The 72,089-nt window shown below is 40.4% G+C and overlaps 2 protein-coding genes across 3 annotated transcripts; both read right to left on the reverse strand.

The window, feature by feature from the left end:
- Positions 1-12,516: 12,516 nt before the first annotated feature.
- On the reverse strand, positions 12,517-17,327 carry LOC129088960 (acyl-coenzyme A thioesterase 5-like). Of its 2 annotated transcripts, XM_054596247.1 has the most exons (5): positions 17,193-17,327; positions 15,327-15,794; positions 14,954-15,156; positions 14,141-14,707; positions 12,517-13,740 (listed from the first exon to the last, which is right to left on the reverse strand). In XM_054596247.1, the coding sequence occupies exons 1-5, from the start codon at positions 17,272-17,274 to the stop codon at positions 13,687-13,689; spliced, it is 1,374 nt and encodes a 457-aa protein (XP_054452222.1). In that variant the 5' UTR covers positions 17,275-17,327; the 3' UTR covers positions 12,517-13,686. The 2 variants fall into 2 exon arrangements, with proteins under 2 accessions (XP_054452222.1, XP_054452223.1); XM_054596248.1 differs by having other exon boundaries at positions 12,517-14,707.
- A 2,501-nt stretch (positions 17,328-19,828) lies between these two features.
- On the reverse strand, positions 19,829-59,221 carry LOC129088884 (supervillin-like). The gene is made up of 41 exons (XM_054596141.1): positions 59,161-59,221; positions 57,210-57,273; positions 56,075-56,166; positions 55,921-55,978; positions 55,678-55,826; positions 53,897-54,731; positions 49,376-50,215; positions 48,560-49,069; positions 47,906-48,082; positions 47,671-47,708; positions 47,487-47,548; positions 47,130-47,260; positions 46,794-46,889; positions 45,204-45,495; positions 44,397-44,462; positions 42,324-43,023; positions 40,001-40,493; positions 37,612-37,744; positions 36,630-36,686; positions 35,288-35,365; positions 34,585-34,732; positions 34,095-34,190; positions 33,689-33,769; positions 33,314-33,497; positions 33,043-33,221; positions 32,631-32,786; positions 31,278-31,414; positions 30,574-30,721; positions 30,252-30,397; positions 28,715-28,890; positions 27,879-28,026; positions 27,258-27,537; positions 26,817-26,968; positions 26,491-26,596; positions 25,707-25,914; positions 25,446-25,579; positions 24,508-24,666; positions 24,193-24,336; positions 23,557-23,678; positions 23,090-23,245; positions 19,829-19,923 (listed from the first exon to the last, which is right to left on the reverse strand). Exons 1-41 carry the CDS (start codon positions 59,219-59,221, stop codon positions 19,837-19,839), a joined length of 8,079 nt encoding a protein of 2,692 aa, XP_054452116.1. The 3' UTR covers positions 19,829-19,836.
- Between the last annotated feature and the right edge of the window lie 12,868 nt (positions 59,222-72,089).

Below are 72,089 nucleotides of genomic sequence, written 5' to 3' on the forward strand. Positions count from 1 at the left end.
AAACTCACTTTAAAAGCTTATGTCAGAGTTTTATCAGTTTGTAATAATGAAGATTTTTCCCTTTAAGAACTCCTGAAGACGTATAAAACGTTTTAACTGCATTTAAGCAAGACGCATTTACTATGGAATTGGAAACTTTAAAAGCTCTTTTCTCACAGCAGAGTTTTTTCGACGGTATGTATATTATTTTTAAGTTGTTTTTTTCATGAGTACTTTCACACAAAATGCAATTATTAAGCAGCTAATGAGCAAAGTAATTTCTTTCCGGGGCAAAGTTGAAATTTCTGAGCTTTCGCACCACAAATAATGGCATCAACCAATTACTTTATGTGTACACTGTATTTTACAACAACATGCAGGCTCCTTAGTCAGCCAAAAAGACCACTAACAAAGCAAAAAACAGATCCAATCCTTCTGTTTTTACCTTTCACAATAAAAGCCCTATACATATACACTGCTTAACTGTGTACAGGAGGGAACTCAAATTCACTACGAGCGTTTTTTCTTCAAAGGAAACTCAATAAATATCCTACAGCATCATAGGCTATACAACAATTTACCTCGAACAGACTCTCAGACACTGGTCCTCTGCCTGCGAGAATTTATACAAACATTTCATTTTAAAAGTTTGGCATTTCTCTCTAATTGCATCGCTGTCGGTATTAAAAGTTTTGATGTAAAATATTCGGAGGTAAGTATTTAGCATTTCTTGACATTTATACATAAAGTCCTAAAAGCTGCTACAACTGATTTTGTTTTGGGCACTTGAGGGCAGCAGAAAGACATACAACAACGTTTATAATGACATATAGTTCATACTGTCATTTTATCTATTGCTAATATGAAAGTATTGATTATAGCATCTTTAACTCTACGTGTATATTAGTTGCTGATATGCACAGCAAATGGCAACTCAAATGTCATTTACTTAAAAAAGCATGCAGCTTTACATTATGTCACTTGCAGCTTGTAGATTTGGCCTTTCAGTCACTCATCCAGTCGCTTATGTATTTATTTTTTTCTATTTAAATGAAATTCAAGGACAATTTAATGCTTTTTTCTTGCATTTAACTTTGTGTGTCCCGACGCAAACATCTACATGAAGGGTGATTTATCACAAAATAATACTGCCAGGGCAACAGTGGCGGAAACACAAACCAAACTCAAATGTTCTGTGGAGCTTTCTGTGGATGTCAATGTAACTGCAACAGAAAAAGCCTTTCATAATTATTACCTCTGATTGCCTATAACAAGCTCCTGATTACCTGGTCACATGACATGTTGAAGGTGTATGTGTCAGGTCACACTGATGAGATGAGATTAATGTGCTCACATGTAAAATCACTACAACACCACTGCTCTATAAAACAAGGTGGCATGGAGGAGAACCACCTTTATCAGCAGAGTACAGTTTCATGTATTCACACACACAATCATACGAGCGTGATACGATATGATCGCTCCACAGAGTTAGACAGGAAGGGTTTGGGTTTCATGCTTCCTGTGCTCTATTCCCCAGGTGGTTGGCTGGCGTCTTGATGTTCAACCTTTCCCAGTTTCCTGCAGCTCCCAGGTAAGAGTGTGGCTGCGAGCTTTTTTTTACACGGAAACCAGAAATCTTTTATTTTCACCTCCTTTCCAGAAGTTTTTTTGTTCATTGTTTTTACCTCCACCTCCCTCTCTCTCACACACACACACACACACACACACACACACTCACACACACACACACACACACACACACACACACACACACACACACACACACAGGGATGATCATGTGGTTCAACACAAACAAACATCCATGTACGCCTCTGTAAATGTCTTTCTTTACACCTGTATAGATGATTGTTTTGGGAATAAAAGTTAGTGACCGTACTTATAATCAATTACAAGTAACAGAAAAAGAAAGAAATTATTCATTTCAAGTTATAGCTGAATCACTGCAGTGGGACACGAAACCCTATGACTCTTTAGTGAATAAAAAAGTGGAATCTTTAGGGTAATAAAAGGAATTATTTAAGCATGTTAAAGCACAATGTAGGATGCATTCATGCGTTACTCTTTAGGTTGTGTAAGATAATTCAAGTTTAGCAAAAGTTATATGAATATAATGGATGTTTATCCTAAACTAGACGAGCACCAGAAAGTCTAAAGCTTGACTTTTAAGTCATAACATCAACAAAAAACTGTAAAATAGTAAATATGCAGAGTAAAAGTGCTGTGCCAGCGATTTCAATGCATTCACATTACATAGACAGAGGGATTTCTGTCTGTCGGTGGATAATTGAAGCTAAAGCTAAGCCAAAGATAAAAGTATAAATGTTCTTTAAGTTTGTGCATAATACACAGTATATAGATATCTACTGAAATGGAAACTTTTGTCAGCCTGGAAGAACCTCGAAAGACATCAGACTGAGTGCGTACTCCACAAAGATTTGGGCCTGGAGCTGCAGATTGTCTTCTAAAACTTTATTTATCTCAGTTTCTCTCGACAGTCCAAACTGTAACTGCCACCTGTCGTTCCCATAGCTCCTCTCTTCTCCCTCCATCTTTCTGTTTCATTAATGCAGTCCAGTTTTTAAAGCTGCTGAGGTGGAGTCGTCCGTCTTTACGACGTGCTGGTTACGACGCCTCGGGGCGCCACCTCTCCATGTTGATCCTCTCCTCAGAAAACAGACACAGACCTGCTTTTGCTGAGCACAATGTTTCATGGCTGTGCTGCATTACAAAAACATGCATTTTGAATTTAAAGCACAACAGCGTGTAAAACTACATCAAAAAGAAAGAGTGTTAGTACAAAGGGGAACTCGGGACTGAATGTAAGACGCCTGCAGCAAACTACTTGGCAAGATGTGTCAGCTGGAGCTTAACTTTTTATTCACCGTTTCAGTCGATGATTCCCACGAGAAGAAACTAAACATTTGATGGCATCTGTGTTGATGTTCAGTTTAACAGCTTCAGGCGTTTTCAAAAGCTTCAACGTGTGGGAGAATCGACTCACTGGGGCTGAGAGCTGTGCAGCAGCAACATGGTGGCCACCGTTCAATATTACGTTTTTAATTGGAAATGAAGAAATGATGTCCCCCCCGGGGTGAAGTCCGTAATTATGGAAGTATTATTATAAGTGTCTGTCCATTAGAGGTAGTTTACTGTACACACTGTTTGGATTCAAGACAGACAAATGTAGATTGATATTCAGATTATAAACCCACATGACGGCCACATTAACAGAAAACAGCATAAATTGTGTATTGTAATTATTTATGTGTGGTCAAATATCATGAATCTACTTTGGAGTACAAATACACAGTAAACACAATACTTTATATTACATCTACCTCATTGAATATTTGGAACATCAGTTTATTCCAGCTGGTATTTTAAACAAAATAAATACTGTCATTGTTGCAACAATTACTGCAACTACTATTTTTACAACTTCTACTATTACTGCTGCTTTTATGACAACTACTACCGTCATTGGGCTACTTTTACTACTAGTTCCTTGAGTACCACATCTACTACCATATCAAATTCTACCACTCTATTTATACTTCTACTGTAGCCTACTATTAGCTATGTTACTACGACTGTCACCAGTGCTTCCAGTAGTGCTATCACTTATTGTACTTCTACTCAACTAATACTATCCCAAATTGCTACTTCAACTGTCCCTGGTACTAATAGTACTAGTACTAATAGTATTAAAACTGCTTTCACAGCCACTGATATGATTATTGCTACAAGCGGTTCTGGCAGCACTAATTATTTTTACTTATTATTAATGGTTATAGTTGTATTTTTTTCTGCTACTACTAGCACTGTAGTATCAAATCTTCTACTGCTAAGGCTAGTACTGCTATGGATTAATACCACAAACACAGTATGCAGCAGAATCAAAGGTGAACGAGGAGTTTTACCTACAATCTGGTTTTTTTTCATTCAGTTTTGTGGAAAATGTGTGAAAGAATCTCAGGTACAGTTGTTGGATTCGCACACAGGAAAAGAAACAGAGCCTCTGCAGCAACAGAGGAATTGTCCTGCCTCTGAATACCTCACTCAGCTAAATATAGCCGGGAGATGCATGTCTGTCAGCCTCCCCCTCCCTCCCCCTTCACCGTCCCCTCAAGCCCTTATCTTAATTATTTCCAGACCTTTCAAACGCACACACACACACATATACAGAGCTGATAAAAAAATACCAGTGTTGTGTTTACAGGCCTTCCTGCTGATGTTAAAGTCAGGAGAGGGCGTGACTGTCTCTCTCTCTCTGTGTGTGTGTGTGTGTGTGTGTGTGTGTGTGTGTGTGTGTGTGTGTGTGTGTGTGTGTGTGTGTGTGTGTGTGTGTGACGGCCTACACTCTTTGTTTGTGTGGGCATGTTCTCTGTAATCTTACATGCATGGGCATTTGTTTCAATGCATGTGTGTGCAGTGTACATACCAATGAGGAATAAAACTTCCCTTTCTAATTGTTATCCCGTATTAAATCACAATTTATGGTTTCATGAGATTTTCCTTTCTGCTTGGTCAGTTTTAGAACTCCGGTTTCATTTTTATCAATTTCCTTTGAAATGAGTTAGCATGCTCTTGAAACTTGTTTAAGTTGCATAATTTGTAATAACATAAAAATCAGCATGTAAATAAATGTATATTGATTGTCCTGTATTTTTTCCTCCATGCATTAGTCTTTTGTCAAAAACTGGCACCTACATTACCCACAATGCAACGGGTGTGCCGACAGTTCCTGCTAGTCGCAGCTAATGTAAACCAAAGCACAGATGAGTAGTGGGCTTCAGGGCTCCGCTTTCTCTCCACTCATTGTGAACGTCATTGAGCTTCATTGAAGAGCTTGAAAAGGCTCAGTGCACATATTTACACGGTTCATTATTCCAACAAGGTTAAGGGAACGTGCATGTTAAAGGTTAACATGGACTTAAAGTTCTTTGTGATGGATACACATCTCTCACAAGTTGCAGCGGCATGTTTTTGCAAAATATGCTGTGATTTAAACCATTTGGCAAAAACATGGTCAGGTATTTTAAACTTTTAGACATATTAGATGTGCAAAAGTGAATCAAGGTCTATATTAACGTCACGGGTGGAGCCCACCACTTTCACTTCTTAAGAGTTGGTTGCATTTTGGTTAGACAATTCTTTGTTTCTGCAGTTATGTTATTTATTCAGTCTTGCATGCACAATGTTAACAGGTAGTTCTGGATAGCCCAGGCTGAGTTGTGTTAAAATAGTTTGCACATAGCAAGCTAACCTGCTAACATAGGTCTCTCTGGGCATTTCAGTAATTAAATATCAAATTCATATATTTGTTTTATTGACTTCTGGTTACCAAAACAATTGTTAAGGAGCTCCAATCAATGTTAACCGACGCTTATAGGTTTAAATTGCCAAACATGAAGTGGGAGCTTCCAATGGGATTTATAGAAGAGGGGACTCAGACTGTACCATGTTGAATAGAGTGCAGGGGTCATTGTTTTGAAAAATTGTCTTTTTAAGTACAGGAAACAACTTATGTCTTTATTATTTCTGTTTAAGGACAATACGAGTAATGATTTAGACAATGTTTTGTTGTTTTTACATTGGAATGTTATTTTATTGTTTTAATTGATTACATTTGGTTTGTCTGTAGGAGGAGCTTCCTGTTCAAGAAGTAGAAGCTTTGCAACCTTTGCTCATTGTTTGATTTGGTTCAGGTCAGGAGCAGACCTACTGGAAGCTTGCTGCTTGCTGCTAGCTGCCCCATGAGCTTATAAGGCCTTCATTCTTTTTGAAAAGTTTCTTTTTGTTTGTTTTTTCCTTCATTTAAGCATTTTTTCTTAAAACCAGCTTGAACTACATGTTGGTGTTAAATATAAACTACACCTAGCTCCATGTGTTCTTCTTCCATCACTCAGCCAATCCTTACTTATATTCAATATTTAGTTCATAAGGTTTCTATCCATATTGTGTGTGTGTGTGTGTGTGTGTGTGTGTGTGTGTGTGTGTGTGTGTGTGTGTGTGTGTGTGTGTGTGTGTGTGTGTGTGTGGCACCAGGGTAACCAGAGAGGGTGTGGAGGTGAACGTGTGTGTGTGTCAGTGATTTGATTAAGTCCCCCCCCCCCCCCCCCCCCAGAGTGTAGAGATCTCTGAGCAGTGAGGTGTGAGATCAACTTACCAAACCCGACTCTCCCAAACACCTGAGGAAACACTCGAGCACGCTCGCTCACGATGTTACCGTGAAAGGCGTGCAGAGTTCTGACTGCTGCTGGGTTCAGATCTCGTGTCTGCAATATGGAGGAAATCAGCCTTTAACCAAAGCACCTCCTAGCAGCAGGGGTGCTTACTCATGAACTCAATTTCATGTAATTGTCTGCTCATGTTTTTCTGAATACCTGACGATTTTTTTTCCAAATTATAAAATGCATTTCAACAGCTATCATCAATCCCACTCATAGCTGTGTGTGTGTGTGTGTGTGTGTGTGTGTGTGTGTGTGTGTGTGTGTGTGTGTGTGTGTGTGTGTGTGTGTGTGTGTGTGTGTGTGTGTGTGTGTGTGTCTTCAATTCAAAGCAATAAGGTTAGATGAAACTTTAATGACCTCAGTGGGGAAATTGGGTAGCAGCAGCAGCAAAGAATCAAATGACACCAAACATGCAAAATGGAGGTTTTATAAAAAAATAAAATGATGAAGAAAAAATTATGTGAAATGGCTTTCAAGGAACTGTCGTCGCCTCTGATAATGTTGACAGGAAACACTGCAGGCTTATTATCTTTTCCACTCAGATGCTTCATGTTGAGACAAATTCCCCTCATAGCAGATATCCACCCATCAATAATTCATTATTTGATTCAGATAATTAGCTGTGCTTTCAGGAAACTCTGTGAATGTCAAACACATTCAGATAATTGGTACATCTCTGTCATAGTCAATGAACATATGAGTGGTCCTGGATACTTAAACATTTATTAAATGGGAGTTTTTTTTCTCATAAAGCTCAGTACTGGAGATAAAAAGCTGAAATTGCAATTTCATTTAACAAATCTATATAATCTGGTGTTCATGTACTGTCGACAAAAAGAAAGCAAATGAGGAAGTAAGTGATTCTTTTAAAGCTTTGAGCCAGGTTCATTGTGCAAAAGGGAAACTTTTAAACATTTAATAGTCTAAATCTAGATCAGTAATGTTAGTAAAAACACATCATATGGAGAAGAAACTCAAAAGAATGACTCAACGCTCCGTGGAGACTCGCCTCAGCTAACTTTAACTTTGATACTGCTTTGCATCCTCACACAGTCTCAACTGGGAACCAACAACCAGCACTAGAGTACATGCCTTGCTCAGGGGCACAACAGGAACACTTTGCAAAAGGGAGAGGAAAACGCATTTAATGGTTTTATCCTTCACCTAATTTTTTCAAGAACACAAAATCCCACAAGTGAGATGAAAATAACTTTATGTACTTCATCTTCAAGCTGTGAGAGCGACTCAGTCATTTTAAAAGTGTCATTGGCATCGACACCCCGTGTGATCCCGTCATATAATGAAACCTTTTTCCTCTTGACACCTCCGCGTCTGTCTTTTCTTCATTGATGAATGATTCACTGAACTGATGTACTCCCTCTATTTATTTAAAACTCCTTTCTCTTAGCTGTCACAAGCTCTTAAAATGAGGCCAGAGGTTCATATGAGGCTTCTCTATATTTAACAGACACACACACACACACACACACACACACACACACACACACACACACACACACACACACACACACACACACACACACACACACACACACACACACACACACACACACCTCTATTTCAGTAACGTTTTGTCCCATGCTGCATATGAGACAAAGCTACGCCTTGCGTCACTTAATTCTATCCAAGGTCGACATTTTCCGTACTAAATGTAAAGACAAAAAGGAAGCTACAGGGCTCAATGATAAGGATTGCCCGGGGCTAGTAAAATGCCACGTCGGGCTAGCAACTTACTTTTACCAACTAACCAAATTTGGTTAGTTCATGAGCTGAAGTTTAAACGAGCATTTCAATTATCCTGGAAACAGGAGTTTAGTCGATTAGTCATTTGAATTTTTAAAACTCCAGATTAATTTACATAAAGAAAGAAACTTTGTCCTTTGTTTTTATTAAATAACCGCTAAAAGCTATAAACGTAATTAGCGTTGAACTCTGGATAAGTCCAAATCCTTAGACTTGAACTACACACCAATTTTTGAATAGATATACATAACATACATACATTTTATTGTTAAAGATTTTTATTTGATTCTACTGGTACTGTATTTAAGCAATAGCTCACAACAGGCCGTGGTATCGTGGGATTGTATATCACAGCTACATCAGGGCCGTTGTTCGGCGCTGCAGTCTTTTCAAAATACTTTTTTTAAAGTCCAACACTATTCAGAACTTTGAATCACTGCAAACATTTTCAAAAGCTGCTTATTTGCAAACAAGACGGCTCTGTGACTCAGTTAAATGCTGACGTCAGCATTGACATGCTCACTATAAGAATGCTTACCTGTTTTGCAGGGATAATGTTTACAATGTTCAGCATCTTAATTTAGCTTATTAGAACTAAACACTAAGTGAAGCTGAGGCTGATGGGATTATCAATACTTTTTGCAGTATATTGTTACATAGTAAAGTATTAGACTAATTGAAATTTTGACGTGATGATGGCGGTAAATGAAAACTCTGGGTGTTCAAATCCCATCCCATAGATGTAGAGACATATTAGTCAAAAGCTCATGCATGCAGTGCAACATAATGTCACATAATATCCTGCCTGTAAATATACCCGATTCAGATAGGGTGTGACAACACAGTGAGTCAGCATTCACCGGTATACTCTATCAGATTGTGCACATTAACACATTTTCTTTGTATTCTGCGAAATGCTGAAAGAGTTTTCCAATCAACCTCAGGCACACGATCCATCCTTCACTCTGTAATTTCCCACAACAGCAGTATCTGTCACGGTGACGGACTGGGAGTAATCACTTTCTGCAGACTCACACTCACATCCTAGTTCTCCTGTTGCACAGCAGTGGGGCCAATATGGATGTCGAGTTTACACCTACAGGGTGCTGTTGCCATGGTCACCTTGATTTGACCCAAAATATGATTCAGCTCAAGTAGAACATCAAATTCAGCTTTAAAAAAACATTTCTATTTCGTCTCCTTATTGATTCAGCTCCCTGCTAAAATGTTGTTTTCATGAAAGTAGAAGAGGATTCACATTTTGAGTGCTTCTTTTGCTTTTTTCTTGAGTAGTTTTGAATTCAACAAATCTTAATTTAGGTCAAGTGTTCCTTTGAGTCATGCTGGACTCGATGTATCATCCCTCAAAACTGGAAGGGTGCCACCCTTGATGTTGTGCTCAAACTGCTCAACTATAGCAGCCCCATGAGGCTGGGAAAGGTATTACATCACCAGGAGAAAGAGTTTTACATCTGAGGGTTGAAGATGTCACATGACATGTTATAAACCCCATGTAGGCAGCTATTAAACAGTCCTGACTTTAAAATAAATACCCATCTCACTTGCTGAAAGGCAGGAGAATTGATAGAAAGCTGATTTGTGGATGTAATTCACATCTATTCAACAGAGACAGAGAAAACTCAGCGTTTCTGTGTTTTTGCATCCATCCGTAAATCAACACAGCATTAGCCGATGGGACTCATGAAACTATAAATATGCACATATTGCGCATGCAGCTCTGACTCATGGAGATCTAGTGCAGGACATCCATGAACCTCAGTGAACCTTTGCAGGTCTCACTGGAACAACATTAAACAACAGAACCCGTGGGAACAAACAAGCAATTTCTATGTGTTTGACAGAAACATGAAACTCCTGGTTCTTCGTCTGCATCTTGGCGAAGGCCTGAGGAGCGCTGCCAAACACGCGGGCCACTGAACCGCCGGGGGGATTTGAATAAATGTTTCTGGAATCACTGCCTCCCATGTGTCCTTGTTAAGTTAATTAAAAGGAGACGATACGGTAGCTCTGCTTGTTTTGGGAAGAAAGAAACGAGGACCATAGATAGAAAAGGTTCAGAAGTGCTCTTGTGAATAAAAAGGCAATTAATGTTGGTGGATGAAATCAGTGGATCTGGACTAAATGCTGTAATGCTCTATATTCAAAGGCTAAAACAGGGACTTGTCTCGTGGGTCCTTAAAGTTCCTCAAGCAAAATGCAAGATTTATTTTCAAGTTAGACACAGCAGAAATCCAAAGTTGCAGCCAGGGCCACAAACGCTACCATTAAAGACACTGTAGTCATGTAGTATTCTATATGTTCTTATCAAGGAATTTGGGTTCATTTTTGCGGCTGATTCCAGTAGTTTTTTTTTTTAGAAATGCTATGCTGCTACTTTCAAGTGAATTGATTAATGAGATTCTTGATGCTGGAAACCAAAAGGCATTTCTTTAAAGCAGCTTGAAATGCTGCAGAAAAGCAGCCTGACGTGTGATGCATTATTGAGCAAAGTGCAAGAGATTCTTCTTACGTCTCAGATGAAAGACTTGTGGCTTTTTTTTTTTTAAATCAGCCTGTCGCTTCTTTTGATGCAAACACGACCTACAGACTGGTTTTGCCGATTCACAACATAATCAGAGATACGGGATGGATGGAAACATTCACAATAATGTGTCCCTATCTTTATACAATCACTAAAATAAAAAGATGAATCTGCAACAAAGATTCTGGTTCCCATCTGCCCTTGTCTTTAGCCTGCTCTCATGATAATTACACAGTGTAGACTGCATGTATACGGGCTAATAATACACAGAGGCGACACAGCAACCTGGTCATTTTCACTGGTTTAAACACAGCTCTGCTTCTCACTGTTTTCTACTCTGCACTACATCTACATGCACATTAGTGCCAAGCTTACAGTGATCGTTAGCACAAAGAAATGGGCTGTGAACAAAACAGGCTAAGCAGTGAGGATGAGAAATTACATGAAATCAATGTCTAAAGGAGGTTTTTTTTGTTCGTTTGAGCAAGACAACATTTGATAAAGTGAGTTTATACAACACACAGAGTGAGAGGAGTCTCCATTTGTGTCTGCAATTCACTACAAAAATCATTATGGTCATAATTTTGTTGTGTTACCTTTTTACTCAACACTTTTCCCCCATTTGTTATAGAAATAGTAAAAAAAATACTTTACCAATGTACCAATCTGTAGCTTTTAAATCCCCAAATGAAATGAGTTAAAAACGACTAGAGATAGACTCCTAATTATCTGTAATTTAAATCAAAATGTGATATTTTTCAGCTGTGGAGTGGGGATTTATCTTTGTCATAGTCTTGCATATTTGCAAAGGAACAGTGGGCCGTTGCTTTCATTAGATTGTGACAATTATCTAAATATTTTATTGTCGGAATACGGTTTCAACACTTGATGTGTGTATAATGCATGAAATGCATGATTATCCCAGTATAATGATTTTGATTATGATAATAAAACAACAAAGATTAAAAAAACTATAAAAAGATAAAATAAAAAGTAAAAAAATGAAAAAAATTAAAAGAACATTATCAATAAATTGATTATGGAGATAAATATTCAATTCAATTTATTTTATATATCCCAAAATTACAAATACCTCAGAGGGCTTTACAATCTGTACACATGCAAATATTTTATTATACAAATGTTTTAAAAAAGCTGACAAAAAGACTAAGTTGACATATATCTGTAATAAATCCCAAAAGTCTGGGCAGGTTTATATAACCAATATTATACAGTTTAAGTAATGTAAACTAGTGGGTTTAAAGACTAATTCATCAATCAAGCACACTGACAATTGCCATCAAAGTTAAACCATCATTTAGGACATTTAACATTTAATTGTTGTAGCAATGATTGCAAGCTTGAAAGAGGAAAACCAGAGTAGCTACGGCTAAACTCATATTCTTAGACGATGAGTCACGATGAGGCACAAGGGCCTGTCAGGAACATCATATTCCAGATTATGCAAAAAAGAAAATTATACCCACAAAATCTGGCACAAGAATACAGTTCCAGATTAAAGGTAATAAACTCCGGCAATAAGGACTTGTGTTTCTCTTTTCAGCAGCTTCCTTCTCATTATAGGTCATTAAAAAAACAGCAGTTATAGGTCGAGTACACAAGGTGCCTGCAGCCACAATCACAAAACACAGCATGGTTGATAGATGTCCTGTCAGAGGCCAGACTCCTGCATGGAAGTGTAGTAACAGTACAGAGTTGGTTTCTGTTGGTACTGTTGGAGCAGTGAGATTTATGAAGCAGGTGTATATGAGTTTACATTTTCCTAAACCTCCCTCACTCCTCCGTGTCTGGCAACAGTCTTGATTTAAACACAGTGAGGAGACGGAGGAAGTGAGAAGTGAACTCGTGAACGGAAGTTCAAATGTGGGGGTGTAGAAAGGAAACGAGCATCACTTTTATTCAACAACCATTGTTTTATCTTTGTTAAAAGATAAAGGCTCTCAGCACAGGTAGTTGAATTTAGAAATCAGGTTTATTGCACAATAGATACAAGAATTTGACTCTGGTTCTCACTAGTATTTACAAACAAACATACAGGAAAGAGATAACTCTATATGTCTATATGTCTATATGATCATTTATCATCTTTCAGGGGGAATCATATCGTCAGGAAATCATGATATCGTGATACAAAGTTGCATTGTGTAGATTAATAATAACAAGCACATATAAACCCCAATTTCTTAGAAAAAATGATAACTTTTGCACAAAAGTTCTCAATTAAACGAGAAAACACGTAACCTGTCCTTTGTCAAATATTTAATGCACACAGCAGAACATAAATGTATGCTTTACCATGTGGTTATTTCATATAGACAATTTATTTATTTAATAAATTTCCAGAAAACATGCTGTATTCTGATACTTAATAGACTATTGTTATGGCAACATACTGTGTATTGCTTTAACAAAAAGAAACTTCATTTTTGCAAAGCACATTGGGGCGTTTTAAGCCCTTTTTTGTGCATCTCTGAAGCAAGATTTAGACATATGTGTTAGGGCTCCAAAGCAAGAAAAGGTTTGTAGAGATCAGTGTCGAAAAAAATACACTACACCAACATTGGCAAAACAATGTTGGTGTAGTGTATGACAGTTCTTGCAGTTACTGTATCTCCGAATGGGCTCCTGTGCTTTGCCATCGCTCCCTAACACACGACCCACTCTTCCTCAGGAGCACAGGAGCTCAAACACAACCTCCAGCTCCTGATTGCCTGTGCAGGTACAGGAGTGGAACAGATTATTCCCTGCCTTTCAAAAGCCAGAGGCTGATGAGAGCTCTGTGGAAGTAAACATGACAGAAAGGGAGCAGTCGGATACATGAACACGGAGAGTAGAGGAAAGGCAGTGAAAGAGCTTTTCCAACAATGCTGCTCAATAAATGGAGGAGGCAGATCAAGGCTGGCGCTGCTATCTTGATGAACTTGCAGTGGGGCGAGCCCGCTAGGAACAATACCGTTTTATCTCTCGCCTCTGAACAGCGAGTGAGAGAGAGAAAGATCAGGATGCGATAGTTGCCAATAAGTCACGTTTTGTCCTCCGCCTCTCATTTCCCTTTTTTTTTGCAAGGTTGTTTCTCGGTGAGTAGATGGTGAGTCTGATGGGAAGGTTGAAACATTTATAAACCTATAAAGGCTTCACACTCTTTACATCTGGCGTTCTTCCAATGTCTGAAATGGACTGAGAAAGAGGAGTGAAAACAAAATGCATAATGAGGATGCTTAATACACACCGCTGTGTGTCTGAAATCACTCATTCACTATTCCCTTCATGATTTAACATTTAATAGAGTTTTTCGGGGTGCTATGAAGTTAAAATGGCAGAAAGTAAATATAGTGCAGTAATTATTTGATTTCAAATACAGCCTAAGGTTTAAACAACAATTAAATCTAGCCTGGATATAACGTTACAAATAGATACTAGATAAAACTAGATAAAAAGCATATTAACTTCATTAGTTATAGATTATGTAACTGTATTTGTATCTATATTACATTACATTACATTACAGTCATTTAGCAGACGCTTTTATCCAAAGCGACTATAGTTTGGCTTTAGTCTGCGTAGCATCACAGCTCACGTGAGTCATGAAGAACTCCTGGATCTTCTTCCACACGTGGACTTCAGCTGCTGCGTGGGACCTGGGCTCACCCCCCCACTGGACCGGCCTGCCTACTACCCCGTGAAAACTGGAGGGGCAGTAGGGTCCATAAGGCGGCTCCAGGTAATGACCCGCTCCGGGGTAACACACGCTCTCAAAGTTGTCCTTCCCGTGACGCTGCAGTCTCTCCACCATCATCTCCACGTAAGCCTTGCTGTCCCAGTTGAGGTCGTCCTCCGAGGCCACAAAGAGGAAACGCCCCTCGGCTCGTTCGATGGGGACCAGGGTGGCCTTGTTCTCCTCCGCCAGAGGGTTATGCATAAAATTCTTGCCAATTAATGTCTCTGAGTCAGCAGGCTGATTGCTTTTGTCAAACATTAATGCGGGGAGGAGTTGGCTCTTCTTATAGTAGAGGGGTAAAATTGTGTTGGCAGAGCAGCCGTTGATCCACACTGTAGCCTCAACACCTGGCAGGTAGGAGGCTATTGATAGTGCAAGATCTCCACTTTTTGAAATGGATATTACACCAACTCCTTTACTGCCCACCTGTGGAAAAACATACAAACTATGAGCTGCTTTTTATTATTTATCATCGCCACACTGAGCTCTTTTGTACAAAATAAATTGAACGAAAGATTTGAGCAACCGAGTACAGAACTTTACATTTTTCCAACTCTAGAACCCTGAGTTATTGTATTAGAAATATGTGGCAGACAGACAAACTACCAAATGTGTCACAATAAAAAAATCAATATTCTCAGAGATTAGGAGAGTACTGTTCAAACAGATCACCTTATCTTGTTTTTTCAACAACTCTATTGCTTCCTCGAAATAATCCAGATGGACCTCCTCGATGTTCCTCGCCATGTCATCGTGACCGTACAGCGCTACAGTCAGAACCACAAATCCACGGCCGGCCAGCAGGGAGGCCCTTTTCTCCGACAAACCTCCACCAAAAGTGTACAGATCCAACAAGGCGGGGAACGGACCTCCTCCTGGATCAGAAGACACATGGGAACACAAAATGACGTACATTTCTATGGCATCAAAGTGATGGAAATGAAAACATAAAGCAATCAGTTGCACCACAACAACTACAGATGTTAATCAATTCCTTTTAACTTAACAAATTGAATAATTTGAATTGTGATAAACATAGAACAACCTGGTGGAGTGAACAGGACCCCACGGATATTCCCCTCTTTGATGGGGCGCCGCATGACCCCGTCTGCAATCAGAAGCCTCTCATTGGTCGCCTCTGCCAGCATCCTGCCCTCCTCCTCCTCCACATCCTCGTGCACGGAGAACTTCACCACGTGGGGGTTTAGTGACTTTGTCCTTAGAAACCTCTTGTGCAAAGCGTCTGGCCTCATGGACCACAGCAGACCCATGGGTTCCACCCCGGTGTAGCTCCCTCTGAGAGAGGAGTCCCTCTCCAGGTCGATCTCCCCGCTCCCATCGGCCCTGTAGGTGGCCGAGGAGCTGAACGCCACTCCCTTCTCGTCAGTGGATCTGGCTCTCAAGGTGACCACCTGTCTGGACCTCAGCCCGGCCACCTTCACCTGGACGGGCTCATCGAACATGCATGTGGCTCTCGGCAGCAGACTCAGTCTGACCTGGGAGGACATCTTTGCTGAAACATACAGTACCAGTCAAAAGTTTGGACACACCTTCTCATTCAATGGTTTTTTTTATTTTTTTCTACATTGTATATTAATATTGAAGACATCCAAACTATGAAGGAACACATATGGAATTATGTGGTAAACAAACAAATGCTCAACAAACCAGAATATGTTTTATATTTTAGATTCTTCAAAGTAGTTGAATGAGAAGGTGTGTCCAAACTATTGACTGGTACTGTATAAAAGCTTATAAAAACGATGCATTATTAAAGATTCAACCAGGGGATGCCAAACTTTTTGGCTTGGGACCCCATGTCTTGTTGGGGCCTTTTGTCAGGTGTCAGGGGATGATGGCTCCTCTAAAGATCTCAGATGGTTTCACGTAAATTGCTCATTTGCTTATTTATAATACTTATTTTGATCTTGTTTCTTTAACTATGTCTCTTGTTTGCACTATCCTCTATGCTGCTGCAATCCTGTACATTTCCCTGCTGCGGGATCAATAAAGGATTATTTTATCTTATCTCTCTAAATAACTATACGAGGACCAAAGAGATGAAAGTCTTCCAATATTTCACAGAAAATCATGGAAAAGATTACAGTAGGCTACAACAAAAATTCAAATTTTGCAATGCAACTTTGTTATTCATTAATTGTAGATGTCTTGTGACCCCCAATTTGGGAACAACTGAACCAACTAGTGTTCTGACGTCTATCAGTGTACTGTCTCTTTAAGGGCATGTCCACAGTTTCACTTTACGTGCACCATGACGGCATTAGCTTAACGTCGGCTAACAAGTTGATTAAAAGAGTGCAATAAGTTACGTAAGATATTTAAAGCGAGTTAAAATATATTGGTTGGCATCTTCATGAACAAAAGAGAAGCGTAGAGCACCAACTACTGCTGCAGTTTGACTTTATTATTAGCTAATACAGTTCTCCCCCTTCATGTGCCGTAAATTGCGTTACGTGTCGTAAATTGCGTTACGTGTCGTAAACGGAATTTACAGCACGCTGAAGCCTTTTCACAATAAAAGTCTCACTACGGCGCATACGCAGCAAACTTATTTGTGTTCACAGGTAAAACATTTTTATTTATTAAAATTAAAATGCATCTGCAACAACAGTTTAAGGTCACAGGGGAAGCTGTTTAAATATCGATAAGCTTCACTTAAAAAAAACAAAAAAAAAACGTTTGATAAACTATAATGACGTCACTGCTATTTCACAAGCAAAACAAATAAAACATTGTGTCATGCATGCATGCTTCTGTCGTCGTTGTAAAAAGAAGTAGGAAATGCATATTATTTATTTGCTACTTTCAAATACTTTAATCTGGTATTTGCTACTTTTTACAACGACGACACAAGGCATGCATTGACAGCCCTTTTGCCTCGTGATCTCACCTGACTGAGAGGAAAAACTTGCCGCAATGAATAAAGAGAGATCCGAAAGGAAACACAAGTTTTTTGAAATAGTTAAAGCCATCAGGACTGACCAGGCTGTGTCTGTTGACTGTGGATGGCAGTGCTGCTGCAGCCTCAGCCCCCACAAAACAGACTGTTGCCCAAGTCGAGGTCATGTATGTAGGTCAAAGTCCTCTGGCAACCATACAGTCTTGTTTGGACCCCTTAAGTACTTATAAAGTTAAAATATAATATACCAAATATTTTTGCTGTAGTATGTACAACGAAAATATATATAAATTCTGTGATCTCCCCAAAAACTTTAACTTTTGGAGATTTGTGGAGATTTGTAGATGTTTTGGCCTCACATCGCCATCTCTTGGCAAAAGTGAATAATGACAAGATCCTGAGAGAAGGCTGAGCTGAGGATAAACTTATTCCTCTGTGACATAGATATCTATTCTCCAAAAGCTATATATATGCATATATTGCATTGCAAGTTCCTTCCAAGCCCACATATGCCATCCTTCTGCTGTAAAATACTCACTATAGCACCAAATGTGTGCACTAGTGAAAACACTGTGTACTCCTGTTTGAGTTGCATTTGCTGAAAACGACAGCGCTAAACTGTTGCTCCGCCTTAAATAAAAATAAAACAATAAATTAGCGAGTTATTTCTTTGAAGAATATTATTCTTAGACCACAGGATTTGAGTGCCAAAGACCGGGTAGGAGAGTCAGAGATTAGTGAGAGATGGACTAACACACTGGTCTTTGTGTGTGTGATTTATTGACAATAATAATATAGAATAACACCAGCCTAATGTATATTTTAAGAGCGTTTGAAGGTGTTCGTGTCGGAATAACAGCTTTACTTTAAACATAGTTATACAAAGTTTAATTTCTAAACCTTACATTTATGTTTGCCGTAAATCACTGAGCCAAAAACTCATACATTCTGCAGCATCATTCTCTAGTTGTACTAAATGTACTTACATTCTGTTAAAGGAAAAGTCCAATATTTGCCTAACTATCGCTTTATGTTTTCTATATACAGTACCAGTCAAAAGTTTGGACACACCTTCTCATTCAATGGTTTTTCTTTCTTTTTTTATTTTTCTTTTTTTTCTACATTGTAGATTAATATTGAAGACATCCAAACTATGAAGGAACACATATGGAATTATGTGGTAAACAAACAAATGCTCAACAAACCAGAATATGTTTTATATTTTAGATTCTTCAAAGTAGTTGAATGAGAAGATGTGTCCAAACTTTTGACTGGTACTGTATTCTGCTGTCACATGTGCCAACAGTCAGCTGACATTGCAGAGCAGTAACACACTGTACTGTTCTGTAAATAGTATTTAGTACGTTAGACTTTGGACCTTCTGCTGGGAGAGAGATATCTCGAGGACTAGATTTGTGATGGTGTTGTTTGGTATTGTGCATGGTTATGAACCATAAACCAAACAAACTTGTTTCTACAGCTGAGGATTTTGCACAAAACCCCCAACAAGTAGAAGTGTAGAATTTCATTGTAATCGATTACATTTGTAGAATAACTCTAATTTGCATGCAGATCAGGGCCCTTTTTCTTTTTCAGAAGTAGTTCAATGCTAACATTATCAGGCTAAAATAATCCTGTTAATTCTTATCAAGCTAACTGGGTTCTTTAAATGCAGTTAGAGGATTGATTCATTAGTCCTGGGTCGAGTTATCTAGAATAACAGTGCACACTTTTTTTAAAATAAAGACAAAAATGCGTAGAGTTGAAGCATTATTATCTCCTAAACCAGACAATAATTTGACTTATGCACCTTGTTGAAAATGAACCACCGTGTTCAAACAAATGAAACAGGAAACACAGAGCGACACGTGGTTTGAATTGAGCATTATTGTGATTTATTTCACTATGTCTTATATCACAAAGAAAGTCTTTAAAAATGCAGACTAGAATTTCTGTATATAAACTGTACACAAAAAGCAAGGCACTATACATTCAGAGCTGCTGCTTCTCCTTCTCCAACAAGTCAAACCTTTACAAGCCAAGAGTCACTTCAGCAGTTTGACACCATCGAGCAACAGGAGTTCGCTACGAGGCCTGACAGCATCCAGAGACAAAAAAAAAAAAAAAAAAAAAAAAAAAAAAAATCCTCACAACATCTGACGCGACAGTTTTTTTTTACATAGATACACACACATTTACACAAATCAACAATACACACAAACATTATATACAATCGCACACACACACATACACGACCGAAGCATGGCACTCCGACACCAAGCGCCCTAGTGTGCACATTTTCATCGATAAGTCCACGAGTGGTGACTTTAGTGTTTGGAGGAGACTCCAAATACACAGCAACACCATGTATGAACCGAATAAGGGTGTTTTTAAACCTTCTCTTACACCGTGTGAATTTCATTTATGTTATGTAATGAAGTTGAAAGGTAAAACATGACTATAAGCAAGGCGAGTCGCTCTCCAGTCTCGTCCTTCGTGTACGTTTTCTTCAGATTCTGATACTTTCTGTCCCAATGTCCTCGCCTGTTGCCAACTAAACAGGTTCCTCCTGTTTCTCCATCTCCACTGTCCTTTTTATTTCTTATCCGCTTCCTCCTTCGATTGAAAAACTTCCTTAAAACAGTCCTTTGGCCTTCTTTAAGTTCACTTGCTTCCACCCTGGTAAACCTTCATATTCCTCTCTCGTCATCTCCAAAGCTTTCTGCGATTGGAAAAGAAAGACACATGTAGTTCATTAATCAGGAAAAAACACGACTCAGGGGATTCAACTTTAAGTATTGTTTCAAAAGGGAAGTGTTGGTGTATGTCCTGTTACTGATAATATCTTTGGAGCCTTCAAGCATATTAAAGAAATTTCTCTTTATGATCTGTAGAATTTGTAAAAAGTTGTAAACAATATTTATTACAAAGTGGGTATTTTTATGATAAACATTCTTTCAAACATGTCTGAATGTTTCTAGAAGGTCAAATAATTTAACAAAGATTGTCTACAGCAGAAACTAAGAAATATTAGCTGATGAAGTTCTGAGGACGGAAACATGTGAAATAATGGGTTGGTGCAGCTTTTTAAGAGGGAAATTCATCAAATGTCAAGGTACCTTGAACCTCGAGGCCTTTATCATCAAGTCTAAATTGTTACTATCAATGCAAATGCAAAAAATAAAGTTTACACAATTCCTTTATACCTACAGCAATCAATGTATATTGACACTTTGTTTTTTATTTATTTTCCCAGCTGTTCATATTGACTTTGATTGTATGTTTTGATTATGATTATCTAATGCTAAGCTAGCTCCGGTTTGCTCTGCGTCTAGTTGGAGACTTCAGGAGACAACAAACAAATATGACGACCGGACCGTTCCATTTACTTTTTTTTTAGTGGTTTTTGGTTTAAGTAGGCGATTGTGTTGATGAAACTCCAGATTATGTTGAAATTCAAGCATTTTTCAAGGATTTTCTTTGAATTCGAGCATATTCCTAACCTTCAAAACAAATAAAGCAAACTTTCAATACAAAACTTGTTAATAAAATTAGAAAGTAAAAAAGATCTCTTTGTTCTCTCACAGTTAAAATGTCAGATTATTCATATCAAAGAGCATCATAAGCGTTGCTATGAAATAAAAAGCAAATATCTTGTACAGTTTGGATTTATCTGTTACATATTCTCTACATTTACATTTGTTAATAATGAACCTGCTGGGCTACGAAACAACACACTGAGTTCATGTTAATAATGTCTCTATCACTCTGTTGGTTCTTTTCACAGTTTAGTGGTTTCAGTGTTTTTCATGCCTCCATTTTGTGCTCCACAGACAGACAGTGAGTCAGACTGCAGTGTAGCTCATGGTGAATCACAAGTGCAGAGGAAAGGGTCTCAGGTGGAAAGTGTGTGTGTGTGTGTGTGTGTGTGTGTGTGTGTGTGTGTGTGTGTGTGTGTGTGTGTGTGTGTGTGTGTGTGTGTGTGTGTGTGTGTGTGTGTGTGTGTGTGTGTGTGTAAGGAGAGAAGAGTAGGGGCAGAAGAGAAGAGCCCAGGAGTGTCATGTAGTCGAGAACAGACAGATTTTAAATAGGAGAAGAAATGAACAATGGCTGCACAATTAAATGTCTCAATTATCACAATAGTATTCATTTAACCAAAGTGTTTAAACGCCTCATTTACAACCTCAGTTGTTCATATTAAGAAAGTGTGTTTAAAAACAGCTGAATACAAGTTTTCCATGGAGGGTTATATTGAAGCCCATTTCTGATAGAAAACAAAGAGATATAAATAAAGACATTTAAAAAATAAAACTTATTCTAGTAGTTAAAAATGATGTTTTTGACTTTATATTGCTGCAACAATCTATCAACTACTCTTGTATGTCATTTTAATCTATAAAAATCTATAATTTCACAGAGCTCAATGTGACATCTTAAACAGTCCAACAATTAAAAATCCCCCAAATATGTCATAAAAAATGATACAAAAAAGAGAAAAGCAGCAAATTCTCACATATCATTTTGGTGTAATTGCTTGATAAATAGCAAATTAATCGATTTTGAAAATAGATACATTTTCTGTCAAACGACTAATAGATTAAAAGATTATGAGACACTGTGAAAAATGCATTTAGTAATTCAAAATTATAATATGATTTAGTGAAAATCTCGGTAATAATACAAATGAATATATACATGAACAAATTATATAAATACATACGTGTAATTTAGACACACTATGATATAATCTATCTTTATCATTCTTAATATGTCATCTCTGTTATTCTGAGCAGTGATGGGATCTTAGTTCATGTTTTCATCTTGCGCTAAATCCTCTGTGACTGCAGCTGATGTGATGTGACTCGACAAACTATAACATCTAACAGAGTAATCTGGATGATCTTTTCAGACGTAATTGTGCAGCCAAGCGCAAAACTTTCCTCCTCCACCAGCACCACACCCAGGAGTGAAACAGAGTTTTCATACCACATTAAGAAAGAGAGAGAGCGAGAGAGAGAGAAAGAAAGGAGAACACAGTGCTGTCGTGCTGTAAAGGACAGGAATGAATGCTGGTGAATCACATGAGTGTCTCTTCTTACCTGATTCCACCTACGACTTGGTCTGTAAAGTGAGAGTTAGATGGCGTTAGGATGGATGATATGAATGAGGAGGATTTAGAGGGAAAATCCACCTTTGAATAGTCTGTTTTATACATAAGCTATGATCAATTTAAACACGAAGCAGAACTTCCGCCCTTTGCCGTTAAATTTATCCCTTTTATCTCTTTTTTTATTGACTCTCACAACCATCCCATTATTCAAAAGCGCATTTATTCTTTGCCACATGGATATTTGCAATAAGACGCAATAAAGAGGGCAAAATTCCCTCAGCTGCAAAACTTTCTGGACGTGTTAGCACTGTAATTTCATTAGCAAAACATCTTTTGTGTATCGGACTTTAAGAAGGGGCAGATAGTTGTTGAAAGTGATGCACTGATGATGGAGCTATTCATTCTTTGTGAATGTGCCCATCAGTGTAAACTGCTCTGTAAGTGTCAGCTAAGTCTTAACTGCAAAACATTAAAAAAAAACACGTCAAATTTGATATTTACTAGGTAGATATTTCAACAAGTTGGTTTTAAAGTTATTAAAATTAGAATAAGATCTTCTCCTGTGATGAGAAACTCAGTTTTATGTATGTATGATTTCATATTTTTGTTAAAATTTGCTCTTTTAATGACTAAAATGTCCTAAAAAGTCTAATCAAGGGATCCTCAAACAAGGATGTTTCTTTTTTTTAACCCTGCTTCCAACATTTAAAACATCCCTTAGAAGTAAAAAAAAAAAATCTGGTATTGGTGCAGCGGTTCTGCATGTCGTTTTACTCACCTCAAAGTCCTGGTCGGACAGGTAGATCTCCAGGCGGAGCGGGTCGACCCCCTCTGGGAGCGGCCGGGCCTGCAGCTGAGCCAGAGGGAAGGTGTTCTGACAGAGCCGGGCCAACACGTCCTCCACCAGGATGATCTGGTTACACACCTCCGCCTCCTGCAGCCAGAACAGAGGACACGGCATGACGTCCTTTATAATGACCGCAGCTGTTTGGACAATTAGTTTATAATAATGTGCGTGAAGAAGGAGAGAGAGGATGTGGTTGTTTATGCACAGTGTGATAAAAGCGTCTGACTGTTTACTGATACCATGATTACATCATATAAATAAGAGTGTATTTTGACAGCTTCCATCAATGTACGGTCAAGAGTTGATGTGTGTGTGTGTGTGTGTGAGTTGATGTGTGTGTGTGTGTGTGTGTGTGTGTGTGTGTGTGTGTGTGTGTGTGTGTGATGCGTGTTGCTGACCCTCTCGGTGATCTCGGCCACGTCCTCCCTGTGCTCCCAGCTAGGAAACATGTTGGTGAAGGTGAGCGGCTCCAGTCCGGCGTGGATCAGATACGACTTCTGAGGCTTCTTCTCGTTCTTCTCTGCAGGAGAAAAATCGTCACAATAATTGGAATTTGTACCAGAATTTTGTTATCTCTACTCTGATATAAATTTCATCTGGGTTGATTAAAATTAGGGATGGATAATGCTTTCATTTTTTCTTAGAATTGAATCATTCTTCATATATCCAGGTAGTGATAGAGAGAGTATTTGTGGTCAAATTATGAGCACTATATTGAAATTAACCAAAAAACTGGCCAAAAGATTTGCAATTTCTAACTCCTTTACTCTGCTATTTGTAAAAATTGTGTTAAAAACAGTATTATTTTTCCTGAAACGTATCATCCATTACTTCATGGTGTACCAGCAGTCACACAAGTTTAGCCTGTAACACTAGAACTGATTTTTTTTACCTCCCGAAACCTGGAACTTCATACATTTAAAAAAAAGTGTGGCAACATGGAAAAATGGTCCTTTCTTTGGGCTGATACACTAGTGCAGCTATCAGCTATTATTCAGTGAAGCGTTTCTCTATTGATCATCCCCCGTTCTCACCCTTGCAGTACTGCAGCACCGTCTCCATCGCACACTTTCTGTCTGAATCCCAGCGGATGCGAGCCGAGCCGGTGCTCTCGCTGTCCTGAGGCCACCAGCCCTGCCACAGGTAAACCTCGTGGAAGTTATCCACCAGGAACAAAGCTGACAGGGAGGGAAATGATTGTATAATATTATATATCTGTCAGTTTAAGACAGACACGTACACAAGATGGACTGTTAAGGTCTGTAACATTTAGACTAATTTAAGGGCAAATAGCAGTAGTCACTTCGTCACGGTGTAATTATTGCAATACGTTTGTGTCCAGGCCTCACCGGGTTGTTGTGGTGCGTTGTACAGGTCTTCCTGCAGGAAGGGCAGCGAGCTGACCAGGTCTGGAGCTCTGGACGGGTGGAAGAACTCATTCGCCACAAAGTCTCCAGATGTGCTGCTCAGCTGGAAAAGCCGTGGGGTGAAGTTGAATTTACCTGGATCTGGAAAAGGAAAAACAGAAAGCAACATCCTTCAAGTTTCACATGATAATGTAGCGTCGAGGTTTGCAGCAGTGTATTGCTCCTAAGGACTTTAGATTTTCTTGGTCTTGTTTATTTGTTGATCACATATTGTCTGATGAAGTTATGCAGTTTGTTATCTTTATACAATAATGTTTTTAGGGCAAAGTGTCCTGCTGTTTCAGACAATAAAGTTACTATAAAGAACTTTCATTTTTCTGTTGATATTTGCGGTCCCTTTGGGCAAAATAGGTAGCGTTTCTGAGCACCAATGTCCCTTCAGAAAACCTAATTTTACTGCAGCAGGGTCTGAACTTATACCCCGCTCAGTCCTGGTCCTGGCTCCCACATGCCTCACTTCCCTAGGGGGGGGCAGAATACGGCCTGGGTCTCCAGCAGCATGGAATCTGTCCCAGTGGCACCAATATCAAGCATGAAGAAAAACTATATAGATACAGCCAATCTTCTTGCTAATGGTCTTGTTTACTTATGTAGGTCATATAGAGGCATCAGTATTAAGTTGAGACATTCGAAAACAATGATGCTTTTAAGATTTCTGGCTTTCATTGTTAAATTTATGAGAGAAACTATTGTACAGGAAAACTACCATTATTATTATTTTTTAAAAACTATTTGGACAATATTAAGTGCCGATCCCTCTGATATCTGTAAAAAAGAATTGTGTTAGTTGTGTCTGAAGTCAGAGTAAATGTACAAGTGCATATCATTAAGAAACCAAGGTACATAAGTACACACTGTACCTTGCAGCATACAGTCGTAGGCCTTCCTGTCTTTTCTCCCCAGAGCCTCCCAGAAACCCGCAGGCTCCACCCCCTCATCACACTCATGGATGGTCACCTTACTGCTGCTGTGGAGACCCGCCTCCAGAGGACACCTGAGAGGGAGACAGAATGTATGTTTCATTGCAACCAGAAACACCACAACACCCACCAGTTCTAATAACTTGAATCAGGGTTGATTTATTGAATAGTTTCATGAAAGTCATCCTGAAATGTCCTCACTGTTCTTTGATCTTGAGTGCGGCCGTGTTTCCCACACTGCGAGTGTGTAGCTGCGTCTTGCAGCCCTGCCACAGGTAGATGATGGCCTTGTTGATGTTGAGCAGGATCATGGAGGCTCTGGAGCGCAGGCTGCTGCAGTGACACGCCACCTCCAGCAGGTGGCCCTCCACCGACACCTCGCCCCGCACACAGTACAGGCGCCACTCACCTGGACGCAGACGAGACCTTCATTTATCACTCAGTATTCCAGAAAACACATCATGATCAACATACGGGGAAACTTGCAAAACCAAATGTTTTGTTAGTAAAATATACCTCATAATAGTAACAACAACGTATATCCTTCACTTTCATAACAGTTAAACTTTTGTAAGAAATGGCATAATTTTATTCAAATGATGATGATAATTGTCTTTTTGAAATAATATAAAATAAGAAAATGCAAAACAATCTCAGACTCAAGACATGAATTGTTGATTAACATTGCCACTTGAATTATTTTGGCAAAAAGGTTCTTATATGGAAAGTTTCAGCAGTAAATGTTTAATAATTATGACTTTTAGTTTTTACCTGCTGGTTGAATTTAATGAAAATGCAGGAAAAATAAGGTACACAAGCAAACATCAGTTGCAGAACCCTTTTGTGTTAAACAAAAACTATTGTCCTGGTAATAGTGAATAATCTGTGTTGTTAAGGAATTGAACAATTTTTCTGCCTTGTTGAAATAAATGTCAGGAATTTGATAAATAACTGCAATACAAGCAGAAAATGTTAAAATGTTTACTCTGATTGTTCTCCTCCTCCTCCTCCCTCTTGCCAGCGTGGATGATCATCCCTCCGTTGAAGCACTGCAGGAAACATGGAGGCTCCTTTCCCTGCTGCACCTGAACCTGTAACACACAGAAACAGGAAACCAGTTGTTAAACTAAACAGCGAGAACCTACTGCATGAAACCAACATCAGGAAACATCTGATTATCCTTCATTAACTAATGATGCTACAAAATCAGCATTGACATAAAACAGTCCTTAATATGAGGCTTATTGCGTTAGATGTATGTTTAGTTTCTCTTTTTATTATTTGGCTGGTGTGAAGCCTCGTTTCCTGTACCTGTGCTCCTCTTTCCTCGTCCAGCTCCACCGTCATCAGCGCTGACGTTCCTTTCTCGCTGACGGTGGAGTTTCGACCCTGCCAGAAGAAGTAGCAGCATTTCTCCTTCCCCGGCCCGCTACTCCTCGCCTCGGGGTTCTGCCTACGACCAACTGAAACACACACACACACACACACACACACACACACACACACACACACACACACACACACACACACACACCACACACACACACAATAATATTAATAATGTTTATATCCCTGTGAAAACTGAAATCTTAACCTTGAAGCTTTTGTTTTCTCTTTTATGACAAAATGGCCAAAAAAAATTAAGATTATGATTAATTAAAACACCAAAATGTGATGCTCATGCTTAATCTATCATGTTAGCATGATGTTCTAAATTGCATCACATGTTTCGGGGTGTTTTCAGGGCCTAACCTGAGGTGTTGACCATGTACTTCCACTTGACCACGTAGGCGTCTCCCTCATGGAACTGGCCGATGCTCTGGCGCGGCAGACGGCTGTAGTCGAACTCCAGGATGTGCCAGACGTCCACCGACGCCGTGCTGATCTCCTGAATCCTCATGCGGTCCTCGGTCTTCACCGGGCCGTGGCCGCGGCCGACATTTAAACCGTCCAAGATGGTGGCAATGGACGACTGGAGGACGGGCAGCATCAAGGTGGCGTCGTAAGGACGGCATTCTCGTCCTGGGGCCTCCTGAGAGACGCAGTGATATGGGATAAGACATTTTAAGAAGTGATTACTAAGCTAATAAGCTCCTCTTAATTCTGTTTTAGCAGTTAATGGTAACAAAGGAGCTCATTCTTCTCTCTGATACTTTGTACAGCATCCAATCAAAGGCATATGCTCTCTTATTCTTGTTTCGGTCCCAGCGTGTAACCAACTGTTCCTGGCAACATTAACTGAGATTGAGCGTGAGCCAAAGTCCAATAAATAAACAGATGGGGAGATAGAGAAAACATGTGAAGACTCTCTGGTGTGTGCGATCTGTTTAAGTACTGCAATTATCCGCATGAATGGAGCCTTTGGATTTGCACCTTCTGCTCAGGTACGAGCTCGCAGCCTTCCTTTGGTGTTGGCGACTTCGCTTCGGTCCAGTCCACAAACTTTTCTTTGAACAAGATGGTCTCGTTGTGCTCGGTCAGCCTGCCGAATATCGCCCAATCAGGACGGCCCTGGCCCTTCCTGCCAATGAACGCACACACAGACACAAAGAAAAAGAGAAAAGATGTCAAGATTAATCTGTACGCTATAATAAATCAAAGAGCTTTAATTACAGGATGACCATGTTGTTAAATTATTGTGTGTGTGTTTGTAAATATACATGTGTGGTTATTAATAGTAAAATTTGATGTTCTCTATTGTTTTTTAGATCAAGTTTTTCATCATTGTGGCTCAAATATAAAGAAGCAGATTGTAGCAATACTGTCATCACTCACTGTTGTTCTTTCTGTTGTTGTATTGTCTTGCCTGTTTCTTTGCTTTGCCTTTCAAAGCACTTTGTAAACTCTGTTTTTAAATGTGCAATATAAATAAAGTTATTATTATTATAATTTTTATCATCATCAAGAGACTATTTAAGGACAAATAATTTATAGTAATGAGGGTCCTGACAAGAATAGAAATACAGATGTGTTTATGTGTGTGTGTGTGTGTGTGTACTTGTTTTAGTCATGTTGTGGGGACATAAATCACACAGTCACATTATGGGGACTCACATTCTATATAGGGACAAATGCTGGTCCACCAGTTACTTGGTTTTGGGTTTAAGTAAGTTTAAAATTTGGGTTAAGAAAAATGTATAGAAAGCCTTAAGAAAATGAATGCTAGTCATTGAAATGGTATTGCAAGTTTGTGTGTGTGTTTTTCCCACCTGGGTATGAGTGTGTTGCAGCCTCCAGGGTCCAGTGGGTTGATGTCACAGCAGGTGTAGTCAAAAGTTCCGTTCCAAAGGTGTTTGGCGAGCTGGAAGGCCACTTTCCTCTGAGCCAGAGTCACCTCTTTACCGTGCCACACATACACCTCACTGCCATAGTCAAACACCAACACCTGCAGCCAGACGAAAACAATGGAAAATGATCTGTGGGTTGTTTGTCCATGTTGACTTAGAGCTACACAGAGGTTATATTTTGAGTAAATACCTCTACAAGCACCATGTGGACAGACAAAACTACATCTATATTACACGTATGTAATACGTAGATTAACGTTATACCATATTAGGTTTTACAACAATGGTATTATGAAAACGCTAAATCTTAACATAAAATCACAAACAACAAAAATGACAACAAACTCAACAAATGTGACAATAAAGTGAAAACATTCAAGATGCTCCGGCATTAATATGCAAAATAGGCTATCAAACTGCAATGCACTCCTTGGAGTTAGCCCCACTGTCCTGATCCCATTTACATTTTTTCAGCAGCAGTGCACAGATGGATGTAGGAGGTGCTCGCCATGGCACCTGCTGTTGCTAAGCAACCCATTTAAAACCATCTAGAAGCACAGAGCTCCTCTTAAACTCCCTGATGTATTATAAGTATTGATATTGATTGCTTGGTGCCGTAAAGGAATAGTCCACCATCAGAAAATATTAAATATAATTATATTATAGCCTGATAGAGTTGCATATTGTGATGATGCTGCATTGTGTTGGTCTCAAGAGGCTACTGGCAACAGAAACACAGCTTCCACAGTGAGTCAAAAGGGCAACTGAAAGAAAAGCAGTGAACAGTGCCAGCTAAAAGGTGGAGTCAGGGATTCTAATCCAATATGCTTTTTGACAAATCCAGAAAATATCGTCTCAGGGTCCGCTGGCCAGGGTTCCCTTCTCAACTTCTTACACACCTCCTTAAACATAAAATTCAAGGGCGGTCCAGACCCAATTCCCTCAAATTAGAGGACCTTCTTGGACGTGAGCGCAACACCTTCTCGGGGCAGGTGGCGCATAGAACAATGGTGCTACTGTGGGCTGACACACATACAGAATGGTGGAACATAACCTACTTACTAATGCTAAATAAATAATATACCAAAAGAACTTCAATATCCATTCTTCTTGCACAAAATATATAAATTCAAGAACTTTCAAGACTATATTTATGGCCTTGATGCCCCCACCTCTCAAATTCAAACACTTTCAGGGACTTCAACCTTAAACATAAAGGCAGTGAGCGTGAGGTGGATGGTAAATCTGGAGGGAGGTATTTGTTTGGGTGTTCAATTCAAATAATCTTTCTCCAGAGACCACCTTTAAAAGGCACCACTACTGCTCCCAGTGTAACATTTTAGTCATCTAATCCAGGTCACAAACCCTGACAGCACATTCTCTCCATTCAAATATAAAAACAAGAAAAGCTAAAAGCATGTCGAGAGGCTATGGTGGCCCCACAGAAAGTCCTACTGACCTCCTTGGACGCCAGCAGAGAGCTTCGAGGGACCTTCCCCCACTCTTCATCGTCTGGAACCAGTTTGTCATCCAGCAGTCTGAAGATACAGTTGGTTTCCACAATGGCATTCTCAAACTGCTCATCCTGCTCTGGTGGACCTGCCGCTATAAGAACAACCAGACAGATATATAATATCAGTGTAACTGTTTGTCATGTGTCAGAAAGAGTTTACGGGGCATCTCTACACTCATTTAAAGACAATCCAAACAGCCTGCAAGCGATTTTGAGAGCGACATAATAAACGTTCTTGTCAAATCTGAATATTAAGTTCATGTCTTACATTGGTAAGCAGCCTGTCCTCCGAGGATTGTCCAGAACTGCTGGGTAGCTGGACCCTGAGGGTTGACCCCTTCCTCGATGGTCTGCACCTGGTTCGCCCTGCAGCCCATGTCCTTCTTCGTCTGGATGAAGGTGGCCAAATCTATGGCCTACAAGCGAGAAACAAAGATCTTAACTTCAGAAATTCTACTTTTCTTGATTTATCTAGGAACAGGGGAACTGACCTCATCAACATACTGCTTCACTGTTACACACATATTCTGAAAAAAGGTGCAACTCCTAACAACGCAGTCAGATACTGAAGACAACGAGAAGAGACTTGGCTGACTCATGTTAAGGTTTTTGGGCATAACATCATAATAAAATGAGTAAACAGCACTGAACGAGGAGGCGGAGTAGAAAACCAAATGTTTGTTACAAAGTGTCTAGACAACCATCCTTTTGGGAAATGGAAGATCTGAAGCCAGAAAGCACGAGTTTTATGAGGAGCACAGATGGACATATTTGCCAGTGTGTATTTATGTGTGTATTACTGGGTGTGTTGTGTGTTTGCAGGCCATGGAAATGAGAGGCAGAATCATCAATGACTCATTTTTGTTCAAACACCAATATTGCAGCAGTAGCCTTGATTCTAGAGGTGCAAACCAAAACTCTTGAGGGTCAGTCTGTAATGATTAATAATACAGGTACAGTACAGACACTCACCTTGGCCTTCTCGATGACATTTGAGAACTCTCCCAGCCAGACGACGCAGTGCTCTGGAGTGACCAACAGGAAACAGTCGCCGCTGTTCAGTGATGACGCCCTCGGCTCCACCAGTCTGGTCTGAACGTGACGACGACCTGGAATTTTTTTTTATGGATTAATCTGCTGAATTATAGAGTGAGAGCGCAACAACATAAGAAAACAAATCATCGCTCTCCATTGACTTTGTATTGAGTGAAGGAGCCTTTTGTCACGTTCATCTGCTAGCAAACAACAGAAATATGTCCAAAAGTTGCTGTGTGGTGGGATGCACTACCAACAGGGTAAATAATCCAGAAATACATTTCTATAAAGTGCAGAACCGAGAAAACAGGCCTTTAAGTCGACAAAAGTGAGGCACCAGCAGGAACAGACTGTTTTAAGTAAACTTTATTTCTGTTAAGTTAAGGGAAAGCATTTTGAAAGTATGTTACTTGTGTTATAGTGGACTGCGGATAAATCAGAAAGCTATGATTGCAAGTGTCTAGGCAACTTGCTAACACATAGCTAACATTAGCATGCTAACAGCTTACTCCATCATCATCCCACACATGGTAGACATAGGGTGCTAAAATAAACCACTGACATGCTGAAAAAGTATTTAGCTGCTGTCCTATTGTTAGCGTTTCAGCACTTGGTTGCATATTGTGGCTGCAATTGTTAACCCCTTGGGTGGGCGTGGTTTTCTGTACCTTTTAGTCCCTTTAATGCATTTAAGCTTTGTCTGATTTAAAACCACCATATGTCCAGAAAAGTTATTAAGAATATTTTGGAAAATATGCTTATTTGCTCTCTGGTGGAGAAAGATGAGACTGTTTGTTGTTTTATACAGTACCAGTCAAAAGTTTGGACACACCTTCTCATTCAACTACTTTGAAGAATCTAAAATATAAAACATATTTGTTTCATGGTTATGGTTTGTTGAGCATTTGTTTGTTTACCACATAATTCCATATGTGTTCCTTCATAGTTTGGATGTCTTCAATATTAATCTACAATGTAGAAAAAAATTAAAATAAAGAAAAACCATTGAATGTCCAAACTTTTACTGGTACTGTAGGTATTTCCCAAAATAACGAAAAAATATTAATTTGGATTTCTATTGCTATTTTTCTTTCCCCCCCAAAATAAGATATCAACCCACTAATATACAGATTGTGGGCATGTTGTTGGCATAAGTACAATTAATACACAATACAGTACAATTTAATTAAGACTTAACATCTATTTTCAGTCTAAACCACGAAAGTAAAGAAAGTGAAAGGGAAGGAACTTCATGCATACAGCTCAACACAGTCAGAAATGATTTTTTACCTTTGATCTGCATCAGCATGAGGTTCTTGTACGGCACGGCGCTGTTGTTGGACATCTGCTCAGAGATGTTGACGCTGCGCAGATTCACGCTGCTGAAGTTTTCTTTACTGGCCAGACCTGCCAGAGCAGCATCGGAGTACTCAGAGGATTTATTCTCTGGAAAGAGAGAGTGCACAGTTTTATAGAAATAAATTACAATCCTCAGGGGTAAAAAAACCCCATAAATGCTTCATTAAACTTTAAAGAAACTAAACCAGTACAGTAAACACAGCTACTGAAGTGGGTCATCTGAGGCAGCATTCCAATTAGTACTGAGTTTTTTTTTTGACAACAAACAACATGACATGACAACATGCTTGAACACTTTCTCAAACACACACATAGATTAAAAAACACACAGCGTCATGCTTACGCTCACTCTTCTCAGCCTTCATCCTCTTGCTCTCCAGCTGTGCCACGTTCAATCTCTGCTCTGTGTACTCGTGTCTGATGTCCTGTCTGGCTGCCAGCATCTTCACAGGGTTTCTGGACGCCTGGACGTTCCTGGACGGACGCACCGACCGCTTGTGCTTCACCATGGCCGAAATCAACCTGGAACCGGGGAGGAAAAGCATGTGCATGAGTGGTGTCTGATGTGTTTGACTTCTATTCAGCCATCCCTACAAGCTTTATTATTTATTTACTTTGGGCCCTGAACACCGAAGATGCTGTCAAAATCCTCATTGATCTCGATCCTGGTGGGCGTGGGCATGCGTGGAAATTCAGCAACGCGTTTGTAGAACTTGGAGAAGATTTCGTCATCCAGCTTCATCACTTCCTTCACTGCCTTCTCGGTGACTGTTAAAGTGGTTTCCTGCAGAACTGCCACTGATCAACAAAGGAAAAACTACATCAGGCCTGAACAAAATACTAATCACAGCAAGGGCAAAATGTGTCAAAATAGTAGGAAGATCATGCCCAAATAAAAACAAATTTTCTTTTCTTTTTGAGACACAAAACACTTCTTAATATATACTAATATAAATTATTGTGCTTAAAGTCGGTTAGGGAGAACATACCTTTGCTATTGAGACGTCCCAAGAAGCTCTCCAACTTGTCTAGTTTCTTGTCCGATTCCATATTTGATCTGGCCTCAATTTCTATAAATGAAATAATTAAATGTTACTACTGGCGACTTACAAGAATAGATTCTCTTTCACCAACTAAAGAAATGTACATCATTTGGTATTTTTCAAAATGTTTTTGGTGTGTTTTATTACATTTTGTAGACATATAATATAGTACATATTGTAAATGTTTAATAGTGAAAGCATGGATCCCTCGTGGTTAAAGCAATAAATAAATAAATGTGCAAATGAACCAATTCATGTCTTAACCACACAGGTGCATAAACGCCTCTGACTTTTTTTTTTAATGCATTTAGCGAAGGTGGCGGTGATGACATTGGACACAGATCTGTCTCACCCTCTTGTGGTTTGTTGACAGCCGGCATGCTGCTCTTGAGTTTGGTGGAGACCGGTGACAGGATGGGACTGATAACCGAGGAGGAGGCTGCCAGGCCTGCGGACACACAGACAGAAAATTCACACGAGATAGGACAGTATATTAAATAGTATATATTTCAATTTACAGCAGCAATTTAGTTGTATTCCAAATCAAAACATAATGAGTCACCTCATATTTATGAAAGAATCATAACCTGAAATTCTCAGATATTATCAATTTAACAAAAAAGACAAAATCACTTAATTTTCTATGTTTCACAACAAAAACACAGCATTGTTTGTTTAAATGTTGTGCTAATTTTCTGCACTCAGATTAGCGCTACTGGGCAACTTCACAAGTTAGCAGCAATAGATGGAAGCATCAAGAAAACAATCACTGAGAGAAAATAATGAAATGTGACCTGAACCTCTCTTACGAAGATGTTAGGATACTTTTGGGGCACACTGACCTTTCTTGACCATACGAGCAGCCACGGTGTACTGGGTGGAGTCATTGGCTGCTCCTTTGCCCTTTGACTTCCAGGCATCCTCACGAATAGAAATCATCTGTTTTCTCTCGTTGATGGACATCTGGGCATCGATCTCTTCTCCCACCTTCTGCACAGACAAGAGGACATCAGAAAAACGATCACGTTATGAAAGGTTTTTAATGCAAATCAATAAACTCACCACAACCACGCCGACATTTGACTAAGATTTCAGGTTGTTTTCAGTTATTTTCTTAACAGGTTGAAGAGCTACATTCAAACTTAACACGAGATCATGGAGCCAAACCAAAAAGCTTCCAGACACTACTCTATCTACTTTCCAACAATCAAGAGAACTACATCGCCTCTCACACAGCTTCACTTTAACTTCATGTGACTCCACTCTTTCCCTCAGGAGCAATTATTCATGTAGTCACCGTATCAAACCAAGCAGATATAAAACGATTGGATGCACTCAGACATGCTTGGAGCATGTCCTTTCAAGCATAAATAAACTACTTTATTCCACCGTAGAAGTGATGGCTCTACGCTGAGTTGAGCTCATGCAGTCAGAATCAAACACAACTCAACGGCACCCAAAGCGCCAAACAGACCAGTGGCTGCAAACCAAGCAGAAAAGAAAAAAGCCTCCAGTTCATGCAGCATGACAGGTGGGTGTCCTTACCTGACTATGATGGTCAATATACTGACACTTTTGGCCGAGGGAGATAGTAGGAGAAAAGGTGGAAGAGAAGACAGGTTCCTGAGGATGTAGAGGTGGATGGAAAAGTGAAAGAAAGGAAAGTAAAGGAGGAAACGGGTGCAAAACGACGAGCATGCAGATGAAGGAAGATGAGGTTGGGATGCAAAGGAGAGTAGGCCAGAAACTGGGAACGCAACATGACTGCTGTTAAACTTATCGTGAATGTCAAGCTTCCAGACTTAATCTAAAAGCTCTGGAAATAATAATGACTTCCCTACAAAATAAAAATAAACTGTATCTGTTGCTCATTGTTGTTTTCTATATAAATTTCTATCTTTTTTCACTTACTCATCTATTCAGCTAAGAGTTTGTAAGGTCTTTGTTCAGCTTTGGAATGCTTTTTTTTTTTTTACTCTTTTGTGTCGTCAAATCCTTTGTTTATGTGTGCAAAGGCCAATAAAGCTGATTTTGAACAATTACTTTTTGCTTTTGGAACTTAAATGGCAATTTGTCATCTTTAAGGATTCCAAAAGCCTTTCAAAAGTAGAAAATGATTGCTTCTGAATTGAAAGACCATGCTTACCCAAACAAAAATCATAAAGGCCATTGAATAAAATGTATTTTTTATTTTTACTGTTCATAATAAGCATCAAACTGCATTGGCCATTTTGAAGCATAAATAAAAGTTTTTCTTAACCTTCCCTTAGATTTATCCTGTAACCACTGAAACACGGACTTATCTCCGTCCTTCAAACGGGTACTTTCTGGCCTGAATACATGGAATATATACATATATGTTTTAAGCTTAATGACAAATTTTGTTTTCAAACCAAAACAGCATAAAAAAGTTATTTTGTCTCTGTATTTTTTTCTGTACTGTAATAAATGGCCATCATTACAATTTTGCAACAACAGTAATGAAAGTGCTGGACCTGGTCCCTAATTCATGGCCATAAAAATTCATCCAGGCGCTACAATGTTTGGAGAAAGTAATATTAATATTATTTGACAACATTTTTAATTGAAGATTTTCATCCAAAAGACAAAAGTAATTGTTCCTAGACTTATCTTTCTTTAACTCTGAATGAAATTAATTACTTAATGCCCCTTTAAGAGAGGATCAGCAAAAAGATTAAGAAAGCTTAGAAAATTCTCAGCGTCAGCAACTTTCAAAACAACGTTCCATCATTTCGGTAGCAAGTAAAGAAGAGCTCCCTCTACAGACCCACAGATTCAGAAGAAGCAATCACACAAAGTCCACACAAAGCTGTGATTGGACAACACAAATCCCAACCCGAGCTGATTGGCCCACATCGGGTCTTACCCACAACTGCTCAGACACAGACACAGCGGAGTACTCTTGAACGACCACCCCTTCCTCCTGTAGGGGTTAAACACAGGGGGAAGTTCTTGGTCAGAGGGAGAGAACGGGGGGGAGAGAGTTAGGGGGAGGGCATTGTTGCTGTAATGGGTTTAGGGGTGAGACAGCCTGGAGGATTAACATCCAGGGTTTAAGCAGGCAGTTTCTCCCAACTGAATACTAATGTGAAGTAGATGAACTGCAGGAAACAAAAGTGTAAAAATGAGAAATGAGAGCCTCTTTGAGCTTATAATTGAATTCTAGTTGCTGTTTAAACCAAAAGAATTGAATGAAAATCTGTATAAGAAATTCTTAAACATTTTTTCCTGTGAAATAAGCTTTTAAAGTCATTATTGATACTTAGCCTGGAGCTTACCCAAATCTAATTGTGTTAAAAAAAAAATAAAAAAAATAATCCATTCCCAAACCCCCCAGACTGCTAATTCTACAGCAGCAGACTGTCCCATATGCTTCCTGGTTTACAGCCTTTGGGGGCTGGATGCTGCACTGATCTGGACCACTGGGCTCAAACAACAGATGGACTGAAGGAGGAAATGAAAGGAGCACTTAGCTAAAAGAGCAGGGACCGGAGCTGGCATGGTAACCGTGAAGGATTGGGGATGAAATGTGTTTACTCTGGCTACAGTGGTAAAGCTGCTCGACTAGTCTACCCAGAAGTGGAACTTTTTTTGAGACATATATGATTTTTTTTCAAAATTCAGGGCCACAAAATGATCCACATAAGCTCCCACCAAGATAGCAACAAATTTATTTTAACCCGGATCTGATTTTCACTTTTAACCGGCTGTATTGCAGAGATTTCAGGGATCTCTCTTAAACATAGCTTCTCCGTGGCATCCATTAGAGCAAACAACACAAGCAGCTCTTATTAATGTGATATAATAGGAGATATTGTAATTAACACTGGTGTGCAGATCAGACTGACCTTCTTCTCGTAGGTCTGCTCGGACTCCCATAGCTGAGCCTGCTGCTCAGTGGTCACCACTTTAACCACTTCCTGTTTCTTGTTGATCCTGTTCCTCCAGTCCTCCTCACCGCTCTTCTTCAGCAGTGCCACTCTGTCATGAAACAACAAAAATACATTTAGATAAGGGCAGTTAGCCGATATTTTCTATTCGTTATTAAACCTCAACTCCACAGACAAACCATTGGGTCAGTCATTACATGCTCCAATGTTTCCCTTAAACTGTGTTTTAAAGTTTAAAAGATACAAAATACAGTATTTGGGTTTAAATTTAAGATAATGGATAATACATCTAGGATTATATCCATTTCATGGAACCGTGCAGCAAAAAACATGGAGTCTTGGGTTTGAATATTCAATTTAGTGTGAACATCATACAGCTTGAAAGAAGAGGTGGAACAACCTGATACAAATATATATGTGATACTATTAGATTGGGTGGATTTCACTGAGCCTTCCTTGACATTTCTGTATTTGTGCATGATTCACTATAACATCACCTGTCTCATTATGTCAAATAAACTAAAGTACATTAAAAAAGAAAGATTTTTTTCAAACTCACGGCTACTTAAGGGGGAAATTGAAATTTTGCCTTGCAATATTGGTTTTAATTACAGGAGGATGTCTATGGAACATCATTTTTCTCAGCCAAGCAACTGTATAACAGTGTGTCATCAGATTGACCAAACATGTAGTGACCATGTACATCTAGAATCAAACCAAAACATATTTAACAACAGGTGAAACCAGAATAAAACTCACAGGAGCTCAATAACTTCAGAAGACACTGGTCAAACCTGAACATTTTTCCAAGTAAAATACCCAAAGAAACAGGCAGAGTAAGGAAAGACAGGAATATATTTAGTTTTAACTATGTCAAACAATCTGCTAATAGTGTTTTGGTGTAATGGGTGTGAACCTCTTGAATTGCTAACATGTATGCTAATGAGCAACATGTGCTCAGCATAACCCTGTGAGTATATTTCAGGGTCTGACAGTCATTGTGATCAACCTGTCATTAAAAAAATATTCATATAAAGGGGACAAAAAAACGGTTCTGTGTTTAGAAAATAATCATTCAAGAGTGAAAAACCAGGTCAGAGCTTTCCGCTTTACAAACAGCAAACAGGACCGTTGAAAAAAGGAGCCCGTAAAAAGCGCTGATAACGGATGGCTGAGGGGTAAAAGAAAGTATGTCATCATCTCAGCTGCTTGAGTGTGGACAGGGCAGAAATGAGGGCATTGTGAGGAATACATCTCAGAGCTCACTGCTGGCTGGGAGGAGAAACACTAATGTTCCTAAAAATGAATCTCTCTCACCTACAAAAATGGCAAAGTGTGGAACAAACCTACAAACTGCATGGAAGAGCAGTTTGCCTGATTCTGTCAAACGCTGCTAATTTATGAAGCACTGACTCAGTGTCCAGTTTGTATCTCGTAAAGAGCTGAGCTCTGACTGGATCCTGGATTTGTGAATGGAACCAAGGCTCTTTTGTGACCCTGGCTTTGCTAGGTGTTTGGTTTCAAGCACTCTATCCACTGCCTTTATTTTGGATCGGCCTTCATTTTTGGGGCCCTGTTATTATTTGACAATATGCAGCAAAGTGGGGGTCATTGTTGTTGTTTTTTGCATGGTCACTGAACACACTATTGACCATAATGCATGTGTGAAAGCGCCTTGTATGTCTCTCCTATTGTGTCTCTCACATCTGGCACGACTGCTGAACATTTTGCTATGTTATAAAGTTACAGAGAGGGTCTCCTTTTCAGTCTGTTTGCAGATGTTCACAAATAAAGTAAGTATTGTTTTAGTTTTGATCTGTCTCTTTCTAGACAGAAAGGGGGCCTCGATACGAGTTATGGGGGAAATAAAAGCTCAGAAGAGCGAATGGACGAGCAGAAAACACAAACTCAAACAGAAACTTAAAGAGACATATGTCCTCTCACATGTATTTCATGTTGAATGCTGAAAGGGTTTTAAGAAGGTCTTGTTACCTTTCGTGGAGAGCCTAAAATATTTTTGTTGGGCACGTGACTGGGATTGAGTGGGAGGAAAATGCAGCAAAGACAGAACATGCCACATTTAGAGTAAATAGTGTAAAAAAAAAAAGCCTATTCTGTAATAGCCATTACAGTAACATCAATATTATTCAGATTATTCTGCCAAATTATCCTGTTAGTTATTAGAAAATGTTCCAAGGTCAAAATGCTATCACACTCTAGAGCAGTGTTACAAATTTGGTCAATAACCAGTATGATAAAAGTATGCTGTAAATGAATGGGCAAACAGCCTTAACATTGGCATAAATCTGAGTAAATAGTCCCTTTCAGATCCTCAGCTGTCACTCACCTCTCCTTGATGGACATCTGTTTGGCGGACATGCTGTCAGACAGTAGTTCTCCAGAGTCCGTGGGGGACAGCAGATCTCCAGAGTCGACACTGTGCCTGCCGAAGTCCTCGCTGTGGTCCAGGGAAAGGGACTGTGAGTGGACCAGCGCCTGGGGGAAGGACTGGGGTTTGGGTGGTGTCTGCGGAGGCACCTGGGGTTTGGGCTGCGGCTGGGGGGCCGTCTGCGGGTAGGGCTTAGGGAGAGGCTGGATGAATCCCTGAGGTTTGGGCTGGGTTTGTGGGGACTGAGCGAAAGGTTTGGGGTACGTTGGTGGAGGCTGGACGTCGGTCGACGGTTTGGGTGGTGTCGGAGGAGGCTGCTGTGTGAAGGGCTTAGGGAGAGTTTGAGGAGGTTGGTGGCTGGTTTGTTGCAGGCTGCTTGAAATGTGAGACACTGTCCTGGATGACACTTTAGCTATCAGTGGCCTCGGCGGTGCAGGATGCTCGGGCAGGTCTGAAATTAGCAAACAGTATATAATCATTTAGTTACAATGTCTGAATCTCATCAAAATGATTCACACATCATCAGAGACACCTTCAACATTATTTGTAGTTTTTTCTCTTTCTTTAGATGTTTAGATCATTTGGTATCAGGTATAAGTAAAACAACCAATAATTATTTGTTTTTCATCATGTATTGCAACACAACTCAACACAACTCAAAGCTGAAATTGACTCTGGTGTATATTTGTGCTTATTTACAGCAATTTTACCATAAATTATTCAATTAAAGTCCTACCAGGCAAACACTGTTTAATGTTCATTTCATTAAGGTTTTAACATCTCTACACACTCACACATTTATTTTGACCCATTTAAACTCTTAGAAGTTAGAAGTTGGGTGAGTTAAGGCCAATCTTAAACATGTAAGTTACTAAAACTAATATGAGAGTCAAAGAATGTCAAGATATGAGGGAGAGAGACAGAGATGCAACAGAGGTCCTACTGATGTCGTCTTAACCCTTAATCCACATGGACGCAACCAAACTTTGAGATTTGGACGCAGCAAAAGTGACCAAATTCTTTTATCCCACTACATCCCTTTTTTTGTTTGTTTGTTTGTTTGTCAGCAGGATTCTAGAAAAACTACTGGCCCTATTTTCATGAAACTTGGTTGAAAGGTGTTGCATGGGTCAAGTAAGAACACATATTTTGGAGCATATCTGAATCAAAGGGCGGATACACAAATTCTTTTTCACTTATTGAAACGGCCTTGGCGGAAGTCTGCGCTCTCCAAGTGCCCTTCTAGTTACTTATTGTTTGATTACCATAAATCCCCAGTGTAACCAGTACTCATCTTTTTTAGAGAAGAAATCTGATTAGAATCATACAAATCCTGCTGTGTACAGTATGCTGTTCACATGTTGGGGGCATACTCTTAACTGGGGACAAAACACTGGTCCACACAAGGACAACTGCTACATAATAGTCTTTACACTTGTCTTTAGTTGAGGTCAGGGTAAGGGTCAATGTTCGGCATGTTGAGGACAGTCTGCAGGGAGTTAATGTGAAGCAATGCAATCTTTCTGGCCTCGTGATACTATAGTGTAATAGATCTACCCATACCGAACTAAATGAGAGTACGGCCTGCAGACAAAGCATCCTTTGTGTCCTTCCTGTCCTCTACCTAATTCATGGAAGTGCCGGGCAAGTGTTCTGCAAGTGTTCTGCACTCTTGCACTTTCATCTTTATGTGTAGTGTCTGTGTGCATGCATGGGAGAAAAAAAGACCTCCTCTGGACACTTCCATGCATTAGCACATAAAAACAGGTCAGGCCCATCATACTGGAGTGTGCGCCAGGCTAAACCGCAGGCGTAATATGGTGCACAGGGACCACAGCCCCTTTTATTAGCCATGACAGTGAGCACAACACTGGTCGATTTACAAAACCTCTGGCGTCCATAAGCTGTACAATCAGCATGTCAGGAAAAGGGGGGGGGGGGCTTCCTCTTTCTAGACAAAGACAGCCACGAGGCAAATGCATGGAGAAATATGCTAATTAGATGCAGCTTCAGACGCCTCTCTCTCTCTATCTGTATCAGCCAAATCAAATACCCCCAACTGGGACGAGTGTGTGTGCAGCCGGCGGAAAGCAATGATGCGTGGGAGCATGCTGCATGAGACAATGAGGGGAATGAGAACAGCCTCTTCCCTAGACATTGCTTCCTCGTTTTTTGTTTTTTTTTGTCGCTCCCTTTCTCCCTTTCTTTTCATCCCTCTTCCCACATCCCTTTACTATCCTTTCACCTTCTCTCCATCTAGGTGATCGGAGAAGCCTCCTACCTGAGATGCCTGGCTGGCTGCTCTTCTCCTGCTCCTGTGTGGAGGAACCTTGAGCTGCCTCTCTCAGGTACCCTCCTCTCCTTCGTCCCCCTCCCTCGGCTCTCTCCCTACTCTCCTGGGAGTGTCCGTCTGCGGCTCTCCGGCTGTGCGGAGGCTCCGACTCGCCCCTCAGCAAAGAGAGCTCTCCAGGGTGCTGAGGCTGGGGATGCTGCCGTTGCTGCCTGCCGTCCCGGTCCCTGTCGGGGGAGTGCAGCTTTCCCTTAATGCTGCCGTCTTGGATGTCTCCTCTGGCTCCTCCCTGCTGTCTCCCCCGAACCACCTCCTCCTCCGCAGCCTCCCCCTGCTGCCTGTGACCTGCTGAGGAGATGGGAACGCAAGGAGCCCCCGCTCTCTGCCGGCTCTCAGGGAGGAGAGGGGAGGAGTTGGGCTCAGGGTGGCCCGGGTCTCCGCTCTGGGTCATGGAGAAATACATCAACGCCCTCTCCTGGTGGCTGCTTGCGTTGCCAGGAGCCTGTTGTTGGGCAGGGATGTAGGGGACGGAGGTGGACTTCCCTGGACGGAGACAGTCGTCATCGCAGACGGCGCTGCTGCCCGGAGTGATGGATACTGTGGTGACAGTGGCCTGGGAGGTGACGGCCGCCACGGAGCGGATCAGGGAGGCAGACAGGGGCTCCAGTTTGATCTCACCTCCGTTTTTCAGCTGCAGGGACAGCAGGAATCATGTCAGACATTTGGGATGAATAGAATGACAACAGGAGAGCTGAAGTTAGAGAATGGTTGAGGTATGTGTCGTTGTAACAGGTGGATGAACAGATGGAGGCATGGATGAATACAGTGGGATGATAAAGAAGATGGATGGATGAGGGGAAGGACAGCAGCCGTTAAAGCAAATTAGGGAAACTATTTGGAGTGGTTCTGTTTCGCTCATGAAGCTGCAGCTGTACAGAAACTCTGTCATTCACAAAATGGCAGCAGGAAGCCGAAGCACAGACTTTCACACAACTGGATCATAAATACATGACAGACAAAACATTTGGCCTTATAGTTATGATCTGAAACTCAAATGCATCTAAGCTATGGCATTCATGAACAATCATGCTTCAAACTGGTCTGGAAACCTGTATTTATGTTCATATTTGATTGCAAACTTATCATTTGATTTAAATAATGCACAGAATAATCAGTGGTGTCCTTACGGGGAGATTCTGGTATATTTCCACCTGCCATATTTAACATAAATGTGGCCATTGTGATTTTACATCTATTCTCAATGTATCCCTGATCAAGGAACAGTACCTAACTTCAAACTGGAGCTGGATGATAGTTTCAAAATTACAAAACAAATACCATTGTGCTGATTATGTGACAACGCAAATTACTGATTGATGTGAGTTCTTCATGACGGCCAATCAAAATGAGGCTTTTAAGTGTTGATTTAACTTAGATGAAACGATAAAATAAGTACATTATATTACTGCCTATAATACAGTCTCAAAGGTCAGTAAAACACAACATTAAAACTCAATATGTGCAATAATATTCATATATTGAAATATGACCCATCTCTTCCTCTGCCTCCAGTAGAGATAATCAAACTCTAAACTAGACTAATGTGAATTGATTTTAACTGCAAAACAAGGTCTTTGCAATGACCCACAAACAGCCAGATCCATCAACATACTTATTTCCCCAGATACGTTTTTCTTTTCTTGCTAGTTTATTCGGGTTGGGAGGAAGCCTGAATAAACTAGCGTTCACAATTTGCAGTCCAATTATCCCATGCTTGTTTTGCAACGAACAAGCATGTCAAAGAAGCTGCTTGCATCCAAGAATGAGGAGCCATGGAAAACAAACAAGGCACCCGAAACATTCAAACCAATTCCTCATGACAAAGCAACATCTACCACTTCAAATACACACTGAATTGTATTTCTGGACATCATCAAGCTCAGCTCAGCTACTGTAAGCAAGACAAGACAACACTGGTCACTAGCAGGACCAGTGAGATCAATCATAAGCGGGATCACTTGATGCAACCAATCAGAAGCTCCGTACAGGCAGCAGGGGTCTTACATGTCCTCCCTGATTGGCCTGTAAGTCACCGTTACGCACCGCAGAGGTTACCGGCGGCTCAGCTTCCTGTGTGGACATCAGGGATTGACTATGAATATGCTGGAGGTGAAGTCTGCCTATTACAAAGCATCTGACACTGTGTTTTCTGGGACAACATGTTTGGGTTTCAGTGCATACAGTGTGGACAATGTATCGGTGTAAGGTGGTGCCACATCGGGCAATGATTTTGCAATGAGGATGGAGAGGTATCTTATCAACAACAAGATAAATATAAATAAATATAGTACTTCTAACTTCCACATGTCAATTGTTGGTCATTTGTGTCATCTAGAGGCCACTGTATTAAGAAGCAAAAGCCCGAACAAACTCTGTGACCTGTTCATTTCATGGTGTCTGAGGAGAATCTGAAACTGGTGCACTGTCAGAGACCTGGAAGTGACTCATCCGTTGCTTCAAATAATCCTCAGATGCACTGTTTTTAATTTAACTTAATTCTGTTTAACTGCGCTATTCACAAATGTCTCAAATTTCTGGTCATATTGTTGGTATGCTAGTGTGCTAATGTCCCTTTGGTGTCTACATATCTAACATTTGGTCTGCAAACATTTTGTTTTGTGACTTTCTTGTCTCTTCAAAACATTAACATTTTCATCATTCATTCACTTTTCATTTTGTAGGGGCAATTAGGATGAATGACACAAAAGTTGGTGAGCGTTCGGAAAACAAGAAAACAGGGACAAAGTCAATCTATTGTAATGTTTTGAACTGAAATCTCCTGAGTTGCAATTTTCTTCCTCATTTTTTTACCTGCTCTACCTCTCCCTGGGTGATGGGTTGAGTCTGAAATCGGGCGTTGGCCCTGCGCTGGCGGGTGTCTCCGCGGGCCCCCTCAGCGGTCTTGCCCGTAGTCTGAGCGAGGCTGTTGAAGAGGGCCATCTTCTCAGCCAAGGTGAGGGTGGAAAGGTCAGGCTCGTCGGAGAAAAGCTCCTGGCCATCACCCTGTGGCCCAGCGCTGGGAGCCTGAGCTGGTTTCTGGTGCTCCTGGGTCTCCTGATCCTGATCCTGGACTGCTGAGTCGGGCTGCGAGGTGGCCTGTAAGCTGGGTAGTGACAGTGGGGTGTCAGTGGGTGAAGGATGGGTGTAAATCTTCTAATAACCTTCTAGGCGGCAGAAAATTCTGATTTTAAGTATAGACGATTTCAAATATGGGGTTTCTAAATTGTCATAAAGTGACTAGATACAAGGTGTTAATTTCATGTCAAGAATAAACAACATCCAGTTTGCCTTTGACTTAATATCCTATGACATGGATGACCGAGAATCTCCATAGACAAGATAAGATTGTGTTTCATCGAAAGCTTGTTAAATTTCAGTTTCAAACAGAACATCATCAGTCTTAAAAAAAACCACAGATGTGTTCCTCTGCTGAATATCAAATAACTGAACATGCAAACAGCAGCTAGCAGGTAAATAGCTGTAACGACTGAGGCAGATTACAGGCACAGCAACATAGACATAAGTAGATCAGCATGCATATGCCAGATAATCATATAATGCACTCAGATGTTTGCAGGGGTTATGGAGATCTCGCAGCAGTGTGCTAAGATAAACCACGGTTGGTAAACAAACTGCAGGACACGTGAACCTGCACATGCAGGGGGGGGGGTTAACCTGCTCGACCTCTGACCTTTCCATAGGATATGTAACCTTTTTGCTCCACTGACAATTGTGACCTGCATGTGAGAAACGCTGCAAGAGGGAATGCTTGGAAACTGGGCATGGAAAGTACTGAATGAGTTATAGTGTTAAGGCCGATTTCTTTCCCCTATAAGGTGCACTTAGGTAAGAAGCAGCACACAAGGGGGGGGCAGGACTAACAAGGTAAGATGAGCCGCATGAACAGATCAGCACTGCAGCCAGGAGAGGGAGACGGAGAGTTGAATGTTCAGGCTGGACTACATTTCAGTTGGTTTGCAATCAACATTTACCTTTGTGATAGAGTCATAATGTAAATATGTGAAGCAAGGGTTAGCTTTGTTCATGACTTGATTGCAAAGTCATCTATATGGTGAAACACTTTGATTCATTAAGCTCAGAATCTCTTTCTGAATCTTTTATATCTTCACATTTTTAAATAGAGAGAAATGTATAAATGTAGATATTCAAATATAATACAATTACATTACAACCCATGCATGATTATTTATAGACCCACAGAGGTCCATCTACTGTTATTCTTTCATTAAACTGAGATTTTGAAAATCGTTAAAGCTAAGATGGTTTTAATGCAACAGACACATCCTGTGGTTTTAAGTATAATACAAGCACATGTATCACAAATAGGAGATACAACGAGCAGAGATACATAGAAAATGTAAGTTGGCAGCCCAGCTGTACCTGATGCTGGTCACACTGGTGCTGACCATAGTGGGGCTGGGGACACGAGCTACATTAGTGTGGATGCTCAGAGGTTGTGATGACGTGGCAGGTTCACTTGAAAATGGAGAAAAAGGATGAAAAAAGACCAGTGAAATATAGTTAATGCAAGGCAAAGAAAAAAAAGTGGAGAGGAGAAGTTAACCAGTTAAGACTTGAAAGAGGGTGACAGAGACATCTGAGGAGATAGACTAAAAAAACAGGTAAAAGAATAAGATAAAGAGGAGGGAAAGGAAAATATTCTTTGCAAATTGTATGATGCAAGACACAGCTAAGCAAGCAGAATCCAAGATCTACCTTGAAGCAGTGACCACCTCCTTGTTGGTGACGGGTTGAGTGTGTGACCGATCCTGAACTCTTCTCAGACGCCTTTCTACGGCAATGTTCCGAGAGCGCGGTTTGGGAACATCTGATGTCCTTTCCAGCTCCTGGAGGAATATGTCAGGAAAACATCAGTACTTTTTGATGAGAAAAGCAATGATATTTTTAGAGAGAAATAATAGCTATTTGAATGTCTATGAATACCCAGTCAACTAAATATAGCAACTGCAATTACACAAATAACTGTTATAATTTGATATTATGATCATAAAGCACTGAAGTTTGAATCATCTGCACTTGATGATTAAAATGTACATAAAGAAGGAAGTGTACCCTGAAGAGAGACCTCTTGGCAGCCACACTCATCTTGGCTCTATCGTCCACTTTTCCTTCATCTAGTGAAAAGAAGAGAAGAAATTTTGTGATGTGGCATCAACTGTATTTAAACCAAAAGTCATTCAACTTTTCTTTAAAAATGAAGAATTATATGTGCAAATATGCAGTTGACTGAATTTACCTTCGGGATCCTGTAGCTGTGATGGGCTTAGACGAGACCTGCAGAAAACATAAACATACGTCAAGCATCAGCATTTAGACCTTTTTGTCCTTACTTGAGGAACCATGATGTGATTATCATGATCCGGATGCCAACCATTATCCACCATGCAATTCAGTGTATAAAATAAACAAATCATGTAATCAAATGCTTCTGAAGAGCTCCTGCGGATCGCTACAGAGAGCCCCTTCTGTACCTATCTGACTGCAGCCGCTCTGCAGACGTGATGGGCTGGGTCCTAAACCTCTCCGACATGCGACTGTCTCCTGGAGTGATGTAGCGCCGAGGCCTCCGAGGACCCCTGTCTCGATCGCTGCTGCGATCTACTGCCGGTTCTACCTCCGTGGCTGACAGATCTACTTTAGTAGTGTCACTTTGGTATTTACATTTAGATAGATTGACGAGGACAACAAAGAGGAAAAGTAGAAGTAAGAAAACTATTAACGGTTGGATTTTAGTTGACGAGCAGTTAACCAGAAACTGCACTCAAGTTAGAAAAACAGAATCTCACACAATGATATTGGTGTACACGCTGAGCACAACCTTACTGCAACCCAACTGTGAAGAGCCATTACTCAAAGTTAACATGCAGCAGCAGACAACCTCCAAAGGGAACTTAGCAAGACGCTTACTTTGCACAAGTTAAGCTCCAAAAACCAAACAGGGCAATGGAGATGATGATGGTAGATGTCATTGCCATGACACACCCATTGACACATTTCATGCCCACAGAACATTCTATCAGCATTATTTTCTGGGATCATTGTATTAAGTTTTTGCAACAGCTTACTAATGCAGAGTTAGACGGTTATTTAGCGATGCAACACAGAGCCCATGCCAGTGGACCTACAGCTCAGGTTTCCGGTTGGCATTCTCCAGATATGAGTGTCGCAGCTGTGCTACTGACACCCTGGTGTCCAGGGAGCCCATCTCTCCGTTAGACATCCCTGTTGGAGGGACGGCCCTCGTCGTCTCTCTGTTGGCCGCCGCCCTCTCCATACGATACATGGTAGAATGCTCGCTTATGCCTATATCTGACATGGCGCGGATTCTTATCTTGGGTTTGGGCCCTCCGCTCATCTCCGTGCTTCTTTGTTTGGCCTGCGGCAAAGAGGAGCCCTTCTGGAGATAGATGGCCGAGTCAAACATCTGGTTCCCCGATGGGTCCGGCCGCTGCTGCTGCCTCTGAGGCTCAAAGTCTGGTTGGGGATTTTGTTGACTTCTCCTGGAGTCCTGCTGCTGATTTGGAGGCTCTTGTCTTTGGAGCTCGCACTCCTGCTGTCTTTGAGAGTGCTGTTGTTTTTGAGGCTCCTGCGGCTGTCTAGAGTGCTCGTACTGATGCTGCATTGGAGGTTCTTGTCTTTGGAGCTCACACTCCTGCTGTCTTTGAGAGTGCTGTTGTTTTTGAGGCTCCTGCGGCTGTCTAGAGTGCTCGTACTGATGCTGCATTGGAAGTTCTTGTCTTTGGAGCTCACACTCCTGCTGTCTTTGAGAGTGCTGTTGTTTTTGAGGCTCCTGCGGCTGTCTAGAGTGCTCGTGCTGATGCCGCATTGGAGGTTCTTGTTTTTGGAGCTCACACTCCTGCTGTCTTTGAGAGTGCTGTTGTTTCTGAGGCTCTTGCATCTGTCTAGAGTGCTCGTACTGATGCCGCATTGGAGGTTCTTGCTGTTGAATTTGAGCAACATGTTGTCTCTTTCTGGGTTCATACTGTGGTTGCGTTGGGGGCTCTTGCTGCTGAATTTGTGGCTCTTGATGGTACACAGGTTCCGAGGATTGATGCTGTCTGGGCTCCTGGAGTACAGAGGCGTGGGAAGGCTGCATAGATCTAATCACTTTCTCCTCTTGGCTGTCATGGCTAGAGAGATGCTCTCTCCCTCTTTCTCTGATCCTCTCCACATTTCTTACCCTCCCCCTCTCCCTCGGTCTCTCCCGATCCCAGTCTTCCTCACTTCGACTGATCCTCCTCTGTTCTGGGCTGTAGTTCTGCCAGTCCATGTCTTCATGCCGGCCCCTGTGAGGGTCATCCACACTCTTTTCCCTCCTGCGGATCTCCGAGGGCAAAACGGCTTTCCTGCTCTTCAGCAGGCCCTCTGTATGGACCTCTTCCTTCAGGGCCTGCCTGGCCTCCAATCTTGCCTCCCTTTGGGCGGCATGGATTTGGTCGGCACTCACTCTCCTTCTTGGTTGCACCTCAGGAGGTCCAGGAAGTTTGGCAGCGGTCACTGGGGCAGGGATGGCCAAATAGGGCTGAGAGTCAACGGCAGGGCCAGAGTGTTGGTACTCAGTGACGGAGGGAGGGTAAGCCGTTTGGCCGTGGGCAGGATGGAGGCCTGAGCTTGGCTGAGGCTGGGGAACGGTCCTTTGGTGGGTGGGTTCTGAGCGTTGTGGGCTGTACGGAGCAGAGTTCCCCTGAGTACGTTGTCTGTTACCCTGGTTCCTATCTGGACTCCAGTCGGGGGGCCTCTGGACAGTTTCATCCCTGGACAATCGTTCCCTTACCCGGATTCTTTGGGAAATAAATGAATAGGGGACACTGAGATTCCAGATCAATTAAAGATCTTCGACATGCTCCGATCTCAAAACTCAAATCAAACAAGAGGTGACTAAAGAGCATATAGCAAGCCTTTATTCGGAAGGGACACAAGGGATGGTTAATGATAAAATATACAATCCAAAATTTTGCTATCCAACTACATATTTTGCTTAAGCTGCATGGTGTTAAACAACGATATGCTGCTTGGGGAGGCAGCAAGTAGGGCAGACAAACTTAACTACTGCAGCTCAAATCCCAAAAAAACGTGATTGATTTCAATTTTGCACAAACTTAATTCCCACTAAAAATTGTGAAACCTTTTTGACATAAAAAGTTTATGACACAAGACTATCATGGGACAAACTTGGGCTCCCAAATCCTACAGTAGATTTGCAACAAGGTCAAGTAGCAGCATGCCCTGGGTTTCTTAGTTCAAACAACTCTCTCTCTCTCTCTCTCTCTCTCTCTCTCTCTCTCTCTCTGATGTCTCCGTGCCAAAAAAGTAAGCCAAACTATTTTCATCTACGACATTTTGACCCCTGGTAGCCAAAGGTCGCTCTAATCTCATTGTAGACCACTAAGCCAGACATAATTGATGGGCCTCTGCTTTATCTGACATGGCATGAAGGACTTACACAGTGCTCGTGCTACATGAGTACTAACTAATGCTAGCTAGCATAAGCAGCTGATAAGGCCACAAAGACATGTCGGTGCCGATTGGCATACATGGGACATACTAGTTAGAAAATGATCAGAATATCCTCTTTTGAGACAAATCAGACTATACCAACAAATAGACTTCAGAAAGAGTGTGTTGGCTCTTCCTATATTACTTAATCTTATAAAGGTTTGTCTCAACATGCTAGACCTTGCCTCAATGAATTTCACCTGTCCATACAGCTCAAAGGCTGGCCATGGGCTTCCATCCTTTCACAGGCTATCAGCAAGTTGGCTATGACACGGATCTGGGCCACAGTCCAGTCCAGAAATACATGTATACTCAGGGACTTTAATGGCAAAGAATCCAGGAAGAAAAAAAAAAGATTTCTGGTAATTTATGTCTCTCTAGAATCCTTTCAGCCCAAAAAACTTATCAGGTGATTTCTAAACATACATACAGGGAGAAATGTGTGTATTATCTTATGCAATAACATTGTCAAAGTCACTGCCAGGGTACTCAGATGTAATTTCATAGGGGCTAACAGGCCAGAATCTGAGGAAGGGGGATGTGATTGCGGCATCAGCTGACAAGTGCTGAGTCGGTGGGTCTACGAATGACTGGGTCAGGGCATCGAGCTGACTAATGTTGTCACCCCGTCAACTCTGGTTCACTAACTCCACTCAACTGCTCATGAAACCGCGGCCACACACAGTCAAAAACCAATTTAATGATGGTATTGTGCTGATGAGCAAATGGTGAGTTTTACAGAGTTCTGGGTATGTTTGTAGAACGTGATCGGACCTATGTGACAGAAGAGTTGTAGGAGAAGTGGGTCAATTACCCCTGTTTCCTGCAAGGACAAAGTATTGAGATAGAAAAGACTGTTCTTTTACCATATTTTAAGAGATCAAAAATGGCAGTTGGTAAGGCCTATTAGTGAAACAATAATTTAACCAAAACACTTTTTAGTTTGATTTTCAATGGGATGTAGTTATGAATTCACCATTCTGCCACCATTATCAAAAAGCTCTTAAGGAGGGTACTATTCTGCCTACTTTCAGGCGCGGCCTTAGTTTGCTATTTTGACAGTGATTTTAAGAAATGTGGTAAGATTATAGCATAAATAAAAGTCATGATGGCAAAATAAATTTGTTTGACTAATGCTCCAAAAGATGAAAATGAGTTTATGTATTCAGTGAATCTTTTGATGAATAAATATTAGGACCAAGTTAGGGGATGAAAGTTTGTCAGTTGAAAAATGTAAATCCTACTTTGATCCACAAACTTGAAACACTTGTTAAATGGGAGTCAATGTCTCTAGTTAATAAGGGAAGTATTACTGAGTGAAATACTTTACTGTTAGAAGGAATATCTACTGGAACGAGTTAGCTGCATGTCCACCCAGAACGTGTTTTTAAAAAGCTGGCTTATTGTCTTGTTACTTTACTCTTTTTAAGGTGTTTCCATATGTATTATGACAGAATTTCTCCAGAATTCAGAATATTTGACCCGTTTAATGACCTGTAAGAATGTTTTGAAGACATTTATAACCTCTTTTATCAGTTTTAATGACCGACTAATAATATTTGAAAGAGATTAGAGAATGAATCAGCAGCCAACAGCCAGCTTGAACACATGTACCCGGTGGACTACAGGGGTCTGTGAGGTCTTTTTTTACTGGCGGCATCCTGAGCAGACAGTACCTTGGAGGGCAGCTGAAGACTGTCTGAGTGTCACTCTCTGAGTCTGTGTTGAGAAACCAGTCGCTCTGTGACAGGGCGGCCAGGCTAAAAGATGATGTGGTGACAGTGTTAAACCCTGAGGGGAAAATTCTGATCACTCCCCTCAAAGATCAGAGCAAAGTGAGAAGCGTGGATAGGCTGACCTTAATCATGGTTATTTAACATGTTACAGATGTTGAGCAGTGTGATTATTGGTTACAGGATCAGTTTAAAATTTGTGATCAAAGATCTGTCATCAAAGTGTGACTTTTTTATGAATTTCATTATATTATTTATAGGTTATTATGTCACTTGTCTCTGCTTCAATGTCATCGTGTCACTTTCTTTCTAAATGACTTCATTTGAAGAATATTAAAATTCTCATCCATTTTGCAGTATTCAAGTTTTTAATAGAAAGTGACATAAACTCTTTGCTAGTGAACCAGGCTGCTGTTAAATCGGGGTTACCGCTCGGGCAAGCAGGGAAATCATATCCCCCTCCAAAAACCAACCCTGCAATCTACCCTGCGGCCCTGCAACCTTTCGCTGATGAGCTCCCCAGAGCACCTTTCTATGTGAAACTGGAGCAGGATGTGATGTGAGCTGGACCCAGAGTCTAGAAAGATCCTTATTACTGGCACAGTGGTAAACGCAGCAGGCTAGTTAGCTCAGCAGACAGCCCAAACCGCATCAAGCTCATGAATATCTCACAGTATCGCTTTGTCGATTATGGTCGAGTTTTAAGTATATATAGCAAGCTATTTTTAATGATCAAATAAACAAATGTTTAGCATGCTCCTTTTGGAAGTGATTAGCAGCCAGTGGATGAGTGTTTATACTGTCAGGAAAACAGGTTTTATGTGGTTTAAACTCTCTACATGTAGTCTAAAAATACACTGTAGACACAACATCAGTCTTCTAATGGTAAGAGCACTCCATGGGCAGCATTACACAGTAGATAGAACCACCCAGAGAGGAATTTAATGGCTTGTGGTGATGATTTGGCCATTTTAGTATTTAAAAAAGAGCTGAAGAGTTTCTGCATAGAGTAAAACAAAAGAAAACCAATTATAATGGTTCCTAATTCTTGTGTCATGTTATACTTTAAAGGAGCTAATTCCAAAATTGGGAGCATTTCTATTGACTCTCAACGGCTCTCAACATGGCGACCGCTGAACAAGCAGGTATGCAATCTTAACCATTTTTATACTATCAAATCTTGAGTAAGAGCTGTCCAATATATATCAAACACTTGACACATGACAAACTCACCCCTGTCTGTTGAGGATGCTCTGGGCCTGCTGCTCTATGAACAAATCTCCAGGTGAGATGCCGTAGCGAGTGGAGGGCAGGGAGGCCCGGCGGGCGGTGCGAGGGGAGCTGGGCACCGCTGCGATGCTGTAATCCCTGGTGGAGGCGGGGCTTGACTCCTGATGGGCGGCGTCCTGGTGGTGCTGATGCTGCTGCTGTTGTTGGGACTGGGGTGGATGCTGCTCCTGGGTTCTGGATCTAGAAGCGATGGAGCGCTCCTGACCCGCACCCCGCCGGTGGTTCTCCATGTTCATCGCTCTTTCTCGCTCCGAAAATCTTCTGGGCCTTTCTTGTGTGAGGGGAGGGGCTTGGTTTGAGTGGGCGGGGCTGGAGGTGGAAACAGGTGCGGGATCTGGGTGTGTCCTCATGTAAACCTTGCCCACTCCAGCACGATATGGCACCCTGGGCTCCCGTCCTTGTTCCTCAGCTTCCTGTCTGTCTCCCTCTCGCCTGGCAGACAATTGTCGGTCTGAGGTGTCTGTGTCACGCCGAGAGCGGTAGCGTGGTGTGAAATCGATGTCCGCCTCCTGATCCAGGAGGATGCCGTAACGCTCTGACAGCTGGCGGCGACGCTCGGCTTTGTAGCGGGCGATGCGTTCAGCCTTGGAACTGAGGCTGGCGGGGTTTGCGGGGCCAGAAGTGGGTGTAGAGGAGGTGGATAACGTTACTGGGTCAACATACACCAACAATGGCTCCTGACGGCCGGTGCCAACGCCACCTTTGACCTGAGGTGATCTGTCTAGAGATGACAGCTGCTTCTGGGGTGTCTCCAACTCCTCTCTGCTGTAGCGCCTCACTGTGGTGAATAGAGGAGACGCTCCATTACGTTCCAACAACTTTCCTTGAGGACCAATAATCGAGCCACATTCATGTCACGTGGGAGTTAATTTGATTACCAGTTTCTGACTTGAAAAATAACGTTTAACCTCCAAGTCACCATTTAGACTGGACAACGTATTTTTCTGAAATATCAGATGGCGCTAACTTAGAGGCAAATGTAGAGGAAACAAATATGGAAGCTGAAATTGAGCTACAGTTCACAAAGTAATAAATGGAATAAATATATATTAACCATTCACAGTATTTTTTAACTCACAGAGAGAGAGAGAGCTGCAAGCCGCACACTGCTGTTTCTTTGTGCCTCCCCGTGATGATTTTGACAGAGAATTGTTCATAAAAATATATATTTTTTGTGTGATTGCAAACATTAGCCTTATGTTGCTGTATTATTTAATGGCTAAGGCTATTGCATGGTTAAATCAATAAATGTATTATGAAAAAAAAATGTAAGCATTTAAGCATTACTCAATGCTCATATATCAGTTATAAAGGAATATCTCTGTTACTATGCATATGCCCCCCACCCCCTCTTTGTGCATTGAAGTAATGGCCTCCCCTTGGTCAGATGAATTCTGGGGTCCATGCACCTTCTATCCCACAGGACACAAATGTGGCATTATTCTATCAAGACAAGTCATGTTCATATCAATTAGCAAATTCACATCTTGCAAAATGCAAAAACATGCAACGTTTTTGTTTTCTCATTTTGAGTCACACCATTACATTCAATAAACACGCAGTAAAAGCTGTCATGTATAGGCGGCAACATCGATAAATCATACGGTTAACAAATACTGTGTGACAAACGTTCTCTTTCCAACATTAGAACATATCAGCAGAGTCAATCCAAGTCCACTTAAGGCAGCATCAGTTGTTTAGGCAGTGCACCGTGCCATGCTTACCCATCACACAGGGCTCACAGGGATCTGAGGCGCGGGTGTACCGCGGAGGATCCTCCTCCAGCATCCTGTTGGCGACCAAACCGCCGGGCACCAGCGCAGGGGGAGCATCACTCTCCATCCCCTCCAGGCGCCGGGCTATCCTCTCCTTCCTGTCGAGAGGCAAAAGGCAGAGGTTAAAGGGCAGCAGCTAGTTATTTTTTTTTTTATTTAAATATTTGTGAAAATAGTGAGCTCTGAAGATACCTGTTCATTCCCAAATCCTTTGTGACAGCTCCCTCAAAGTATTTCTTCAACTCTGAAACTGAATATTAGAGAAAAAATGTATATACTGTAACATGAAAATAAAACACATCAGATCTTTTCTGAGTTATTGTGTGTGATTCGAGCCAATGCACACCCTTGGGAAGGACAGCCAGAAGTTTGGCATCTGTATCTGAAACACTCTTGACCAAGCTGGTCTTGTCACCCAGGGAGAAGTCACTCTGAAAACTGAACGAGAAGACAGAGTCACAAACCTGCCATCAAGATGAAACTTATTACATTCTTAATTCCTAATGAAAGAAAATATATGTTTAATTAAATACATCCTTCTCAAAAATAAATGTTAATTATAGGAGGAAGAGCAGTGACTTTAATTTAAAGTGTGCAGTAATACAAGAGGTGATGCTGAACGTAGCTAAACTGTAATCCTCTCCAACAGTAAATTCTGCCTAGTTTTTTTTATTTCCGCTGTCCACACAACTCTGCCTCAAACGCCTTGACTTAAAGAGTCGATGGCAGGTAGAGGAGAAACTCAGCTGGTGTTACTTCCTCCAGGATCCAGCTTAAGAACGAGGTCATCGAGTCCTGACTCTCCTCCAGTTAGAAAGATAATCGAGGACTTCCCTTAATGTCATTACATGTCACAATCAACTGGTCACACACACCAGGATAAATAAACTCTGATTTATTTTTCTTTGCAAAACAAACTATTTAATGTATTGATTAAACAGTGCTGTTTTCTTTACTGTTAAATATCTAGTGATGAATATTTACTGATAAAGGACCAGATTAATGTAAACTGCTTGTGACACTCAGGGTTTATGTACAAATGTATAATATGGTTCCTTCTGCCAGGCGGCTGAAGAACCAGAGGCAACTCTGTAAACTAATGCAAAAGGAGCTTGGGTGCAAAGTCCTCCTGAAGGCGGTATTATGGCTCTAATGCCATGTGAACAAAAAAGTGTCTTTAGGATAAGCTGTTCCAGGCATCTCCAGCTTTTAATGCTTACAGCGCATGATAAGCTAAAGCTCTCTGCTGCAGTAAAGCCAATATCCTTACATATGCCCTGCATGATGACAGAGCAAAAATGAGCAAAACGTAAATGCTCTTAGAAAATAAAACATTTTTTTTTTTTTTTTTTACTTATTTTCATTTATTTATGTCTTTGTACTGCTGTAACATCTGAATATTCCCTTTTGGAATCAATAAAGACTTATCTTATGCTTTCTTTCTGTATGTAATTTTTGTGATTGCAAACAAAAAAACTCACCTTAAGGCCTCTGTTGGCAATGAGGCTGAGCTGCAAAGCTTGTTCCGAGTTTTAGGTCCAAACCCTGAAAAGAGAAACAACGCTCAGTCAAAAAGATTATCTACATTCCACCTTTTATTATTCAGTATCTCTGTGCAGACAGTGGGAGCATCAGAACATGTTATCATGGTCAAAATGAACTGTATATATCTGGCATTTGGAAGTATAGTAGATCTACTTATTCTTTTTAAATGCTAACTTTATGTTGGCTGAAAAATGTTTATTTCAGTTTAATTGAGACCTGTAATTGAATGGTCTGTGTTTGCTTCAGGCCTCAGATGCCTAGGTACCAAATAGGCTGTTAATTGTACACAATTATGTCGATCTTCCTTTACTGTAAAAGACGTTGTGCTGCATTTCTTGTATAAAGGGTGCTATATAAATGGAGTTTATAATTATTATCATTATTATTATTACAGCTGTCAAAGACAGCATTCAAATAAAAGTAGAATAGAAGCATTCAGACTATATATGATTGTCCAGCAAAAAACAACTTTGTCCACTTTGTAGCATAAGCAGCATAACTCTATCGTTTACCTTTTCAAATTGTCATTTTAACACAAATGATTTATGATTTTGATACATGATGTAATACAATGCTGTTAAATTAGATTTTAAATGGTTTTATATGCAACTGAAAAGTCCTTTAGGAGAAGCAACAATGTTCTGTTTGGATCTGACAGGACATTTCCAGCCTCAGTTTGAGAAAAAGGCTACTCAGAAAGTTCAAATCCAGTTCCTAACTGATAGTTGACCCTCTCCCTCTCGTGTCACAGCAACAGCAGCCTGTTGTAAAGTTGAATCCCAGTATAGGAGCCGGATCAGGTTACTGCTCCAGACACCTCCAGAACACCTCTGGCCTATTTTGGCCTCCAAAGACTGCAGGGGACGTTTGTGTGGTGGTAGAATCCTAACGATCACCTAGACGTTCAAGAGCAGTGTCTCGTGTAGTGACCCGGGGACATTCAAGGTCTCTAAAGTGACATGTTTTGGTGGAAGCGATGACACAAGTCAGAATTAGTAACAAACAAGGCCAGAAGTCTGGGTTGGAGGTCTTGAAACTTTATTTTGTCATATATTTGGAGCCTGTGGGAGCCTTGTGTAAATGTATCTGCCTGTTTATCTGTCTGGAAAGCCCCTCGTACTGAAGCCTGTCCGGCTTTCCCTGGAAACGCCTGCAGGTTGTCAACAAAACAAGCAGCACACAAGGCCCAAGGTTGACGGTGCCAGAGAGCAGCTTAGGCTGCTGACGGTCCAAAAGTGAGCATGGTGAGGAGAGGGATTTTCTATAAATATTCAGGAGCGAAATAGACTTCCTGTGTGACTTGGGCCTTTCGCTTGCACACAATCTGTTAAGAAGGCAACGATAGAGTGCATCTACAAGGTAGAACATCAGAGAGGAGGAAACAAGAGAGAGCACATAGAAGCACACTCCTGTTGAATACACGGCACTAAATGTGTAGTAAAAATGATCGAAACAACACATCCCATTCATTCATTCATTCATTCATTCATTCATTCATTCAAAGCAGCCTGATGCTAACATTCATACCCAAAGCGATAGATTTAAACCTTCTGCATCTTTTTGTATTATCCCAAAATCCTTAAAAGCATGAAACGGAGATGAGCAACTCTTACACGCGTCATGAATCCTCGTTTCATCGGATCCAACAAAGCAACCAGAAGCAAAAAAAAGGAGTCCACCAGGAAACTTCACAGCCTCACAGCCCGTCTTGCTGAACCGAATCCCCCCTTCCTACTGTTATCACTGACAGCCACCAACTATCTCATCTATCTCAGTAAGGAGCTAAATTGCATTAGCAAAGTCCCCCCCAAGCAGTCTGGGGAGTTAAGGGTACTCAAGTGGGCTAAGCGAGTCCTGACCAAGCCTTCCCCCTTTCAAAGGCCTTACCTTGGCCACCTGGCTGCTCATGGTTCACATGGTAACTAGAGATCCATGGGTTTCGAAACATGTTTAGGGAGGAGAGAAGAAGGATGCTGTTAGACTCCCCCCTCTCCGGTCACAGCGGTGGACAGCAGAAGAGGCAGCGATGGAGGCGAAGGCTGCAACCGGCAAGCTGAGACAGGCAGGGATGGAGGTGGTGACACACACAACCACACACACACACATACACAGACACACAGCGACGGACAAGCACAGGGCCACAGCAGAGTGACTGCCCCGGCTACACAGCAAGCTACAGCCTTCCCAGATTGGCTGTCATACGTGATCTGTGTGTGTGTGTGTGTGTGTGTGTGTGAGTGTGTCGGTGTGTGTGTGTGTGTGTGTGTGTGTGTGTGCACACGCGAGAGGAGCTGAGAGGGAGAGACAGCGCAGAAGGGTGCCAAAGCAGCTCAGAGCCCTAATCAGATTACAGGCAGAAATTAGCCTTGATGATAAAAACTCTGGAACAGGATTGGAGGAGGCTGCCAGCAGGGCTGCAGGGGGTGGTATGGGGTCCAGGGCTGATGGGAGTCAGATGGTATCCTTAACGCACGCACACATCAGACGTGCTCCAGCCATGATGGCACAACACACTTTCAAAAACTAAAGCCAGAAATTGCATTAATACTACTATCATTAAGTTGTCAGCTGGTTCATTTTTGATTTTTAAATGCATATGGAGTCCCAGATCATAAAATCCAGCGTGCCATCGGGAGAACGACTCATTGAGGTTGAATAGTTTTTACTGACAGCCTTGTCTTTTTTATATATATATATATATATATATTCTTTATTTTTGGACAGTTATATTCAAAGACATACATCAGCCCAATAGCAATTTTCTTTTCTTGGGTTGAGAGCCTTGTCTTGGTGCAAGTTCAGCCAGTAAGAAAGTCTTTATTGAGCTGTCACATGCGCCGCAGTATAACTTTATTCATAATTTACTGCCAAATTGGAATTTTTTCTTATTCAACGCAACACCACTTGCGAGGATTTTGTTGTTAAAAATCTTGTAAAAATGACAACAACTTATTAATTGGGGGTGTCATTGAATTCAGTGTCTGCCCTTCGTCATCATGACTCTCATATTTACTGTCTTCCTCTACCTTTTCATTCTCAGAAGTCAGACACCAACACACAGACTCATCTAATAGACAACAAAACCCACTTTAGTGTCAAACAGTCACATGACCAGTCATCGCATCATAGACTGAGTCCTTAATACTCTTTTCTCCATATGCTCCCTAAGATGAAAATAGAGAATAAGAGTCCTCCTGACATTTTATGTTCATCTTTTTAGTTACCAACTACTAATGTCTTTCCTGAAATTTCCAATTGTTTACAAATCTAAAAGTATATCATAGGGACTACCAAATCAAAATCCATGCGCTCACATCCCCTCCGAACTCAAACAGCAGAAGTTAAGAATAAATTTTAAAAAACGTATAAATTGAAAAAATATCCCAGTACTATACATATGTACCTGTATGCATGCGGGTGCATTTGGTCTTAACATCATTATTTGTTGGATATGTAACCAGTAAAACCCAGAAACAAAGAAACTAAAAAACAAACGTAACACAAAGTCGACTTCCTATTAACTCAAAATTCCCCCCAAAAACAAAACCTGTCTGACTGATAAAACTGGAAGTGTTATGCCCTGAGACTGGGTGTAAAAAAATACATTGTCATAGTTCCAACATTTGTTAACAAAGGATCCAAATCATAGTGTGCATCACACACAGAAGTAGGCAAAACCTCAGCAGGTGATGTGACTCCGTGCTATTCTAAAAGCTATCTGAACTTTATTGAATATGGAGCAGCTAATAAAAACACCAGCTCTTTTACTCTTGTCACACACGTCTGAACTCTTAGTCTAAGTCTCGCCTCCTCGTCTGTCTGCTGCTTTTTCTCACCCTTTCACACACAACCCCCACCCTTCCACCCCCCACCTTTCTCTAGTCGGCCTCCGCTCCCTGTTGACGCCCCTAATAAGGCAACATGTGTTGTGAGTGGTTGCCTCGGGGAGAGGTCACCCTGTCGGTCGGCCTGTCGGTGTTTACCAGAGGGACCGTCTCCCCTCCTGCTCGCTGCTCTGCCTTGTTTTCTTACTCCTTCTCCTTTTCATTCCCCAGATTTGTCATCCATGACACCCATCTCACTCAACCCTGCAGCGCCACCTTCGCCTAACTCCCTTTCATTCCTCTTCTCCTTTTCTCCTTCTCTCTTTCTTGCATTCTTTGTGTTTCTTTTCTCGTAATCTTCTTCACTGATCTTTCTCCTTGCCACTTTTATTTTTTTGATCTTTCTCTTTACCCCTCCTCCTATGACAGTGCAACAACAAACATGATGAATGATACGTCACTCGCTCTCTCTGTCTCACCGCTTGCATGCTTTTTACAATTTCAAAACAGGAGACGTGTCTTTCATGAAGCTTTTCTTGGAAGTAAACCACACTGGCATAAAACAGAACACATAAAGCCTTCCAAGTAACAAAACAGAGGTGGACTATGGGTGGGTGCGACCTCATGACCAGTACACAGACCTCCTTCACTATCTAAGTTAACACAAATTTCTTGATAAATCAGCTCTTTAATTTGCGGGTTGGATGTTTTAAAAAGCCATTTAAAGAAAAGTGTGTAGCCGGCAACTCCGTAACTACAGTAGCCTAGAAAGGACAAACTCATCACTGGCTCTAGATAGGGAAATTCACGTTTTTGACGTTTTTTTTCCCATCAACCACTGTAGTTCTTCTTCAACATTGGCACAGCAGAGAAGGTTCAGTTGCAATCTGCAACCTCACCACTAGATGGCTCCAAATCCTACACCATGCACCTTTAAAAGACTTCTATCTCACTTGCATAATCTGCAACTTTCTCTGTTTTTTTACTTTTTTCCATTTTTGTACGATTAATAAGCTCTTGTTGCGTAACTGTAAATGTCTGAATGTAAAGACGCTTTCCATCCTCATGGAAAAGAGAGAAAACAACAATGTTAATAAAAACACATTGTGAGAATAAAGGATCACTATTTGGGGATTTTAAAAAACTAAATTTTTTTTTTTTATCAATACATAAATCATATGACTGAAAGGCCTGCAACCTGTAAATTAGCATTTTCACAATTATCACTCACCACATCAACTGTCGGGTTCATCTCTCTGTCAAATGATGATTGTTTCCTGATCTTGATGTGTTCATCAGCTACAAAAAAACCTGCACCAACCAGATCACTCGCTCTGACTTTATTTGTCGATTGGTCTGAGGTGTCACAGACAAATAAAACATGTGAAACTCTTTCCTCTTGCTTCACTGGATGTACAAACCAGTCAATAAAACTCAACACCCAGGACATCAAGTAAACACCACGAGGTATGTGGCTCAGCATCAAAGCATCTCTCTGCTTATCAAACTTTAAGCTCTGAAGCTCAGCAGCACACTGGTCATACATTGTGGACTTTTTCCTTATGGAAACCACATGATCCATTGTTTCAGTGGGTCTTTAAGCAGCCTGAGCTTTTACTGAGCTCAGTGCTTTATGTGACCAACATTATGACTGACTGGAGTTGAGCACAGACTTCTCTTTTAACAGGACTTAACTACAATATTTAACCAACAAACAGGTATCACAAAAGGATGGATTCACAGTCATCCTGGGCATTTTCCTGCAGCTATTGCCCGCACAGTTTATCAGTTATTTTGGCACAGAAACCTAATAATTAAACATACGATCATGCTGTATCATTACATGATACATTAGCATTACATAGATTAACTCAACGAAAGGTGCATTTTGACTTTGCCAGGTGAGAGAAATGGATAGAAGAGACAACTCATTTGGTGTAAATGTGATGTACAATATTCAGATAATGGAATTTAGTATGTCAGTTGTAGTAACAGTTGTTTGAGACTTAAGTGTCCGACCCTACTAGAGACACTTTGGCTTTTTTGATAATCCAAAACTTTATTGTACCCAGTAAAAAAACAGTGAAGGATTTGCAAAGACTGAGGTTGTATTGGGCCTTTACTTCAGGCCCACACAATCTGGCAAGTTTTGGGGGGTTTGACCACTGATCCTTTCACTAAATATTTACACAATGAGATTTTTGATGAATAATTATTGGATATATTGACTGGGTAAAGACGAATAATATATAACAGCTAGAACAGTCTGGTAAATTCAAAAAGTTACACCAAATTACTGTAGTGCAGCCTTAAAAACCAGGACAAGACACTTATACAATATTACGATATCCAATATCTAAGAAGATATCTAGTCTCATATCATTATATTGATGTATAATATCATGATTATAATATTATATATCAATATATTACCCAGCTCTATCTGTGCACTTTGGTCTGCAGCAGACACTGTGATCAAAGCTAGCCTGCCTTTATTAGGAGAACCCGACTCTGTTTAGGGTTGCTTGTACAAATGCGCTGATGTACACTGAGACACAGACACACATGCGCTAATATAAACACATGCACACACATATGCAGAGGAAGTATATGATCCCAAGTCTCCCACACACACGCAGTCACACACAAAATAACATGGGTCAAGTGAGAGCAAGAGGCAGCAGAGGGGGAACCTTCATCCTTCCTCCTCTCTTAAACATTTACTCTTTCAATCCAGATCCGCGTTCCTCTCTGCTGCCTTGCATCAACTCTGCCTGACGCTCGACACAGAAATCTGCCTGCTCTGCTCTTATATGGATATCGATGAGCAGAGAGCGTGTTGCTGCTGATGAGAGACACTTAAGAAGTTCTGCAACTCTCAGACAGAGCAGGAGAGAGGGAGGGAAAGGGAACAGAGATGGAGTGCAGAGAATGAAGGAGGAGGAAGAGGAAGATTTCATGCCAGAAATGGTCACTTGAGGATTTGGATGTCTTGTTTCCTTCTGTTTGAAGACATACTTCTTCCCCGTACAGCCTTCTAAACACTTATAGAACGACTAAACCCCATAGTACCAACCATTGATTGTATTTCAAGATATTAAGTGCTTTATTTGACTTGTTGTTTTTGTACTTCTTGTTTTATGCTGTGTGTACCAGTGTGTTAGTTGTTTTTCAAAAGACAACCTTAAAGGTGCAAGATACGAGATTGGATTGCCTCTCATTGGCTCTCAACATGGCGACGGTTGAGCTGGCGGCTCGTAGCTTACAGTGATACGGCGCTAAGAGTCAAACAACAGCAAACAAGCTGACAGAACTAACAGAGATCACCTGAGGGGGAACCAGACAGTTGGTGCTACGCTTCTTCTGTGGGTGAAAAACATGCAATAGAAGCACTCAATGTCAACAAACTACGTAGAAGCTTGGATAACAATTTAAACAAAGGGAGAGCGACTTCATTCTCTGCTCATTTAGATATTATTCAACCATATCTTTAAATTTGGCAAATAGTTGTTTGCTGCTATGCTCTGAATCTTGTATAATTCTCTTTTAACTGACTGAATTTCATTTATATTGAAATATATCTCGGAAACATCCATTAAGTACCATAACAACCAATTACTGTGCAATACCAGCATACTTGTTGCCATAAATAATAAAAAAAATGATGCCACAACATACCAGATAAAGATAAATACTAGTTATATGTGTCACATAAGTAAAAATGAATATCTTAAAATACAGGATCAATTTAGGGGCATGGATGCAGTGGCCATCATCGCTGATGTTACAAGGAATGTCACAATATAAAATCTGGAAATATCCCGATTGAATGATTATTTATCAGAATATTTTGAATAGGTCTATAGTTAATTAGCTAAAATATTTATTATAATATTCAACTATATGCTTTTATTTATTTAAAGAAAAGCATATATATATATATTGGTTTATTACATAAAAACACACAATTCAAATGTTAAAAAAAGAAAATATTTTATATTTTAGTGATGATAAAATGTTGGCATTGGCAACTTTACTTTTTAAGTTGCTTGGTGTATAATTCCCTCTCCATTATCTATTTCATGTTGCTGTGAAAACATCTCCTTCAAACACTACATTACAACACGTCATGGTAAGGTTAAAGTTCAGCTTCGTCCAATGCTTATTTTTCCTGAATGGAGCCTGAACACTTTTCCAGAAAAGTCCCTGGTTATTTTTAATATCCAAAAATGCCCCAGGAGTTTTATTAGTTTGGATATAAGACATTGTACAGCTATTCTTCTCAAGGCTTCAGGTGAGTGTCACTACTCTCTCTCACACAAACAAACAAACAAACAAACCGGTGCACATGCGTTAGGTAACTCTCGCGAGAGAATGTTTTTCAGCCCGCACACACAAGTTGTATCGCGAGACTTGTTTCCACAGTGCTGAGTACGAGCTGCAAGTCCACTGGAGCATGAGACCACACTCAGCAGGACACACACCTGTGGAATACAAACACCAGTCGTGCTCTCCTTTTAATTAGGAGGCAGGAGAATGAGGAAAGGATGTGAAAGAAAGTATATTGAATGAGTTTAATCTTTAATCTTTAAACACCAACATAACAGCATAAAAGAGGAGCTATATTTCACCATTGCCTTCAGTAAAAAAGGGCACAGATCTGCACTTGCTTGCTAAAGGGAAGCATACCTGAAACTAGGTTGTAGAAAGCCTTTTGTTCTTATGTCCATTTGCTGACCGACTGATAAGCTTAGAAGTTCAAACAAGAAAATGCAGCAAAGCATTAATATTCTAAACTATTTTAACAAAAAAATGGCCTTCAACAAATGTATGTATGTAGGTTGGTGATAATTGCAAATATATATTCTTATACAGTACCAGTCAAAAGTTTGGACACCTTCTCATTCAATGGTATTTAAAAAAAAAATTGTAGATTAATATTGAAGACATCCAAACTATGAAGGAACACATATGGCATTATGTGGTAAACAAACAAATGCTCAACAAACCAGAATATGTTTTATATTTTAGATTCTTCAAAGTAGTTGAATGAGAAGGTGTGTCCAGACTTTTGACTGGTACTGTATGTAGATGAACAGAATCCAGCGTCAGAGGGTCAAGCCTGGTAACGGACAGTAAACCTGTCTGTTCATGTTGACGGGTGCAGCAGGTGCAGAGCACCAAGCAACTGTCCTACGGAGTTACATGCACTCACACACACACACTGTGAAAAAACAAAGAACTGTGGAGAAATGACGCCTGGCCGCTGTTGGAACAACGCACCAGCCCATCACATAAACGAAAGATCAGCTGCACACACATGCTACCATACAGACATAATCTGGAGGTTGGAATGCTAATACCCTTGTGGTTACTTGAGACGGCGCACAGCAACAAGAGGGAGGTTTGGTTGGGACACTACATTCAGTCCTCCAAGGGAGAAAATGTAAACCGGACACCAGTCACGCACTCTGCTGAGCTTTGGCACCAAAGTTTGAACCCACTACCGGGTAGTTTGGTACATAATAAAGATGATTTAGATGAAAGAGTTTCCAAATCTTTCAGACGTTTACTATCTTTGATTCTTTTTTAAGTTATTCTGATTTTGTCTTTGACTATGACCCTATGGTTTACAAAATGCACCTGCTTATACCTACTACTAGACCAGAATTAATTAACAAAAAGGTTAAAAATCAAAAAGACAGAAAGCTAACCTAGTTATTGCTAGATATTTTATTTTTTTTGAGACAACTTGTGTGCATTTAAACATCTTGTTATACTTCAGAAATGTTTTCAATACTTTATCAGACTCCAGAATATTATTAAAAATATCTTTACATCAAAAGTAAATTAAGTAGTTTAACATAACAACCTATAACGTCCTATAATCTACTTAGCATATACCTGCAAGTCTACATTTTGCAACTCAACACAAAGCTGAATGATGAATGGCTATCAGATTCATCATAAAACAACTGTCTGCTTATTTGCTGACCTAATATATATCTTAATACAAACCATAGCATGCATGAGATCAAACTAAAGACAAAACAATACTTACAATTTTTTAGCTTCAATGTTAAGGGACTAAGAGAAAAGCTTTACAGGTGAAGTCCATTTATCCCGTCAGCAGAATTCTGAGATTCGAAACTACCAATTAAAAAGTCTCACTACTAGTTCCTTATTCAGATGCTGAGGAGGCAGGAGGCGCAGGTGTGAGCAGGTAAACCCCAAACAGAGGATCCAAAGTCAACCTCAGCAGCCGACAAATATAGCCTGGTGCTTTCCCAACTACCTCTGCTGCACGGGGCCAAATAAATCAGTCCAGGAACAGCCGAGCAATGAAGAAAGAGAAGAAGGGAGAGAGAGAGAGAGAGAGAGAGGGAGAGGGAGTGGGGTATGCAGGAGAGAGGTGAAGGGGAGAGACAGGGATGAAGCTGAATAAAAAAAATACACAAGAGGGGTGCTAGAACGGCCTGATACTCCCACAATGAGTGATTTTTCAAACTGTTCCAAAAGTCAAAACTGTGGTTTTCTAGAATGTCCAATCATGTAAACTAGGTTTGGGACACTGGTCTGATAGTTTACACTGACGGTGAGAGGCGACACAACATTGCCTCCAAGGGGTTTGAGGAGTGCGGGCCAAAATCGGCGTGGTAACCTCATCCCACAGCAACCATGTATGGGCTGAAGAGAGCGGCCTCGGTAGACGGGCCTCTGCCATAAATAGCCAGGAAGCGTCGGGCTCCCAGTGCAGGGGGATCGAATCAGCTGTTAAGCTACGATCCAGCGGCACAGGGTGATTCAGACTCTGCAGGGGCTCCTGTGTTACAACATCGGGGTCTTTTCAGCACGGAGCCGGAAAAAAACTTCATTATGCTTTGAGCAATGCATGGTTCATTAACACATTATCATTACACAGTTTGTGTTATATTAAAAGTATGTTTATGTTCATTTCAGCTGAACAATAGGGCATCCAACTGTATGATGCGAAGAAAAAAACTGGTTCATCAGTTTTTTTAAACGCCACAACTGACACAATCTTAAGGGTTAAGCCTTCTTATCTCTATATAAGATTTAATGTCCCCTTACCAAAGTACTGACTTAAGGTCAGCTGTAGAGGTGCACTAAAGAGGATCTCCTCTCTGCGGATGTAAATATTTATGAAAAGTTAAGCAACTATTGTTCACCTCCAAACATGGAAATGCGAGCAGAGCAAGCAAACTATTTTGTTTAACATTAATTTCACAATGTGTCTAATAAAAGAAGAAACAATTAAGGATATAAATTAAAGTCAACAAAGTACCATTGGCATTTTATTTTAGAGGAAATTGGCAGCCTGTTGGAATTTAACATTTATTTAACCTATTAGTTTGGAATGGTGCAACTCTAATATAAACAGTGTAAAAAGAATAGGCTGCTTATAAAGTGACAATGACTTTCACATGGGCACTAACAATGATATGGGGTCAAAGTGACAAGATGTATGCTATATTTAAAAGGACTAGAAACTGTAAAGGTATTATCTGCCCTCACATCTTCTGGTGGAGAAGAGTCAGAGTTTTTAGTGTTTTTGGTATTGTATTTTTATATTTTAGCTCCATCTTGTGGACATAATAAATATATAACACTATATGTTATCCTTTGCGACTCTACTACAGGTGTTTACAACAAACACATTTAAATATAAGAAGTATTATACTCCTTTCTGTGTAATCTTCTTTCCAAGAACAAGGGTGTGGTTGTCAAGAATGCAATGCTGTCCGTGTGCAAGGAGGACAACTGTCACTGGACCATTAATGGAGTTACTTATTCCCCAAGGCAACTGAGGCCAGCATGCTTGACGGTAGTACAAGTGTACAGTAATGACAGATATGTAGTTTACTTACAGTGGTATGGCTTGGAGTTGGAGACAGCTGTGGTGGGGAGGACAGCTGGAGATTAATGGACGTGAGGTCTGAAGAACAGGGGCAGTTAGAACAGTTTCATTCTGAGGACACCATAAATCCACAGCAAAAGAAAATAAACGTACTAGCTACTATATAATTAGAAAAGACAGACAATTACATCTCCTATGTAACCAGACTACATTATAACTACAGTATTCCTTTTTTCCACACACTGGCAAACTTTACAAATTTGAATGGTCAAGTTTAACATCAGTGAGTTTCCTGCGGGTGTCATGGTTACTGTTAGAAGAAGAACTACCGGTCAAATGGTAGTTATTAGTGCCATATTATTTTGTAACAACAACAGTATAGTAATAGTAAACATTATAGAAGTGAAAAGTGGTGTCCTTTTAGCCATTAAATATATTGAAAAGTGAAAATGTAACATGTTATATCATGCTTTTCTAGATGGTCACCAACAGTCACAGGCGGCCATGTTGACCTACAGTTACGAAAAGCAGTTCATTAGCTAGCTACTACCTTTCATGGCTACTACATGAAATACAACTAAATATTTGTAGCTTTAAAATGTGTAACTATGCTGAATAAGAGCCTCTTATTCTTTTTTTAAAGTTATTTTTACATCAAGCCAAGCTGGTAGACTGGCAGCACCAGATTAATGCAGTATTTAAGATAGCATTAACTTTGTTTTTTGGGGCTAATGCAGTTATTCTGTAAACAGATGTACCAAATGGAAAAGTTTTTTTAAATTAAATTGTCATTAAGCTTTTAGAAATATTCTTTCAAGGAGTATACTTAATTAAATTAGCGTATATTAACTCATTAAGTCATAATTTCAACAATGTTAAATTAATGTAACTGTGTAACATGTGTGTTTACATACATGTCAATAAATAAATGATGTGGCTGAAGGTTTGATAATATATAATTTATATAGAACTGATAATCATTTGTTGTTGCAACAGGTGTTTTTATAGCCTTGTTTTCATCACCAACGTTAAATGAACTATGATGCAGTTATAGCTCCATAACGTCTATATAACAGTAGGCTGTATTTTATGATATATGGCTACATACCTAATCATTCTCCATCCCATAGTGGGTTGTTTGACATAAACTTTGGCTAATTTGAGATACGTAAATATAAATTAAACCATGTATAAAATATTTATATTTGAGAGATTACATTCTGTATTTTCATAATATCTACAAAGAACAACAAAAGTATTATTTCCCCCAGTAACCTAATACAGAGCATGAAACAAATCTTGTAAATGTCCCCAATTGATCACAGACACAACTTTCATGCAAAGAGTTTATTTATGAATCAGACTGCAGTATCATACAACAGTAGCACAATCATATGACTATGGATTATGCTCATATTTATAGATACAAAGATAAAGGCATGTCTTAAAGGAAAAGAAATGAATGAGTTCTCTTTTGATTTACTCTAAAAATAGCTTTTAAATACTTGGCATAGTTTTGTAAATTAAATTATGAAACATAATGTTTGCCCACTGGTTTTACTATTGGAGTACCAAATGCAAATATACTTTATGAAAAACATTTTTTTTCCTCCTCTCTCTTGCATTTCATGCAAGGAAGAAAAAAAGATGTCAGTGAGTACAAAAAAGCACTTAAATCTCATATGAAAATAGAAAATATTACAAGTGTGCATAATCACTTCATGTTGCACATAACCTGCAGTACAAAAAGTCAAATGACACTATGTTCAAGTGTACCTGACATGCCAATTATTGGGGGGGCGTATGTATTGAAATAGCTATTTTAATGTCATCGGGGGCAGTTTACACACAAGACCTAGGCTAAGCCTTTCAGTCTGCAAAATGAATTGAAAATGAGATGTGTCAGTAATTATGGGCGTGCCAGCTTGTCCTCCCTGTGAAGCTGACTATGTAGTTCTCTCGAAACACTGAATCTCATCCTGTACGATTTTAAATTATGCTTTTTGTATTATTTGAAGTTCACAGTTTTGATTCAATGTTCCCTACAGATAAACGGCATGAAGAGCAGAAACTATCCACAATGCTACTGTACCTCTCCAGCCAGAGGGATCGCAGAACAGTAAGTTGTTTGTAAAAACCTAAGGTATGAAACAGTGCTTAGTAGGTTAATATTTGGCATTGCCTGGAGTATAATGTAATGCACACATAATAAGGCGACATGATTATTCCAAATTTACAAGAAATGTTTGAAATACTAAGACAAAGTACTGAGTTGATAAAATGCTACAACTGTAAAATGCTACATAACAATTAAGTGGTACTTGGTGAGTGATTAAACAGTGATGGTTTACTACAAATCTGTTGATACATTAAACCAATGCAGCGCTGCTGTTGTGGGAAAAACCACGTAACTGCACATTTGTTTTTATCCACAAGATTATTTTTGTTATCATTAAGTAGGTTTTGAGTGATGATTTAAAATTTCTTAAAAATCCCTTGTATTGTTTTAAAAAAAATCAGTTTTAGTAGTTTTTATTTTGCAAATTCGTGGTTTTTAGCCAAAACTAGCATACTGCATTGTATACTTTAGTGCAATAAGTGTTAGGGACGGCAGAACATTTTACACAAAATGAACACGCTGCGGAATGAAATAAACAAAGAAAGAAAGGAGGAATTTAGGAGGAGGAGGGAGAGAAAGGACGGAAAAGGAGGGTGGAAGGAAGGAAAAGAAAGAAAATTACCAATTTTATTTCTAAAAATGTTTAGAGGAACCAACAACAGAACAATACATGATTTGAATTGGAAGACATACAAAGACAAAAATAAGACACAGGTCATGTCTGACCACCAACATAGGAAATACAGCTGAGATGGATTGATGTATCGAATATCACAAAGAGCGTCCAACATTGACTCTGTTAGCGTATGAAAAAGCACTATCAAATAGGAAATAATGGCACAATCAAAAAGTTTCCACCACATCAACACTGGCAATGATGAACCCTATCACTCACCGAAACCGAACCGTGTGATCAAGGCACACCACAGGGCCATCCCTTCTTATAGCACTCTGTTAGATTTTAAAGCACTAGAAAATTATGTATACTCTCAGT

Source organism: Anoplopoma fimbria, chromosome 3, assembly GCF_027596085.1.
Source record: "Anoplopoma fimbria isolate UVic2021 breed Golden Eagle Sablefish chromosome 3, Afim_UVic_2022, whole genome shotgun sequence".
NCBI classification, from domain to species: Eukaryota; Metazoa; Chordata; class Actinopteri; order Perciformes; family Anoplopomatidae; genus Anoplopoma; species Anoplopoma fimbria.

Bases quoted from the DNA above. Each gene is read 5' to 3' on its own strand.
- LOC129088960 (XM_054596247.1), bottom strand. From the start codon at position 17,274: ATGGCTTTAACTATTTCAAAAAACTTGTGTTTCCTTTCGGATCTCTCT. The intron at 15,795-17,192 runs GTGAGATCACGA...TGTATGTTTCAG, and splicing joins AAGTTTTTCCTCTCAGTCAG to CAAAGATGTCCTCCCAGGTC. The intron at 14,708-14,953 runs GTGATCTGTTTG...GTTTTTCCACAG, and splicing joins TGTTGAAAAAACAAGATAAG to GTGGGCAGTAAAGGAGTTGG.
- LOC129088884 (XM_054596141.1), bottom strand. From the start codon at position 59,221: ATGTTTCGAAACCCATGGATCTCTAGTTACCATGTGAACCATGAGCAG. The intron at 55,979-56,074 runs GTGTGCATTGGC...TCTAATATTCAG, and splicing joins TCTGGCTGTCCTTCCCAAGG to TTTCAGAGTTGAAGAAATAC. The intron at 34,191-34,584 runs GTCAGTGTGCCC...GTGTGTCCGCAG, and splicing joins TGCTCGTATGGTCAAGAAAG to GCCTGGCAGCCTCCTCCTCG.